Genomic DNA, 70776 nt, shown 5'->3' on the forward strand with positions numbered 1-70776 from the left:
TAATACAAACGGCAAAACTAGTTTAAATTGCAATAAAAACGGCCTATTCTATGTTGAACTGATGGGAGGAGAAAAATAGACGGCATTAATTACAAGGGTTATTAACGGTTGTTTGCAGCTCTTAAATCGGTTGTTTAGTGACAACTGAGGGAGAACAAGAAGCACATTTGCTTGTTAAAAAATTAAAGGGTGGCCTACTATGGATTTTTGAGAATACATTGGGCTTGTGAATTTGATGCGGTACAAACTACTGAACCCCAGGTTTTGAGTATAACAACACTTGATATCACAGTAATGAAATCCACATGGACTCCTTCCTCAAGAACATATCCACATCTAGTTAAACATTTAAGATGTTATCTGCGTGCTTTTGCAATACCAACCCTTCGGAGATTTTCAGGCCTGTTAAGTTTGCGCCGAGCCCATTAAAAGATAATCAGTCGTGTAGTTTCTGCTGTGCATCTCATCCAGTATTGGCTAGAGGGCCTTCCTCATTCTCTATCCAGTACATGCCTGCCATCTAGTGGCCATGTCTTAAACTCACATTTCATGCCATGCTTTTTCACTGTTTCAATCAAAAACATAAACGTAAACCGCAAAAAAAAAACCATTTCTTTGGATTTGAAACGTAGGTTTATTACTACATACATGTGATATTTAAAGTGACACTCCACTCTTAGACACTGTTTGGATGATGCGTTCCTGGTCTACTCCATGTCGATTTCGCTCATGTCCACTTCCTGTTCCTGCTTGACCCAGGGCAGGGGGAGTGGCACGTGGGGGTCATAGGTCCAGCGTGGGTACACTCGCTTGAAGAGGTTCATCATCACGGTATCCTGAGACTTCAGCTGGCTGTCAAACACACACTTCATGTGCCCGTGCGTACCTGGGACACACACACACACACACACACACACACACACACACACAATGAGTTTATCTCGCAAGCACTCAAATGTTCCCATCCAGTCAGTTCTGAATCCAAAGTGCTCTCCCCCTAATCCCCTAGAAGCCTATGGCCCTGATAATCAGGTAATCTAGACATAAACCACTTTGCGCAGGCATATGCGAGCGAACCCTTGAGGTCTGGAGTACAGGTTGCTGTAATATACATTTCCAGAGGAGATTAGTGCGAGGATAAGAAGTGATCCTGCCGGTTCTGAGGTTCGGAGATTAGTGCTCACCTAAAGCCTCCTTGATGTGGCCTCTTCGGCCCCACTTCGTACGCAGCTCCACCGGCTTAAACCACAGGATGTCCTCTGCCAGAGAAAGGAGGCATGAACACACAACACCTACATGCATTCAATTGCTCCACGGTTCTGTGGGTTTTAGGATACACATTCTGTATGTCTGTGTGTGTGTGTGTGTGTGTTTGCAAGTGCTGTGGTGTGAGCGCTCACCCCTGTTGAAGAACATGTAGCGGACGACAGCGGAGCGGCGGTTGATCTTGAAGGGGTGACCGCTCAGCACGATCCTCTTCAGCACCACTCTCTGGGGGTCGCAGCTCAGCAGGCTGCCTGTGGCCACCAGGTCCTGCATACCTGCAGACCAAAACATCACCCATGGCGGACTGATCACTTCTTATTTTCCTTACACTCCGTACACACGCGTGCGCGCGCACGCTCACGTATCTACACTCACATTCCGATAGGGGAACAGTCAACACACATTTACAAAAGTGTACTGTAGGCACAGAATTAGCCCATCTATCTGTTTACTCAAGCAATCTCCTTCTACACCGAAACAAACATACAATGATCTAAGCTGTGCTTGTCCACACAGTGGACAGGAAGAGAACACAAGTGGGGACGGTGGGCACTGTGCTTGGCGGTGAGGAAACCGTCTGACCTTACCGTTGTCTCTCTGTTTGAAGAGCAGGACTCCCGCGGTGGGGAAGGAGATGGGGGCGTACACGGACACCACCGTGGGGGCGTCGGCTCGGAGGAAGCGCTCCATCTTGTGCTTGTCAGCTGGACACACACACACACACACACACACAGGTCAGTGTCACTCTCATCTGAGAACGACAGTAAGCCCCTCAGCAGTTTGACATCTAAATGGGCACAAAATTACACCTCACTTCAAAATCATCATCACCTCAATATGCTGTTTTGATCAATTTTACTTCAATGATGAACTAATTATCATCATCGTCATTATACTTATCTTTATTTTTTATGTGTGTGTGTGTACATGCACAGGACGGTGCTGTTGTGACAGTCAGATTTTCTTTGGGATGAATTAAGTATTTCTTATCTAATCTGATGAAATGGCAACACCAACAAGTTCTCTCGAACGTGAGACCATGTGGCTGATGGTAGTACCAGAGGTGTGCTGGGAGAAGATGGGCGAGGCGCGGAACCGACGGAACCCACACTGGAACACCAGCTCCTCTTTGGACTTGATGGGCTCTGTGTTGCTGGGGTGCCGCCGCACCACCATGTGCATCACCGACATCTGTGGAGGGTGGAGTATTATCATGAGGCTGTTCCTACAGTCAATATTACTAGTCATACTATATTGGATTCTGTAGATTTTTGTCCATATTCATTTTCATTTTAAATTGTTTTCATTTTCATTTTAAATTGTTATATATTTTTTTTTGTATATTTTATATTGTTATATAAAATATGCTTTTATTAGCTATTACTGTTTGCTTTTGTTTATGTGAAGCACATTGACTGACCTGTGTATGAAATGCGCCATATAAATAACCTTCACTATATTCATAATATACTGTATTATATTATATCATAATATTATAACAGAGAGAGAGAGAGAGCAGTGCTGTACCTTCTGTTCATGTGGCAGCAGGGAGATGAGCACCAGCGGCCGGCCCTGCTGGACACTCTCCAGCACAGAGGGAGGCACGTCCAGCAGATGCAGGGTCACATACCAGCCCACCTACCAACAGACAGACAGACAGAGACAGAGAGAGAGAGAGAGAGAGAGAGAGAGAGAGAGAGAGAGAGAGAGAGAGAGAGAGAGAGAGAGAGAGAGAGAGAGTAAAGAAACATGGAATATCCAAATACACACGTTCAGGCCCATAGAGCGGTCTACCCCTGGCTGCCCAAATTAAGCTGAAGCCACTAAAACTTATCAGCACTTTGTCATTCTGAGCAGATTTAGTACTTTAGTGTATTCTCCAAGGCCACCTAGTGTACTGAAGCTTCAATGTTGTTCCACACTTGGTAAATATATATCGACAGAACACAGATATCAGCATACTGACACATACACACATTCCGCTACAGAATAACTGCTCACACACACACTGCATTACACTCCTAAGACACATACCATAGCACCCTCTTCTTCCTCCTTGCTCTCTGCCAGCACACGGCGACGCGTACGTTCAAAGCTCTGGAACTGGAAGATGCGCGAGTAGTTCAACGGCAGATTCTCCAAAGGGTCCCAGGGGGACGTACGAAAACTCTTCAATCCTCTGTAACGCTGAAACCTGTCACACACACACACAGAGAGAGAGAGAGGATCAGACAGAGATGAAGCATAATTCAGGCCTGCTCTCTGTATGACACAAACACATGGACCCAGATGGCTCCCGGGGCCTGGCCTGTGGAGTGCTCCGACAGGCGGCTTGTGCTCCTCGGCCTTCCTCCCCTGGTGAGGCCAGGCGGTTAGCAGACCTCCCCTGGGCCACATGAGGAAATGTCCAATTCATAAACGCTCTGGCCTGTGAAGGGCCTCCAGCACTGTGAGCCAGGTTATAGGTCTGTCAGCTGGGGACTGTGTGTGTGTGTGTGTGTGTGTGTGTGTGTGTGTGTGTGAGTGGAGGGGGGACTCTGCTTTGAACTCTCCTGGATCCACCGAGGTTCTGTAGCCCTTACCTGGTCTTGGCAGAGACATCCAAAGGTGTGTCGATCTCGTCGGGGAACATCTGGTGGGCCCGAGCCTCGCGGTACCGCTTCAACCCATCTTGCTCCTCCGCCGGATCTATGGCCTCGTCGTAGCGCTGGTCGACCCCACCGTTATCCGAGGACTTCAGCTCTTCTTCCTCCTCCTCCTCCTCATCATCTCCGGAGCCACAGCCTGAGCCAGCATCCTGAGAGACACAAGGTTGAAAGCAACAAGCCTTAGACAAACACACACACACACACACACACACACACACACTCTCTCTCTAAAAATACAACATTGTGGGGAATTACCGGATATAACAAGTCCAATAAACGGCAAGTGCCTCAAAGTCAAAATACCCTTTTGAAGTGCACCACTAAGGGTGATGGTGCCTTCTCTGACCCAAACGCGATTGGTGTGGTCGGACATGGAAGGCAAGCAGTGGGGGGGCTCCCCCCCCCCCCCTCCCTACCTTCACACCGGACTCATAACCAAGCCGAACAATCGCAGGTGCAATAATAATAATAATCACCAACCACCACCATCATCCCCTCTACCACTTCCCCCATTGTTCCCATCTCCCACTGAACAGAAAGAAAAAGCCCTCTCTTTTGTGCTCCTTTAGTCACATACACACAGACATCAAACACTATGCTAATTGCAAGCCCAATGAAAATAAATTGAGTGGGGCCCTGCTACTACAACATAAAGAGCTTCCCCCATTCTGGCGTTCAAAGTGCGAGCCCCGATATAAATAAATGGCCATCCGACCGCCGACCCCCCCCCCCCCCCCCCCCCCCCCCCCTTCTCCAGGCCTGGACGGGAAGCCGTGTCTAAAGAGCAGGAAGCCGGCGAGGCTTCTCCCGGGACCCCGGCTCCAAACACTATTGTTGCGTCGGGGAGTAGCCTGGCACAGGGGCTCGGGAGGCAGACGCTGGGAAAACAAACAGGGGCCCGCGGGCTGCGTGGCGCACTGACGCACCGGCACGTATGCACTCGGTTCCGTCCAGTCGAGGGTGGGGGCGTGCGACTGAAATCGCCCCCGCACTGATGTCACCAGAGTAGGACGCTCGCTCGCTCTCTCTCTCTCTCTCTACCCATCAGGGGCTCCACCCTGAGAGATCTTCTATCTGTCCGTGGGCCACGACGTCGCTAGGGGGTCCACAGCGGCTTGACCTCAGGGCCAGCACATCCTGTCTGGCTCTCCCCCCCCGCCCCCCGCTCTCCCCTCTTGATACCGCTGCCGCCATAGAAACGGACACACAAACAAACCACGCTGGGTCAATGTGCGGCACCGACTGTTCTTCCAAAGGCGTGGGGACCAAGTTGTTCTCACAGCTTGAGCACTTGAGACATTAGACTTCTCGTAGCCTGCATACCAGTGACTTCCTGCGCCATGATTCAGACAGTGTGGATAAATTCCATACTACACCCTGTCAGGTCACAAATACTTCACTGACAATTTAGCATCTACAATCTGTTGCAGTTCTATAAAAAGGATAGTGGGCTTGGCTACTGTGTGGTATACAACCACTGTAATACTGTCAACATGACTAAGTGGAACAAGGTCATCAAAACTAAGAAAAATGTATCACACCACAGACATATTAATTAAGTACTCCACATGTTGCACTCATGTTGTTAACTGGTCTGTGCCGCCCTCTTGCATAGCCCTGTAAACTCCCATTCTAGACTCATTCAAATGTTGCTCGTCTTTCTGTTCTGACCTGAGAATCAATCTCCTCTCCATCCTCCATCATGTCTTCTGCGTCATCTTCATCATCATCATCATCATCATCAACGCTGTCATCGTCATCGTCCTCATAGTCGTCTCCGTTCTCTTGTTCGTCATTGAGGATCCATGCAGCCTGGTACTCCGAGGTCCCTTTGGGCACCTTCATCACCCGTCTCTTCTTCTGCTCATCTGGAGGAGGATTGGAGGACACAAAGTGAGCGACCTCATTTTACGTCGAGTTTATTTGTGATGTAACCCAACGGGGAAGCACTTCTTAAAGAGAACAAAACTAATGTTGTTTGTAGTAACATTCTGGGTACAAATGCAACAAGACACATGGTAAAACCACAAACATAACATTTTCTCCTTTCAACTGACAATTGTTGTCTGAATGACAACAGCACCTGTATGGCCATGTCCATGAAGAGAGGTCATTGATTTAACACCTTATTCTCGCCATGTACCATGTCCGCGCTGTCTATGGGACTGTAAGAATGGGCTAGAGAAGATCCTGTGTATTTCTTAATGGCTCAGCACTAGAATAAATCTTAAATTGGCTGGAATCCCAGCATATTCTCCAAGGTCCTTCATAACCCCTTTCACATTGATTCATGTTATGGTTATATTTAGCATTTCATGTCAACATGGTCAAATTCAGTATGACTACTTTGACTATTCAACTATTCTGTGCTAACAATATCAGTAACCCTGAAAATAACACGATTATTTCACACATATAAAATCACTGCGCCGCACTCACACATTATTTCCCCAAAAGAATGCCTGCTCCCTATATGACCATGACCGTCCATGTATCACGAGTGCACTAACTTTCCACTCACGCATAGTCCTCATCCGTACATAATCCACTTTCCATGCAAGCACACACACACACACACACACACACACACACACACAGACACACACACTTACCATCGGCCTCCTGCAGCTCCTCCTCAGTGGGCCATGTCTGTTCTCCATCCATGGGGTCCACCTCCGCTTCCGCCTGCAGACTCTGCCTCTTGGCCGGGTCAGCCTTCATCAGCACCCGCACCACACCCCCATCTCCACCATCCTGAAAACAAACAAAGCCCACAGCTTCTTACAGCATCTCCCACAGCCCACCAACTGCAACTAGGAGTCCACGACCAGCACTTACAAAGAACTACGACTCCTGAAGCACTTTGGAAAAACTTCTTCTAGGCGTTTGAACAACAAAAAAAAATCTTCTAGGCGTTTGAACAACAATTTCACTTACATACCTAACAAGCACTATTCTATTGATCTTCTCCCAGACTACAAATCCCAACAGAATAAATACTCAGAAGTTGAACCCTCAAACTGTCCACTAAAGTATGCTTGTTTGCATGAATGGGAGTTTTTCCTTCCCTCACTCACCATCATCTCCACGTCTCCTCCTTTCTTAGCGGGGCGTGGAGCTGTAGCCTGGATGGGCAGCGGGTCTTCGGGCGCGTCGATCTGGCTCAGCTGGAAATCCCCGTGGCCCACGATGTGCACCAACCTGTTGACCTGCATGGGCCGCCCGCGTATGTAGCCCGACACCTGCAGCGTGCCCAGGCCTGTTGTGGGGCTGGGCGCGAAGGCCACGCGCTGCGCTAGCAGGTGCGCCCGGCGGGAGCGGAAGCCCAGCCGCCTCTGCCGCTGGGAGCTCAGGTGCCGCAGCAGCAGCGTGGCGTCCTGGTCGGAGTCCAGCGGGAAGAGGCGCGCCTCGGGGAAGCGGGACTCCACCAGCTTGGACAGCGTCCGCCGACAGTCGGCGCGCTTCTTCACAGCCACTCCCTGACACACCAGAGCTGAGGTACAACAAAAAGGTCACTGCAGGACAGCCATCACCACTCACCATGCTCCATTTGAATGCCATGACATATGGAAGTTACTGAAATGTAAGGATGTGAATGCAGTGCTCTTATGGTGACAGACAACTGTGTATAAAATTCAGCCTGACAAAGGGATTTTGCTTGTGATATTGCCGGTTTTTAACATTTGCCTTAAGAAGATCCAGACAGGTTTAAAACATTGCTGTTTTTAATGAAAAAACTGGGGAGCTAAACTTCAGTGTGTGGACATTCCCTCTTTTTTGTTTTAGATTTTTAACATTAACATTGCTATTGCCACTGAGCAATAGTTGATTCACTAAGGTGAAGATGGATCTACCAAAAGCTTACCATGGCTTGGCAATCCCTGTGCAAATAGACATGACAGACAGTAATCTCCATAACTGTCCCAACCAGCTGAAGGCTCACATACAAAGATGAGACTGTCTGCAACTTTTGCCACATCAAGGAGGGAGTGAAGGTCAGCTGTAAAGTGAGAGCAGGACAATTATAGAGATCTTAAACAACATACAAATAGCAGAAATCTAATCACACCTAAACATTAATTTGCTACTCACATGGGTCTGGTCGGTGAAAGATGAACCTCTGTTTAAATCGGGGGAGGATCATTCCAAAACTGTCCTTTGCCCCACTCACTCCCTGATCGTCCCTTACCAATCCACCGGCCCCCTCTGCTCTGAGCAACCGTGTCACAGCTGCAGCATCCACATCAGCATGGAGTGCTACGACTGCCACTAAATGTGGGGGTCCATCTTTGCTGCCCAAACGCCGTTTCTCTGTCAGGACCTAATCAAAACACCGGAATATCTCACCCATCAATGATGCTGGCGCGTATGACGGATAACCTATTGTTAGAACAATTCACGCGTATGCATTTTCCTTACCATATCCTTCTTATTCCGACGTATCTGGTTCGCTTTGTGTCTTCGGTCCATTTTTCTCGATTCTCTCCGCTGTTTCTTAGTAAGTGCCATGACTGCAACACGGCCTGTCAATAACCACAACTTATTGTTACATTTCGTTAAGTCGACCACTCTCTTTTCGCACGAACAACAAACTCAGGAATGATCATTATTATCACATTATTATTATTATCTCACATGTCACGTCGGTTTAGAGCATATGGAGTTATTACACACGTGGTGGTTCCAAGTGTGAATATGGCAATGTCAGCTAGTAGCCTACCGCTAACGATGTCGTTAATCATCAACAATAGCCTTAAAAGCCAATTAATAATCTCACCTTTGTTCTCCCGCCCAATTTCGCCTTTCGTCCGATGCTTGCCATGCTTGTGTGTTTTATTTTTCTGTTTAAAAACTCCAGGCCGGTGTGCCTGTTGTTGATCTTCACTCGGAGCCATCTTCTTCCCACGTGTACTCCAAACTTTAGATGACGTAATTTTCATGCGCGGCCTTTTTTCTTCGCGTGCTGTTGATTTCGTTTTACATAATTATGTGAGTGCCACCTGCTGTCTAGGAACAGGCCTTGCAGCTAACACGGATCATCCTGTCTTTGCCCAAAACAAACTAAACTCGCTCAATTAAAATTTCATTTAAAAATAGAATATACATGTACATACATGTATACTGACTCCTAAGGTCCTGACTTACTGTGGTCATTGAAGATCCCATGGCATTTATACTGGTTCTCTGGTGTTCTGGCTGAATTTTCAACCTAGCTCATTAATCTGACCCCCTAATCATCCCCCAGTGTCATTGGTTCATTAATGTATTCCCTCACTCTCCACCTCAAGGTGGTGTGTGTGTGTGTGTGTGTGTGTGTGTGGTGAGCATTCTGGCACATAATGGCTGCCATGCATCACTCAAGTTTTGCACTGAGCTGTTGTACTATTTAGGCCTTGTTGGACACTGACTATAGGACTACTGTTTGATAAATCATTGCTATTAATCATTGTCTTTCATGGAATTGTGTTGGGAATGGGATGCTGCCAACTTAATCTTGTTGTGCCTGTGTACTGACAATAAAGATATTCTATTCTATTCTATTCTATTCTATTCTATCCTATTTCTGGAAGCCTTTGTATTGGGAATAAAAAATCCATATTAGACCTATGTGGCTATATTATAGCCTGGTGTATAGGCTACATTACTAGGCTACATCTTTTAGTTTCATTGAATCCCTTTGCCACAGCTTTTTAACCCTTGTGTTATCCTCAAATCTTACCATCAAAAGCCCTACAAACCCCCCCACACACCCCTTTATGAACCTTGGAACCCTGGCTGGCAATATTGCCCATCCAGTGTCAGCAGCCCAAAGGCTTGCTGTTGCTTCCCCTTTTGACTTATACAGTGCCAAAATGACTTATATGTAATATGTACTTGTGTATGTAATAATGATAATAACAATATGTTCTCATACTATTCAAATAATAATATCCATAATGTGTCAAATATTCATGTATCCTATGTTTCATACAGCTGGGGTCAAACTGACCCCAAGGAACATCAATGTACAAAATATTTGTACAGGACATTGAAAACAAATTGTTGTACAAATGTCATGCTAACTCTGTTGTACCCTTCAATTGAGGAAAAGTCATGAAACATGAAGCAAAAAAAAAAAGTGAACCATATAATTTATGATGTTAAACGTTGCTTGGGGGTCAAATTGACCCCAAGGATAACATGAGGGTTAAATGTAATATACATGTCTGTATAGTCTCAGGTCGGAGATTTTAACAAACACACAGACCTTTAGGACAAAATTGTTATTTCTTAAGGAAACACTGGAGGACACTCATGTGGCAAAAAAGGGGAAATAAATATCTGCAAGTAACCAGTGTGTCCTCTAGGTGGTAGCATTGAGTTAATTGTCCAGAATGCCCATTTCTAGCACCGATGGTGCATTTAATCCTATTGCATTTCACATTTTTAATAACTCATTCATTTAAGTCCATTAACTCTGCTCTTTCCAAACATCATATTTCCTATTAGGATGCAGAGGACAGTCACATAGACATGGTATGCTTCATTCTGTAGGCTAAGTCCAGTGGGGTCTATCTCAGGAAATGCCATGAGGGAGAGATATGGTTTGGAGGAAGTTCTCAGACAGGATCTGCAGTTCTGCATTCATTGTTCTTATGTTGTGATCCATTCTTAAATCATTCCTACAGAACTGGAAAGCATTTATAATGGACAAATGAAATGAATTTGAGATATGTGAGATTTGATAAGATAAGCTATTTGAGATGAAACATATCTACCATTGTCTTTTAACGTTGTGTTAATCAACAACAACATAACAAACAAATAACACAAATAGTCTATTTCCACATTCATTTCTTAATGACATTGACTTATGTTACATAGGTTATATATACTATTATATAGATATTTACCTACTATTGATACACAATGTTATAATTTAAGCTTCAGTGGGTTGTCTTCTTTACCTTTGAAAATAGTCTTTAATTTAACAATGCTGTATAAAAGTAATGGCAGAAATAGTGTCAAATCTACTCTATGCAAACCCTTTCACTCAGCCATGCAGTATTATCTGTTTTTCCTAGGCTCTGCTTCTCAAGGGATTACATAACACTTTACAGGGTCTGTTAGCATAATAAAAAATGCAGCATAACCCCACTGTACTCTCTGAGCTGAATTTCCCATTCATGTTACATCCTCAGTAAGCTTCAAAGCTCCATGTTCGCCTGGATACAGAAGCAAAGAACCAGGGTCTCTTGCAATCAGAGCGGATTGGCCAGCCTAGAGCCAATCCAGAGTCTTGATTTCTGTTCTGCACACCAATTGGTGGCTTGTAGTTTAGGCAAAAAGATGTATACCCTGTGCAGTGTTTTAACCTTTCACTGACTCATCACAACTGATTTAGCCTACTGAGAAAAATGTCTGAATTCCTCATGCTTAATATTAAATACTGACTAGTTTGTGTATATGCATGTAGTTTAAACAAAACATGACATGTCCTTTCTGTTAACAGAAAAATATATATAATTCGATTCTAATATGTTCAGCAGTGTTCATGTTTCTTATTAGGCCTAGGCCTGAATCATCAGAATCAAAGGGGACCATGCCTAATAACCATTAATGCAGCCTATTAAAAATGTATTGTATAGTTAAGTGTTATTAGTAGTATGCATCCTTATTTGCTGCCAACGGTCAACTTGCATTTTCATGTATTTAAAAATTGTCAAGATTCACCACATATCATTGGGTTTTGACTTAAAAAAAATGCATACAGTTGATGTCCCTCACAGGCTGTAGAATGCATCCAAGGAAAAAGAGGGCGGAACTGGCGTTCCAGGAACAGACGGGAAGAGGAGGGGAGAGAAAATCACAGTCCCAACACAAACAGTGAAATATAACTGCAAACTCCATCTAATACTGCGAGGCCTGTAAGCCATCGGACTTCTCACAGGGCGTGGTTGCAGCTAGTTTTTAGATTGTTTTTAGGAGTGTTCCCTCATATTTTCCTCGTCGGATTTGACACGGAGGGAGTGAGTTGCCTGGCCGCCATCTTTAGGACTTGTCTGTGAGGGGGAAATCAAGCTTCTGGGCCACCGTTAGCCCTGGGGTGGAGTTTTAACATTGTCAACTAGCAAAATCAGGAACGTTAAGTTATAATCAAACCCTGTCGATTAAATACGCGTCAAAACTCGATCGAAGGCCAGTTTGGACCTTCAACAGACTTATCCTAACTCTGATCTGGATGGACAGCACTTCTTGATTCCAGGCAATATTCAGTCCTCTTAAAACTGGCCTGTCGGACGGGTGAGTTACCGCCTTACATTCTTCAGCAGCTGCACTAACGTTAGTATGAGCAGATTTAGCTGGCTCGCTAACTAGCTATGGTATCCAGCCCGCTTGTCTATGAACGGCCAAGTAACTTTTGCCTTGGGAGAGCCAGCGAGAAGAACCACCTACAATTAGCTAACATAGTAGATATTCAGTTAATTGTTGTCAGACTTACTGTATTTTAAGTTATAAGTTGATAAATGATGTAACTTCATGACATAAGTAGCCAAATACACTGCCACGTTAAAGCTATTTGTTAGCTAGCAAATAGCAAGCTAGTTCTGGAAGTTCTGAAGTTGTCTGTCTTTGAGTAACATTATAAGTCAATGTTACCCAATAATGACTGATCGCTAACTCGTGACATTTTGATTATATTTGATTCATAAACTGCATGAGTCATTATGTAGACAGCTAATCTCTCACTCATCAACGTTTGCCAACATTTTAATGTGTATCTGTTTAGGTAGCTCCGCTGGTTTATAATGTTAGCTAACGTTAGCTAACTTACTAGCTGACGTTTGCTAACTGTAACGTTAGTGGATGTCTAACATTAGCCAGAGTACAGGCCTTAGTCAAGTTTAGTGGTTGTAAGCTCGCACTATAGGTATCTAACCACGATCAAGATGCATTAGTGATGTTGTATCTATACCTGGCTATGCAAATTATTTGAAGATTGAAAATGACATGGTATTATAGTGCCATGCCCAATTAATGTTAAGCTGGGACCCAGGTGGTCCAGTGTAACCCTGCCAATTTGGCATAGGGTAGCTAACTATACTAGCTAGAATGGCTGGCTAGCTTGGTCGTTTTAAGCAGTTACGAGTTGCCAAATTGGCTGTGACATATTGCAACAAGTATTATTTATTTTGTCAGCCTCCGTGAGCAAGCATCTCATCCTGTTTCTGAACAACGCCTAATTGTGTGGAGACCACCGTTTCCCCTATGCTGTGTGACAAATGTCTTGTATTGTCAATAACGTTACTTTTTTTTAACCGATAGATGTTAAATATGCTATGCTTCTTATTACGATGTTAACCAAAATCAACTATGTACAATTGCTATGATTACAAAGCACTATTGCGTCGGATTTGGTCTTCATTTCCTCATGTCAAACGTTGACTCATCTCCCCTGAAACTACTATGCTGACAGATCAGCAAGTCATGAAAGACAGGCCCTATGCAGTAGTTCAGGTATAGAGCGACGACAAAAACAACTCAATTCTAAATCTTTTGTGTAATTAAGTCGATAAAAGTATGTAGGCTTTTGCAATACTCTATTATTCATGACGTGACATTGTGGCATGTGGATGTAATTTCTACCCTATTATTACTAAGAAGTTGCCTTCATGTCCACATGTTACTGGTTCATTAAGTCTCTAACCTTTTTGCCTTTGATGGTGTAAGCACATGCTTACTCACTGGTGCCAGATTCATTTGCCTCCCTCCCACTGAAATAGGAACCTTTCATCAGGCACACACTTCCATATGGAGGCCATGCATTATGCCTTGACTTTCCTGGGTGTGTTCCCTTTGGTCATGTTTTATGGAGCAACAAGCTCTCCCCCCCACAAGAGGCATACTGTCACACAGTGTGCGCTATAAGACACATTTGGGTGGTGTTGATATACTTGTTCATCCACTGGAAGAAATCGTTTTAAAGGGGGTACTTGTGGATGCCAGAACCCTTGTGGTGAAAAGCTCTTGTTGGGCATTGTTGCCATGGCCTATTTGTCTTTGGGTGTATATCACACAGAAACATGCAAACTGAAATGTGTGTGAACGCTCGACTGAATGATGTCTCTGTGCAGAGGAGACACGGTCCCTTGTCTCCCCGCAATTGTCTGTCTCTGACCTCATTGCTGTCGCTTAAAGCATCCCTCTCTCTCTGTCTCCTCCTCCTCCTGGACACTTCAGTTCAGTTCAGCTCAGCCCCTGCTGTTTGACCATGCATACCATCATCTGCCAGCTATGCCATGAAAGGACATGCTAGAAAATGCAGGCCTGACTGACATACATGGTTTCATACCATATCATGTACAATGAATTGTGTTCAGTCACCGGGTGGATAATCTTCATTAAATTTGATTTTGTTAATCTGAAAACCTCTGCAGAGTGTTGTTTTGTCTCGAGTTGGCATGGGAGTTAGTTTAAAGCTACTTTTAGTTACATCTGATAAAGCGCTTATACCACCAGTCCACACTGTTAGATCCGCCAATATCAGGCACTTAAGTTTGCACCTGAAATAGTCTTAATTTTGGGCAGCACTAGCCTAAATATTAATAATAAGATGGCTAAGTTTTAAGAATCTACAACGAAAGTTTGTAAGCAAACTTAATAGCAACAATGTCTATTCCTACATACGTTTTTTCCTGTTACTGACTATTTGTACAGCTAATGCCAGTGGTACCAGAACAGCCTGATCATTGAATGCACAGCACAAACTTAATGTTAGGCTGTATCAAATAACATTTAATGGATTGTACAACAAGTTTTATCTTCTGTTTGTTCATTGCTAGTTTGTAGTGTGAGTGTGGTGTTAAACTCTCCCCAGAGTGGACGTTTATGGCGTGTTAGCCACTCGGCTGAAACCCTCTTGGGAACTACCAGACAATAGTGTCATAAAAATGAAAAGCGAAGTTTGCTGGATCCCAGTCATCAAATGATAAGAGCTCTTTAATAATGAATGGGATGTCCCATGATCCATGGATAGTTCTCCAAGAGCTTTTATTTGAAGATGGAATGTGTCACGCAAAGCAAACATCTCTTGTTGTCGGAATGAAAGGTTTTCTACAGCTAATCTTAGTTTAAGCAAATGTTTCAACAGTTTTTAGGGTATTGGGCAATTTGAATATCAGGTTGTTTGCGTAGAAAGTTGTCTTGCTGTGGGATATTAACTATTGACCTGACATTAGGTCTGTTGTAGGAGGCTGGCCTTTGAAGGCCATTAAGCAGTTAAGGTTTGCAAATAAACAGATCAAAAATGTTTTTAGCTTGGGCATCACATGACCTGAGTGTGTCTGAGAGTCTTTGAAGAAAGAGGGAACATGTTTCTCATGATATTCATGGAATGTTTGCTGCTTTCCATTAGTGATGAACCCACCAGAAATATTTCAATTGGTTAACATTCATCATCTCCTCGTCTAACAGTTATGTTTTCAGTAGGCCACATCTTGAAATCTTTTCTTTAGATTTTGACTTAACATGATGGGCCAATGTATAGTTAACCTAATTTTTATAGTCAATCTTCCTTCCATATACAGCTAGGCCTATTAGTTACCAACCTTAATGACAAAATCTGACTGTACTTCACCTAAGGAGAATAAAATATGTTCTTTAAACCAGATTTGCGAACTCTAGTAAACATCACGTTCCTACTGATCCTTCGAAATCATGACCTCAGCAGCGTGCATGCAGCACATTATATCTGCGGGCCATCATGAAAGTTAAGCATCTTATGTCGAAGCTCAGTCTTCATCCCGGCCCGCTCATTAATTGACACATTGTGCACATGTAAATGTGGTGGCCCGTGTGCAGAATATCCAATGACACTGTCGTCATCCCCGAGCCAGGCCTTGCATGATTACGAATGTACGTCGGAGAATGGGGCCCACAAAGCGGCTTTTCAGGCCTCTCCAGCGAGCTGGTGGCCAGAGGGAGGAAGGGGAGGGGGCGAGGCAGGGAGGGAGGGATCAGGGCTGGGCCATGGGTGGACATGCAGGCGGGCGTGTGGGTAGCAACAGCAGTCGTGGCTCCAGCACATACGTAATCCAGAGCAGGCCTGTGACACCGCCGTAATGACCTTAGCCAGCCAGCGCAGTGTGTGGACATGATGCAGATGGGAACACCGTCTCACCCTCAGTGGAATAAACATTGTTTACTGTGTGTGTGTGTGTGTGTGTGAGCCTAGAAATGAAAATGTTGTTGAATGGATGGTGTGATACCTCCCCCACCCCACACACCCCCCTTATAATTTTGTGTCTGGGATGACCATTATAATTTGCAGTATTCATTCATGTGGAGCATCGTACATGATTCTGTTTTGTACAGAGTGAAGCAGTAAGATAACATGCACATGTTGAGAGTACTAGCCTGACGGGGCATGAGGATGTACCTTAAAGTGGGTTCTGTATGAAATAAGACCTCTAATTATTACATTACACTGGGGAGCAATGATCTGTTGAGTGATTAATCAGCATGTAGGCCAATTATCAATTAAGCTCTTGCAGCTTCTCTTTATCAGCAAATGGTTGTATGTATGTAGTAGGCTATGACGTATCAGAGTGTTTTACAGTATAAGAAGATTAATCTTAGTACTCTATCTGCTGGGTGTCAGAAATGGTTTGGTGTGATCTGACGGTGTCCGTGTGGGACAGGGATTTGTCAGTTGTATGGAGATGCAGTATTGTGTTTCAACAGTAAGGCTCATTAAATATTTGCAGGGGTCGGGGGTTACTGAGCTCTAATTGTAAATTGTAAGTATTCAATAGTGTGCTGTTGTTGTTGTTGTTGTTGTTGTTGTTATTGTTCTGTGTGCGGTATGGCAGTGCTGAAGAGGTTGAAATGACCCCCCACCCCACCCCACCTCCCCATTGGCATTAGCTGAGAGCAGCCAGACCAGGAAGTGGAGTGCAGACTGTATGCACAGGGAGAACGTGCGGAGGGAATTCCTGCCCTTTGTTGTCCTGCCCTGTCGCATTCTTGCCATCTGTGTGTGCTCAGTGGCACGCAATGGTGTCAGTCAGCCTGTTACCAGCCCAGGGCCCCGGCTCTGTCTGCTCTCCCCCAGTCTGATTAGGGCCACAGCGCCGCCACCAGACTGGACGCTGGACTGGAGAGAGTTCCACAGAATACAGAATGGCGACGATGTCAGAAACTTGTTTTCTTATGGGCTTTGCGTTTCTGTACAGTTTGGGGTTGCTAATTACTCCTCACTTGCTGTCATGGTTATGAGTGTAGTGTAGTTGATGTGTTGATGAAGTCAGGAAAAGGTGTAATGACATTTATAGAATTTAAGTAATGGCCATATAGTCAAGATCTTTAACGCTCTGCCACCTTCTAATGTATTTAAGTTTTATGCGTCTCTTTTTCTTTTTTTGTGTGTGTAAATGTTAAATTTGTCTGTTCTTTTACACTGAGACATGTGGTTTTTGTTTTGCTTTTTGTTTTGTTTTTGTGCATGCCTGAGTTATATGTATGTGTGTGTGTGTGAGCTGAGAGCTGGTTTCTGTTCTAGCTGGGCGGCCTGGGGGAGCGAGGGCCAGTCTTGTGACTCAAACATCAGACCTCAGTCATCAGTATTGTGTCTGTGAAGCTGATCATCTGAGCTGTGCCGTGTGTGTGAAGACTGAAGAGATGGGAATGGGGGGGGGGGGGGAGGGGCATTGCCCAAGCAGCAGTAATAAACGAAATGCTATTTAAAAACGAGGACACAGTGTTGCATGCTGTAACTCCACTGTTGGGTGAACTGAAGGGGGTTTGGTCATGGAGCATTGCAACCCCACTGGGGAAGAAAGCAGAGAGAGCACTTGTTAAATGCAAGCATGAATGGCCATGGCATAATGACTAGCCTATATGGTGGTGGTGTATATGGCCTTTAAAAGTGGTTTGAAAGGAGGGGGGAAACTACTTGATTGGAATCAGGAAATTGCTGAGTTAGAAAAAAAGGCTTTTGCCCTCACACCCAAAAAGCCCAGAGCCACTGTGCAGTTGTTTACGTTGTGTAACGTTACGTTATGACTGTGTTGTGGCGATGAGAAAAGAGTGTGACTGACGCCTTCCTGCTGACAAATGTCCATTTGTGCCTCTAGTCAGGGCACCAAAATAGCAGAACTGTTTTGCAATTATGAATTTCAACACCAGAAATGCTTTGAACGTGTCTGTGGGATCGGAGAGAACTCTGCCCATGGCATTATTAAGATGGGTGAGAATTGCACAAATCGGACGATTCTGGCATTTCCATTGCAATTCAGTGACAGACAGTGATGGTTTTCTCTTAAAGATCTCCCAAGAATTTCAGTTAATTTTTTTAAGGAATTCCTGTTATTTGTTTGAAGAAGCAAACTGGTAATGAATCTATTGGGCGATGTCATGTGCCACAGTGAGATTTATTGGTCAGCGCGGCGATGAAAGGATGCTTCTCTTTGTCGTTGGCAGTGTGACTGATGACTTGTGCGAGCGGTATGCTTTGTTCCTGCGCTGCCGTGTCCCTATCATGCCCCTTGTGCTTCTCACCTGTGCTTATGCAAGCCTCTTTTGCCAGGCCTGCGTTGGCGGATCGCACATTCAAGGTAGCAAACCAGCGCAAAGACTGAAGAGGCAGGATACCAGGGAGTTTGGTGTTATTTATTTATGTATTTAGGGAGGGAGTTTGCGGGGGTAGTGTTGGGCTATTGGTTGATGCTGGGTTGGAGTCAGTCAGTCCACAATGTGCAGGAGGTACCATCGCCATGGCAACCAGAGGGCTGATTTTTTTTCTCTTTCTCTCCAGACGCCATTGCGTCTGTGCGGCCACCTCAGTGGGAACCTGGAGCTATAAGTGGCCTTCTCTCCTGGGCTCGCTAGCCCTGACACAGCTACCCACCCTTATGCCTATAATTATCATGCACACACACGCACATGCACACACACACACACGGCTCGGACAAGCCCACTTCCGCTACCCCCGCATCACTCCCTGAAGTGGCCAGACACACACGCACCACACACATATACACACATCACTCATCCTGGCAGAGTGAAAATCAAGGCAGACTCCGACACCCATCTCTCACTAGAACTAGTGAGGTGACCGAACTGTTTGGATGGCATGAAGTGCTTTTGGCAGCGACGACAGTGCAGATAATCAGTGATGGCAATCACAGAGGGGTGTGTGTGTGTGTGGTTTTCCAGGCTTGTGTGTGTGGACACGGCAGAGACCTGCTGGGAGTGTGCTGAGGGTGTTGTGGCTGCCGCTCGAGGGTGTCTCCTCTTCACTTCCTGTCTCTGGCTCTCCTTCAGTGTTCCTCTGTGTGTGTGCTTCTGGGTCCCTCCCTCTCACCCTTTTCTAGTCGTCTTTTTCTTTCTCTCCTGCTCTCTTGCCATCCATTCAGCACTAGATACATCGGGTAGAGATGAGAAGGCAAAGGAGACAATATATTACATGATTGTCTGTCTGTCTGTCTCTGTCTGTCTGTCACTCATAGAGGCTGATTCAATCCCCATGTGGTATGTGATTCTCTGTCTGGGTCACTTGATTATTTTTCTCTTTATCAGAGTTTTCTCTCTTTCTCTATTTTCCTCTTCACCATTAAACAACTTGGGCACAGAGCTGAGATGCCAACATATTACATGATCCTCTATCTGTCTCTCTCTCTCTCTCTCTCTCTCTCTCTCCTCTCTCTCTCTCTCTCTCTCTCTCTCACACTCACTCACGCATTCATTCACTCAGTCACACACACACACACACACACACACACACACATATCGCGTCTGTGCGGCCACCTCAGTGGGAACCTGGAGCTATAAGTGGCCTTCTCTCCTGGGCTCGCTAGCCCTGACACAGCTACCCACCCTTATGCCTATAATTAACACACACACATATCTCACACATGGAATGTTTACATGTTTTCTCTCCATGCTGCGTCCCCTCTAACAGCTGGATCTCTGTTCTCTCTCTCTCTCTGTCTCAGGTGTGGATCTGCATGCAGCCGCTGTCCTGCAGATGAGCCGTCGGTGGGGGCTGTCGCGTCGCAGTCGCAGACCCAGATAGTTGCTGGTGGCTGTGCTGCGGCCCCTCGCCCGCCCCCCGCTCCCAGCATGCACAAGGGCGTCCGCGCCGGGAGCCTCAAGGACCCCGACATCGCCGAGCTCTTCTTCAAGGAGGACCCCGAGAAGCTCTTCTCCGACCTCCGTGAGATAGGCCATGGCAGCTTCGGCGCCGTCTACTTTGTGAGTAGCCAGTAGCCAAGCAGTAACCCTGAGCTTTGTGCTGAGGTTCAGTGGATTATGGGTATACAGATGAACTCAAAGCCGTTTATTTTATATCAGTGAGCTAAATAAATGGGATGCATATTCCGTGAAGACAGAAGCACAAACGTCATTCCCAACCAAGAAAAATCCTCACAACTTGAGCTGAATTGCTGCTGGTCCTTCCAGTGGTCAGATGTCACAACAGTGGTGTTTGCGTGTGATTAAGTGGTCATGTGACGTGTGTCCCCCTAGGCTCGGGATGTGCGGACCTCAGAAGTGGTGGCCATCAAGAAGATGTCCTACAGTGGGAAACAGTGCAATGAGGTGAGCCACCATTTTCAACAGTATGTTCAGAATGCGTTCTGTTCAAACATTGGTGTTTACAGGGTGAGGAGTGACTCTAATGGACTCGTGTGTTATGCTAGAACAAGGTGTAGTTACTTTCGGGCTACTTCGTGCTGGTTGTACAGTGTGGAGCTAATGGGCAAACTTCTACTAATCCAGGTCTTTCGTACACCTAAAGATACTCTGAATATGTTTACATGAAATTATACTAGTGTTGTTGCATAGGAAGAAGAATCCGGTTGGGGGGGAAACAAAGTTGTTTTTCTAAACAATGTAGGTCTAATGATTGCACTGACTGAACTGCAGTCTGGTTAAAACTGGTCTGGTCTTAGCATGCCCCTTCTGTGCCATTGCTATATATGGATTTTGCCTCGTATGCAGCCGAGATGCTGGAGTCAAGAATTCTGCCGCTTCTGTGTTACTCATTCGAGGTCAAGCTGCTTTAGTCACCCTCTGCGCAACAGAGAGAAAGAGAGAGAGAGTGTGAGGGGGCTCGCCCCTCCTCTACGCTAATGTAGACCGAGTTTTCTGGACCTAGAGCTGCCTGCCGCTGCTGCAGGGGGTTCAGAACTCGGAGCGATGAGCTCACAGAGTAAGCGAGGCTGGGGCGTCAAATGCGTCATGAAACTTTGTTCTTTAAAAAAAAAAAAAAAAGACAGAAAAAGCGTTTGGGATGACAGTGATGCAAACAGTAGTCCAGGGGTGGTGTGTTTTTTATTTTTAGTAACAGAGAACCTGTTTGACGATTACTGAAACCATGTGCATAGATTTAGCAAGCGTGATGCAGAATGTTGTTGTTGTTAACGTAGTTTCCTATTCTTTTGTGCGTCACGTTAGCAACTACGTGTTTTGTTGTTTGTGATTTTGTGCCTTTTTCTCTCCTGTGTTTTTCTTTTCCTCTGTGTAATGTGCAGAAATGGCAAGACATCATTAAGGAGGTGAAGTTTCTTCAGAAAATCCAGCACCCCAACAGTATTGAGTATAAAGGGTGCTACCTGCGTGAGCATACAGCATGGGTGAGAGTCCAGTCCGTCCTCTCCATTCTGGCAATAGCAAACCATTCTAGCAATAGCATTACCGCCTTTACTAGAATTGCTTAAACAGCTCTCAAGAATTTCAGCATATTTTTTATCAAAAAAAGTTTTCAATGTAATATGAAAAAATGTTTGATGGGCTGAAATGTGCTGATGAAATATGCTAATAAAGTAATTAAAGAAAAAAGAAATTTGGTACTTTGTTTTAAGAAGCAGTCTAGTAATGAATCTGTTGAGTCCATACACTTTTCCCACTACCAGTGTGGTTGGAGTACCCCACTGAGGTGGCAGTGGAGGAGCACTTTCATTTCACACTTGCAGAACAGAAACAATCTCCAGATCCCTCTGCTTGTCTGTATTATTAAAGGCAAAGCTGGCAGTCACCCCCGGCTTAATCTAATGCATTTCTGATAAAAGGCACATGGTCAGATTTTGTTTGCTGTTTGACAGTGGACTTAACATGCGTCTTTGTCTTTTTAGCTGGTAATGGAGTACTGCCTGGGATCCACCTCGGATGTTTTAGAGGGTAAGTGTATTCATCACACTCGACCAAAAACCACCCGCAGCCACACACAAATGACAACCATGATAAGCCTGTTGGGTTTGCCTTGAAGTCAGAGATAGAGCATTGATTTGCCTATTGATTTGTCTGTTCCAGTGCACAAGAAGCCATTACCAGAAATAGAAATAGCAGCAATTACTCATGGTGCACTGCAAGGGTTGGCCTACCTTCACTCCCATAATATGATTCACAGGTGCGTATGTGTGTGCATGCACTGTTGTAAAATAAGCGATGAACTGCAATGCAGTAAGTGTGCTTTCATGTGGTGATTATCATGTATAGTTTACCATATCATATATCATACCATAGTTTAGAATATGTTTTTCATATACCTTTGGATATCTAATTGTTCAGGTAGACATTAAGGACGAAGAAGGTGAGTTTTTTTTTTAATGTGAGCCCGCACCCTTTGGTTTTTGTCTCTTCTGCTCTCTGCCCCTCTCAGAGACATCAAGGCGGGGAACATCCTGCTGACCGAGCCGGGGCAGGTGAAGCTGGCGGACTTCGGCTCGGCCTCCCTGGTCTCCCCAGCCAACTCCTTTGTGGGGACTCCATATTGGTGAGCCTGCGGTCGGACCTCACACACACACACACACACACACACACACACACACACACACACACACACACACACACAAATGAATTACTTCAACAACTCAGTCCGTGTTGTGTTGTGATTTATGAGTTGGAGAAGCTTGGGTTGAAATGCAGTGAGCTGGTGATCATTCGGTAGAGTTTCATAGCATCAGCAATAACATGTTATTATTTAAAAATGTATTTAATTGAATTATTTAAAGACTTTTATGTCATAGCAAGGTATGCAAAGACATAAACAAAACCACAATCCTCTCTCTTTCCCTCTCAGGATGGCCCCTGAGGTGATCCTGGCCATGGACGAGGGGCAATATGAGGGCAAGGTGGACATCTGGTCTCTGGGGATCACCTGTATTGAATTAGGTCAGTCACAGGCCTCAGCACACCTCACGCCCTGCGGCTAGAAAATACCCACCATGTTGATCACATTCTCCTGTGTGCTTTGACTTCTTATCATGCCTGGACTAGTGCTTTCGCTCTCTCTCTCTGCCTCTCCTGATCTCTTGATCTGTTTGTCTATATTTGTGTCCCTCTCTCTGTCTGTCTATCCCTCTCTTACTCCCTGTATGGATGATGAATGCAGCTAGGTCCACTGTTTTTGCATGACGTGTATGGAACTGCTTATGCCAGTTGATTAACATGATTTCTGCCTTTTCTCTCTTCATCTCTCTCTTTCTCTCTTCATCTCTCTCTCTCTCTCTCTCTCTCTCTCTCTCTCTCTCTCTCTCTCTCTCTCTCTCTCTCTCTCTCTCTCTATGTGTACAGCTGAGAGGAAACCTCCCCTCTTCAACATGAATGCCATGAGTGCCTTATACCATATAGCCCAGAATGAGAGCCCCACGCTGCAGTCCAGCGAGTGGTGAGTGTCTCCAGTATTAATCTGCTCCTTAGTACTCAGGGTTTGTACGGGTGCTTGAAATCCTTGAAAATGCTTGAATTTTAATGTTGCGTTTTCAAGGTTTGAAAAGTGCTTGCATTTCGGATAAAGTGCTTGAAAATGCTTAAAATTGTAAGTGTATTTCTTTTGACACAAATAGCTTTCTGACGGAATAATAAGCTTATTAGATGCAGAAAGTCGGAGAGTTTAAAATTAAAACTTCTCCACCATGGTCCTTGCTTGCGCCTCTGCGTGTGTGACTGATCTGCCCAGTATATGGATCTGTTTTCATGCGTGACAACGCCCCCCCCTGCACACAGTCGGACATGACTGCACCACCGCAGATGACTGCACCACCAACATGAAGTGAGGTTGCCGTTTTAATAAGCGTTGGTTAGAAAACAGCTATTTCGGACTGCTGAAATTATGTAGGGTCATACAGATGCATTGCTAGCTAGGTCGCCATTAAAGCTAACATATTATTGAATAGGCTATTAGCTCCAATCATTGGAAGACAAGGAGAAAGTTAGGTTGAAGAGGGAAACGAAACTTTATGGTATGTGAATGCAAAACCGCACCAGTCATGTCTATGTCCGTATCTACCATAGAGGTCACCTTTCTTTCTTCAAATTTCAAGTTTCATTTATTAGTAAAAAATAGCCGACGAGACAATTATCCTTGCATCAACGCACCGTCACGCAACACATAGTTGTAGATAGCCTACCTCTGACATGACTCAACACAGTGTCTCACGCAGCTCAAATAAAGTTCAATACCCACAAATCCATTGTCCAAAATAAATAATCGTCAGACCTGAACAAAGACTGACTTCAAGGCCTACTCAAAATGTTATGCTGAAATTTAGTGGAGGCTAACCTGCACTGAGTATGGACCAATAGTAGGCCTAGGCCTAGCATATAGTAGCCTAGCCTAGATATAATGGTAGATATTTATATGGATATCTAAGCATGATATTGATTATTGGTCAGTTATTTACACAGGAGACAGGAGAAGGGAAATCAGGCAACATTCACTACTCTGATGAGGAGAAGTAGGGCATTCCTAATTAAAGATGGAGCAGAGATCAGTATAACTATCCTCAAAACCAATTGGAGAAATATACAGGTGCATCTAAAAAGGTAGGATATTGTGGGAAAAGTGTGTTGGTTATAAACATGTTATAAAAAAACTGAACAAATGTTTCTACGTCAGACGGCAAAATGATCATGATAGCCTTTACATTACAGCCCTCTATGGTTAAGTCTTTCATAAGCATATATAGGCTACTTTGCTCTTTTATAAATGTACCATATGCCTAATAGGCTGTATTTCTAAGTGTGATGTATACTATAATGTATACATTATATGTATGTCAATTTATCAATTAGCTTCCGCAATATTCACCATCATCATTTAAGGGGTTATTTTTCACATTTTACTTCCTTGGGGGCATGCCCCTGGACCCCCATAGTATTTCTATCAACACCCCTGACCTCGGTATTTGAATCCTGGCTACGGCCTTGGTCATGTCTCAAACTTCAGCTCAGTTTTGTGGTTTAATGCTTATAGGCCCTACAAGTGGAAAGGACATTAAAACACCATGCATATGTGCATATCGTGCCGTTTGGCAAGAAGTTAAATTCATCTAATTATATAACAAAGTCATCTTCACGTCACCCAACGTCACATCTCCGCATTTCTAGCCTACTGGTTGGTAGCTCATGATGACAGATGTAGGCCTGTCTGCATGCCGTTGTAGGCAAGAAAGAGACATAATCAGTCTTGACTGTCATGAGAGTGAGCCTTAACATTAGTTTGAGTTTACATATTCAGCAAAGAATAGTTATTTGTTGAGTGATTATTTTCTTATTTTATTTTAATTATTTATTTATGTAATGTTTTTTTTTTTTTTTTTTTTGGTATATTGACTCAGTCAGTTAGATAGCAAGCAAAGTCTACTTCCAGACAGGTGACACATTTTTAAGTTTCCCTTTAATTTCTTTTCCCGCTATTAAGAAACACAATTTTGTCTGTTAAACCATCTCTAAATGATAAAGTAAAAATCATTTTGAGTTAGTATAGTCATATAATACGTCATTTGCCACCGCTGTAAAGTGCTGGAAAAGCTTGAAAATTGACCTTGAAAGTGCTTGAATTTGATCTTGGAATAGGTGTACGAACCCTGAGTACTCCTCGGCTCCAATGCCACTATTTACTCCTCTCATGCATAATTTAGTTCACCTTCACTATATGAGCCGGGGGAAGAGGAGGGCAGCAGGAGCAAGCCTCTTGTCCGCTGCCTCTCCCCCCTCCTCTACGGTTCTCACATCTTTCACACTTTTTTTCTATCCATGTTGTGTCATTGTCACTGACTCTCTGCCACCCCCCCCCCCCCCCCTCATGCTCTTTTCTTTTCTCCATCTCTATCTTCTATCTCTTCTCTCCTCTTTCCCTTCCTCCCATCTTCTCCCTTTTTCATTTCTTATCTTTCTCTCTGTGTCTCTGTCTCTGTCTCCAGGACGGATTACTTTAGAAACTTTGTGGACTCCTGCTTGCAGAAGCTCCCTCAGGACAGGCCCACCTCTGAGGAGCTGCTCAAGGTGAGTGAGTGTCAATCACGTTACACGCATCACAGTCCTCACACGTCACAGTACGCCCATGTGACATGCTCACTCACTGTATGAATTTGGTGTCCACATATACAGGTACATATTAGAATATCTTTCCTTATACATCTTTCCTTGCCAATACACAGACCTAGTGTCAATGAGTGTCATTTCAACTATCAAGTCTGCAGTCTTTCCCATGATTGGTTGTGCTTACTGAACCTGTCTAAGAGATTAAAGGATCAGGAAACCAACATTTCTGTATTATAACTGATTTTTGATTTGTAAGCCATAATCATCGACACTAAAACAAAAAATGGCTTGAATTATTTCAATCTATATGTAATGGATCTAGAATATATGAAAGATTCACTTTTGGAAATAAATTGGGGGGAGACCCACCTCTACATTCCAAAACACATCAATAGTTAAGTGGTTAATATATTTGACTGTTACATGAGTATATCTGAGGGACATCCTTTCCCTTCATGTCTCGTGCGCATAATGAAAATAATGAATTCTCATGCAGACACTGACACATGAAGATGAAATGACTCCATAGAGTCCCACTGCTGGGGCTCCTTCCTTACTACTGCAGCTGGTGTTTAGATTGAACAGTCATGCGTTTATTTGCATTTATGAGCATTTAGTCTTTCAGAGCAAGCGTGAGCAGGCTCACATATTGAGAGTGTCGCTGCTCTGTTCCTGCCCTATGCTGTATGTTTCTCTCCCTAACCCCTCTGCGCACCTCCCGTTCTCCCCCATCAGCATGCGTTTGTCCAGCGTGAGCGGCCCGAGTCGGTGCTCATGGACCTGATCCAGCGCACCAAAGACGCCGTGCGCGAGCTGGACAACCTGCAGTACCGGAAGATGAAGAAAATCCTCTTCCAGGAGGCCCACAACGGCCCCACCACTGAGGTCGCAGATGAGGAGGAGGTCGGTGGAGCTGACCGCACGCGCGCACACACACACACGCTATTTGTGTCTCTCTCTGTCTCTAATGACACTTGCATCATGTTCATGAATGCTCCGTTTTTTGTAGAAATGTAGGGAGTCATGTGCATGTTGACAGTATAGTTGTGGCCAAAATTTTTGTCAGTGACGCAAATGTTATGTTTCACAAATATTGCTACAGCTTTTGCATAATACCAATAATTCGTTGCATAGCTTCATTGGCATAAAAAGTAAACTTCATCACACACAAACAAAAAAAAAAAATCACAGCATTTTGGCCCATGACTTAACATCATTTCAGTTATACCATATCGCAACAGCGGAGAGTGTGTTTCATATTTGATTCTTCAGTATACATATGAAAAAAATAATCTAAAAATAGTTTTTGAAACACAAAATGTGTGCCACTGCCAAAACATTTTTGCTGTGACTGTAGGTTGAGGTATGATTTGAAGCGCACTCGTAAAATTTGCATTGCATTTTGAGTTGTGTGCTGTTGTACTGTATGTGTGTCCGTGTGTGCCTATCTGTCTGACATGTACGACCGCCCGTCTGACTGCCCCTTCTCTTGGCAGGAGACGGACCACAGCGGCGTGGGCCGCACCGGCACGGTGAACAGCGTGGGCAGCAACCAGTCCATCCCCAGCATGTCCATCAGCGCCAGCTCCCAGAGCAGCTCCGTCAACAGCCTGCCCGACGCCGCCGACGCCGACAACAAGAGCGAGCTGGACCTGCTGGAGGGCGACCGCACAGTCATGTCCAACAACTCCGTCATCCACCTCAAACCCGTAGGCACCTCTCTCCTCTCCCATCTTGCCCTGCTGTCTCTGTTTGCTCCCAGTGGATGTTGTTTTTGCTTCTCTATGTCTCTTGTGATGTGTTTTCCCTCTTTATGTAAAGTTGATTCACCAGGCCAACTGTGTGTGTGTGTGTGTGTGTGTGTGTGTGTGTGTGTGCAGGCGGGGGAGAGCTACCAGGAGGAGGAGGAGGAGGAGACTGAGCCCCAGAGCAGGCCCTCTGAGCCGGGCCAGTCTCCGCCCAGTCAGACCCCCCGCAGACCTCTCCGCAACCGCGAGCACTTCGCTACCATCCGCACCGCCTCCCTGGTGAGCGCTCTCTCTCTCTCTCTCTCTCTCTCTCTCTCTCTCTCTCTCTCTCTCTCTCTCTCTCTCTCTCTCTCTCTCTCTAGGAAGTCTTAAAGGAAGTCTGTTTTTTTTTTTTTTTTATTAGATTTTTATTTTCTTATGCACGAAAGCCAGCTCTAAAGGTCACATAGCCCAGTGCTGACGGATAGACAGTTGACTGTATTCAGTAATCAGAGAGGGGCCACATTGCGTTGGGCAGGATGTTTTGTGTCCGCTTGCATAATCCAATCTTGTGGCTGCACATCTTGACGTACGAGTCGACAGCGCTGATTTGTGAAGACATCCTGTCAGATCAAACGTTGAAGTGAAACTTCAGTAGTGTTTTTTTGTTTTTTTTTTCCCAGTATAGTATAACTTTGACTACACTGCAAAAAATTATATCTTACCAAGTGTTATAATCTTGTATTAAGATAACAAATCTAGTTAGTATTGTTTTTAGTATTAAGATACTTACTTTGAGCTCTCTTGTAAGATTATTTGACTCAAAAAAAGTCAAAATCTTCTTAAATTAAGACATAAAAACAAGTAAATTTATCTGCTAGTGGAGTAAGTAATTTTATTTTAATTTAAGATAAGATTGAAGATTTAAGACAATTTAAGGTCAATTTACTTACTCCAATGGCAGATAAATGTACTTGTTTTATGTCTTAATTTAAGAAGATTTTGATTTATTTTAGTGTTGGGTCACTACAATGAAATGACAAATGGTCTCGTTTGATGCCCAGAATGTCCTCTACTTTACATTTGGGTACAGTAATGCACCTTATTTTGTCACGCCTGGCAGGGTTTTGTAATTCGTGTGTGTGTGTGTGTGTGTGTGTGTGTGTGTGTGTGCGCATCAGGTGACGCGTCAGATCCAGGAGCACGAGCAGGACTCTGAGCTGCGTGAGCAGATGTGGGGCTACAAGCGCATGCGGCGGCAGCACCAGAAGCAGCTGATGGCCCTGGAGAACAAGCTGAAGGCCGAGATGGACGAACACCGCCTGCGGCTGGACAAGGAGCTCGAGAGTCAGCGCAGCAGCTTCTCCTCCGAGATGGACAAGCTTATCAAGAAGCACCAGGTCGCCATGGAGAAAGATGTACGTGCCCAGCCAAGCAGTAGCCCCTAACACGTTTTTGGTTCATTCTGCTACATTAACGATTATTTATTTTTTTATTTTTTTATTTATTTTTTTATTTATTAACTTCTGCTGTTTTTACCTCTTAACTTGACTTGATGGTTTTAATATGTTTGATATAGTTAGTGTATTGTTAGTGTATTAACTTGATCTAGTTGTTATAGTGTATTTTTAAATTAGTTTGAAGTGCTATTCATGTGTTCTTGTCTGCAGGCCAAGACCTTTGCCAACGATGAGAAGAAATTCCAGCAGCATATTCAGAGTCAGCAGAAGAAGGAGCTCAACAGCTTCCTGGAGTCGCAAAAGAGGGAGTACAAACTCCGCAAGGAACAGCTGAAAGAGGTAAAGGCCATGATTACAACAACATTCGGATTCTTTTGATGTTAACAACAGACATTGATGAGACTTTGTGACACTGCTTCAAGTTTCTTTTTTGTTTTCTTTCTTTGTCTTTCTATCACTCACTCTTTCTTTTACTTGTCTTTTTTTTTACCTCTGTCATTTCGTGTTTTTATCGCTCCCATTTCATCTGTGTCTCTCCATCCGCAGGAACTGAATGAGAACCAGTCGACACCAAAGAAGGAGAAGCAGGAGTGGCTCTCCAAGCAGAAGGAGAACATCCAGCACTTCCAGGCGGAGGAGGAGGCCAACCTGCTGCGTCGCCAGAGGCAGTACCTGGAGCTGGAGTGTCGCCGCTTCAAGAGGCGGATCCTCATCGCCCGTCACAATGTGGAGCAGGACCTGGCCCGGGAGGTGAGGAGGACTACACTGGACATCTCTGGGCCTCTGTCCGCTGGCTCAGTCTTGTCTTTTTGTTGTTATCTTAATTTATTTATTTTCACCCCCCCCTCTTTTGATAGTCTAAAACATTTGGTTTTATATTGTCCTATGAAATGACTCAACTTGATTATCCCTTTATCTCTCACTATCTCTCCTGGTTTATGTGTGAAGTTGATCTGATCGGAATTGATTTCTGCAACATTTCTGAATCTGTGTGTGTGTGTGTGTGTGTGCGACACTGCAGGAGCTAAACAAGCGTCAGACGCAGAAGGACCTGGAGCACGCCATGCTGCTGCGCCACCACGAGTCCATGCAGGAGCTGGAGTTCCGTCAGCTGAACATCATCCAGCGGCAGCGTGCCGACCTGATCCGCACGCAGCACATGACCGAGCTCACCAACCAGCAGGAGTACAACAAGCGCCGCGAGCGCGAGCTGCGCCGCAAGCACGTCATGGAGGTCCGGCAGCAGCCCAAGAGCCTCAAGGTGAGCGCTCTGCTCCTCGCTCTCGTCTCGTCCCGCCTCTCCTCGGTCATTCCATTTCTCTACTCCTCTCTCTCTCCTCAGTCATTCCACTTCTCTACTCTCCTCTTTCTCCTTTTCATTCCTTCTCTCTACTCCTCTCCACCAGCAGGTGAGCACAGCAGCCTGCTCTTCAATTCCCTCTTTCCTTCTCTTCTCTCTCTCTCTCTCTCTCTCTCTCTCTCTCTCTCTCTCTCTTTCCCTCTCTCACTTCTCTCTCCCTCCTCTCTTCACCAGCAGCCCCGGTACCTCTAGTTCTGAGGACTCATCCGCCCCTCTGTCCTCTTCTCTCCTCCTTCCTTTCCTCTCATTCCTTTCCTCTTCTCTCTCTTTCTCTTTCTCCACTCCTCTGTTTTGCTGTCCTCTCCCTCCTGCTGTCTGTCTCCCTTCAGTCTGTGTGCTTCAGCTGAGAGCTGATTAAGCCAGACTGGTTCACTGTGTGACACTGGAGGCTATCTTCAAAACAAATCAATAGCTTTCCAAGAAGCTCTAATCTAGATTGATTGCATTACTACTTACTACATTACTATTGCACCACTTGCTTAGCATTAGTTAACTTATTAGCTATTGCTGTAGTCGATTAACAGTGTAACATTATGTTGGATACTTATAATAAAGGTTCAATATACAGGCAAGTCATGGATATTGAATCCTCCAACAGCCCAACATATCAGCTTGTCTGTTTAATTTCCAAAGAGCTGATGAAATAAACCTACATTGGGGACTATTAGTCTCATTGGATACTATTCAAAACACGACAGCTTGCTTCATCTCATCCGCATATCCTGTCTGTTGTGTCTGTGCTTCGTCTCCCAGTCCAAAGAGCTCCAGATCAAGAAGCAGTTCCAGGACACGTGTAAGATCCAGACGCGTCAGTACAAGGCGCTGCGCAACCACCTGCTGGAGAACACGCCCAAGAGCGAGCACAAGGCCGTGCTCAAGCGCATCAAGGAGGAGCAGACGCGTAAGCTGGCCATCCTGGCCGAGCAGTACGACCACTCCATCAACGACATGCTCTCCACGCAGGCCGTGAGTGTGCCATGGACACACACACACACACACACACACACACACACACACACACACACACACACACACACACACACACACACACTACTCAGCAAGTCCAGTAAATTAATCAACACATGTCAGAGCTGGTGCATCAAATCTCCTATCCTTTCACAAATAAAAGCTTCAGTGTATATCCATTCTTTTAATCCTTTTAATCCTAGTCGTAGTGCATAGGAATTTAGCCATTTCTGCATTCATGTTTTTGTATGTTATGTACTGTAATACATTTTATGAAGGGGTAAGATTGCTAGCTCCATTCTGTCATTTTAGCTCCTCTCCTGTTTTAAAACCCCCCTCTCTGTGTGTGTGTGTGTGTGTAGTTGCGTCTAGACGAGGCGCAGGAGGGTGAGTGTCAGACACTGCGCATGCAGCTGCAGCAGGAGCTGGAGCTGCTGAACGCCTACCAGAGCAAGATCAAGATGCAGACGGACGCGCAGCAGGAGCGCGAGAGGAAGGAGCTGGAGCAGAGGGTGTCTCTGCGCAGGGCACTGCTCGAACAGAAGGTCAGTCTTTCTCTCTCTCTCTCTCTCTCTCTCTCTCTCTCTCTCTCTCTCTCTCTCTCTCTCTCTCTCTCTTCTTTCTTTCTCGCTCTCCCCGTGTGTCACATACACACACATGCTTACACACACTTTAATCTTTCGCTCTCTTTCTTTCATGCTCGCTCGCTCGCTCACACACACACACACACACACACACACACACACACACACAGACACAATCAAGCTATTGTGCTCAGCCTCTGTTCACACCTTGCAGTCCTACTCAACACGCCTCACTCACTGGCTCTACCCAGGTCTGTTCTTGACACTCAGAGAACCAAGACTCAGAAATATATTTTTGAGTATTATTGATTTTGAAGTACCAAGGACAAATCAATTCACTACCTACAGAACTTGACACAGGACTTGCTTAACATTTTGACATTATGTTGTTACAATGCCAGAAATGAACAATATTGTGGTTATAATGCCAGAAATGAACCATGAAGATGAAATATGGTGCACTTCTGATTTTGTATGTGTCGTGGGTGTGTGTGTGTACCGTGTGTGTGTTCCAGATCGAGGAGGAGATGCTGGCCCTGCAGAACGACCGCCTGGAGCGCATCCGCTCGCTGCTAGAGCGGCAGGCGCGCGAGATCGAGGCCTTTGACTCGGAGAGCATGCGCCTGGGCTTCAGCAACATATTGCTGGCCAACATCTCCCCGGAGGCCCTCAGCCACAGCTTCCCCGGGGCCCCGGCCAGCTGGGCCCCCCAGCAGCAGGGCCCACACCACTCCAGCAGCTCCCAGGGGCCCCACTGGGGCAGCGGAGGGAGCGGGGGCAGCCATCATAGCGGCAGTGGCGGCAGCGGCCACCACTACTACCACTCCAGTCCGGGAGGGAGCCAGAGCAGCGGAGGCTCGCCGTGGGGCCACCCGTCGTCGGGGGCCATGCCAAAAAGCAGCGTGGGGGTGGCGCGCAACAGCCCCCAGGCCCTGAACAGGACCTCGTCGGGGGGCCACGGGGAGCAGCCCATGAGCAGGAGCACCAGCATCACCTCGCAGATATCCAACGGCTCCCACCTGTCCTTCATGTAATGCTCCCCAGCACAGCACAGCAGGGCCAGGTCAAAGGTCAGGGTCACGGTCAAGCTCTGCTACAGCCTACACTTCAGAGGGAGCGATAGGGACATGGCACCTCCTCTTCTCTTAGCGCCTCCTCTCTTCTCTTAGCGCCTCCTCTCTTCTCTCTTCATTTGGCTCTCTTCCTACTCTACTTCCATTGTCTGTGTGTGTGTGTAAATGAGTGAGTCTGTGTGTGTGCGTGTGTGAAAATGAGTGAGTGTGTGGGTGTGTGTGATTTTTTAAGTTGTGCAGTTTTGTGGGTGTTTACATTGCAGTGCACTTGCCCAGCACAGGTCAGCCCAGTGCACGTGTGTCTATAAATACATATAAACACTACTTCTGTTACAGTCTCACAGCATTGAATTTGAGTTTTTCTTTATTTTATTTGAACCCCCAAACTTTGTTTTTTTCCAGTTGTTTTCTTCCAAAAAAACAGCTTTTTGTTTTAAAAATTGCCCCTTAAAACCCAAACAATAAGGACTTGTGTGGCCTCTATCATCAGGATTAGTGTGTGTTGTGGGGCAGTGAGAGTCTCGGATGTGCTGTGGAGAAACACTGGCCCACCTCCACCCAGCCGCAGAAGTCCCCCTCCACCTGTCCTCGTACCAGAGCAGGGCTGGAGGTGTGGAGGGGTTGGAGCAGGGTGGTCCTTAAGTATGTCCCATTCACTCCACAGATCATGAAGTGGACTGCAGTGATGAAGCTACAGGATAATTTAATTGACATAGTTTTTTCTGAACAGGGTGTTGACATTGCTTTGCAGTGTAGAATTTGCCATACAATTTCCCTTTATTTAATCATAGACTTCTTTCTGTCCTTCATTCTTGAGAGTTTTTTTTTATATAAGGTGACTTGAAGATGAGTTAGCGTGTCCAGGTTTTTGCTAAGCTCCTTGAAATGAGATTCAGGTATGAAACTTGTTAACATGTTTTATTATTCTCCCCCTCTATAGCCTAGCTCTTGTATCAAAGCAGGGGGGTTGTAGGGGTTGCACTTTTGAACCCTCCCCCCTGTCTCTGAGCGTGCCGTCATGTGATCTGGGTCTTGCTCGGTGGTGGACTGTGTGGACGAACCCCAACAGACCCAGGTTGAGTAAATGTTCCCAGCGTTTGGCATGTGGGCCAATGGGAGGAGAGCTCCTCCAAGTCCTCTTCCAGTGAGCTCGGCACAGCCGTTATGGGGAATGTGCCTCCTCCCTCCCCTTTTAAGCGGGCTTGGATGTGCAAGGCGGGGCCAGCCGAACGCACCCCCCCAGTCAGTTCCCGTTAACATGCACATGGGGTCCTGGAAATGCCCATCTTGATTTAAGAGGCCAGAGTCTTCTCTAGGCCCAAGGAGAGGATGTTACATTGCATATGAGCGGTCCAGTGCTGCAGAAAGGCTGCCTGCCCTGCCACCTAGTGGCGTGTTTGTGATATACAGTTGCTCCCAGGTTTGTAAGGATTATTTGTGTCTTTGTTTGTTTGTTTATTGTTGTTGAACAACAATAGCCCCAGCTCCCGTGTCATACTAACATTCAGCCATTGGGTGTAACTTATTGTATACTTCCCAAGGATTATTAGGGATCCCAAAGCCAAAAGCATAGTGTTCAGTGCCTTGAAATGATTATTTAGTATTGAAGTATGTACAGTACTGAGCAGAATAATGAATGTTATATTGTTTCAGATATAGTCCCAAATGAAAATTATATTTTTCAAATGCATATGTTGAAATATGCTGTAATGTAAGAGATAAAGATTGATGAGGTATCTATCCCATGCCAGCAAACATGCATAGAGTTTACGCCAAACTAATCGCAGTGTTAGGACAGTGGTCATTTTCCATGGTGCCTTGTATGGCAGCTGCCAAGTAGAAGCACTTTATTACAGCTGTCATATGGGTTTCTAATCGTGTGTGTGTGTGTGTGTGTGTGTGTCTCTTGAAGTGATGCAAGCCTGAACGCCCAGGTGTACTTGCACATAATATGTTTAACTGGTTGATGATTCAGAATGTACTGTAAGAAGTTACTTGTTTTTCTTTGCCAAGCTTGGTCATGTGTTATTAGAAGGTTTAGGTAGTCAGGTGAGTTACTGATTTTTAAATGGAGCCTTGAGGCGATGGCACTCAAGTGGAAATATTGTGTCGGAGGTTTTTTGGGGTGGTGGTAAAAACTGAGTTTCAGATTCTGTTTCCCTACAGTTGAATCTTGTGTTTGTGGGTTAGACATCTCTTACTGGGTGGAGTTGAATGTGGATTGCTTTCACTACTGAAAGGTCTGATGAAGCTTGGTTGAAGGAGTAGAATTGGTGCCACAGTCAGGGCTTACTCACAAGGCTGAATTGAGCGGAGAACAGAGGGTGTTTGTGTGTCGTTGTTGTTGTTATTATTGTTGTTGTTGTTATTGTTATTATTATTATTATTATTATTATGAAAAATGCTTCTGTTATTGCTCCTTCTCCTTTGAAGAACCCTGATGGCTTGTTCGGAGTGGGCTGGTGTTTCTCAGATCTCACAGCGCCACACTGAGGCACACATCGTCCCTCAATACGTATTAAATACAAAACACTATGCACCCAATCAAAGCACATTAGTCAAGGCTAATGATTTCTGCATAATTATTGCAGTATTTCCAGAGAAAAAGGTTCTGATTCCATCACCAACTCAAACCCTCCGCAACGATACTTTCTATGCATCTTTAAAAGTGTTTGACTAAGCACTTAGGCAGAATGCACAGTGGCAGGGATGGTGTGTGTGTGTGTGTGTGTGTGTGTGTGTGTTTACACTTGCTCATTTTTTCACTCTGTCTCCCTCCTGTCCATCCAGCGTGTTTTTTCTCTCTCTCTCTCTCTCTCTCTCTCTCTCTCTCTCTCTCTCTCTCTCTCTCTCTCTCTCTCTCTCTCTCTCTCTCTCTCTCTCTCTCTCTCTCTCTCTCTCTCTCTCTCTCTGCCTCTCTCTCTGCCTTTGAGCTGGGCTGAGGGCACATGCTGCCGAGAGCCTCTGTGGTTTTCTGGGTAGACGAGTGCTGCTGCCCCTGCTGTTCGCCCCCTGCTGTTCACACTAAAGCAACACACCTGAAGGCTTCGGAGAGCGAACACACCTCTCCATGGGACATTTGAGGCCTGGGGACACTTTAATGCATTTACTAACTTTTAAGAGGTTTGAGAAAGCAGAACACTTTAAGAAATGTGTGTGTGTGTGTGTGTGTGCGAGAGAGAGAGAGAGAGAAGGAGGATGTGTTTGTGTAAAATTGTAAATTATGACCGAAAAGGTCAATGCAGAAAAAAAAAACAACCAATGAACCAACAGCTTTTCTTTTAGTTTCTTGCTGAAGACCAGAGCAGATTGAGAGAGGAGCCGTTTGTGCCGGGGTGAGGACTGTGCCGCGGTGTGTCCTGAGAGACCGTGGCAGGAGGTCCCTGCAAGTCTCAAAAGATCAGGGACTAGTGTTTACATGATGCCACCTATGTGCACACACACACACACACACACTTCAGGCTCCTGGCAAGCCACACCCACACCAGGCTCCTGGCAAGCCATTGCCCCATTAGAATGAGTTGGCACTTCTCAACTTCACCATGCCAGAAAGCATTTTTTTTTACGTTTTGTTTTTAGCATTGCAAAGAATGTAACGCTTCCACTGTGCACCAGAAAAGACAAGACTTAAGCTGTTTCTTGGCCACTGAAAAAAAAAAAATATGGCAGACCTCAGGTTGTCAGTCAAGGTTCAGGTTCAATCGTCTGATCCAGGAACAGTTTTTGTCAAACCTGACTTCCTGCCTCCACCACCTCAGCTGTGTGTCCATGTCCCTCCCCCTTCCCCTCTGCCTCAGACCAGCAGCATCCCTCAGGCGTTCATCACCTTCCACTGGTTTGAACTGTACCCCTATGGCTAAGTTGCCCTCATGTACATACTGAGGGCCTTTGTTGATATTCTTGTTTTTGATAAATGTCCGTGAGAGTGAGGCTGTAGAGGTGTTTTGTTTCCCCCTGGCCCTATTAATTTTATTTACCCGACATCTCCTCTCCACATCTGTGGACAATTATTTTAGTATTATAATGATACTCACCTTCTTTTATGTCCTACTGACTGAACGTATAGAAAGAGAGTTAAAGGAAGGGGGAAACCTTTTAATATTAAACCTTTTGTTTGTTTTTTGGAGATACAAAAAAAAGCGTATTAGAGGTTCAGCCTCTGGTCGAACACTGTGCCATCTACAGTATGAGCTGCCAAGCCCAAACACTACTGCATTGGCCCCACTCTGGAGTATCCTTCCGCCTCGGGACGGGAATGAGAACTAGTTCCGGCAGTAACCAAGAGGAGGAGCTCATAGCATCCCATGACTCAAGCAAAGCAGTGGAGATGGGGAATAATTTTAAAGAGGAAAAAAAAAATCCATTTTGTGTGTATAGAGTATGTCAGTATTCACCCCCTTCCACATCACCACTACAACCCATGAGTAACCTGTATTAAACTGTATAGATTGTGAAACATGTTATTGAATGTCTAAAAAAAGATTATACAGATTATACATAAAAAATTTAAAGCAAAACAGAAGCAAAAGCATTGAAATTGTATGAAAATATAAAACATGGATATGAAAAGAGTCTAGGGTCAAATGTACTATTTTGTTTGTACTGTAATTACTATTTGATGGAAGAATACTGGAGAGATCAGCTGTAATAAAGTAATTTTAGTACAGCCTTTAGTCCTGTGTTTCTGTCTAGTTTAAAGGTGTGTGTGTGTTCGTATTTAAACTGAACCTTGGCAGCAATATGAATGTGTGCACAACAATTAAGAGGTCATCTGTGCATTGAGCATAAAAAAAATCATTGTGAGCGGGCACTCTTCAAAACGGACGATACAAGGTAGCTGTACAAATACAAACACTGATGTTGCAATTAGTTGCTATCATCAATAACAGAATGGTTACAATGTGATTTCTCAAAAGTTTTAAATTAAAATAGATAGATCGTCATCGTGGTGCTGTACTGTATATTAGTTTGCTAAGATCGCTTTGCTCAGAACTCAGAAGCACAGTACTGGTATATGAGGAGGATGGTAAGGAGACTGCTGTTTTCAACAGTTGCTTTCACCATCAAAGAATTGTAACAAATGTGATTTCTCAAAAATGTTTTTATAATTAATTTAAATTACAGCATAGCCAAAATCTTTTTTACCTTCATTGATCTCAATGGGTATGAGGGGACAAATCCATCAGAGGACCATATCCTCCTGAGAACCAAGAAAAAAGATTGTCCAACAATTTCTTTTTTGTTGTGATTTACTTTCTATTTAGGATTAAAAAAACATCTTACTTTTTATTTTAAATTTTATAGCATGTCCCCTGTGGGTGACAAAAGAACCGTTTTAGTATGAAAATGTAGCCATGAAAATAGACAAAAATGGACTATGCTTTTAGTGGTATTAAATTAAGGTTATTTATCCTTCTAGACTACTTTATTTGCCTTTTTGGACAGTTGTATTTCTTTTTTCTGGATTGTTCATTTCATTTTCATGTTTTTATTTCATCTGTTTCACTCACTCATCACCTGAGAGCTTCAAATCTGCCCCCCCCCCCCATTCATCCTATACAAATGATCTCCTAAATTTCCCCAAAAAATCAAAATATTTTGGTCCTGGTGTCCATTATAATGGACATTCATAAAGTCACTATTATTTCAAAATGTAAATAACTTAACTTCTTTCAAAATTAATCATATGATTCCTGACATTTTCATTAACAAGACCATATATTGCCATCATAATGAATGCTTAATAAGAAGACACTATTTGACTTGTCTCTCCTTCAATAAAATGTGCTTGTTTTGATGTCAACCATTTTTGAGAACAAGAAAGAGGAGGTTCCCAGCAACCCAGGCAATGATATATCCTTAGAAAGCCCGGGATGTCCTCTTTAAAAGACCACAGGAATTGATAGAATAGCTCAAAGAGGTAAAGGGGTATGCATCTAGAACTTATGTCCACTACAGAGGACATAGGTCCATGGATTGGGTCTCAGGAGGATATATCAAAATTTTGGCTAAGTCCCCTCAATCTGTCAGTCAACTGCAGCTTTAAATTGTTGTTGAGGTTACAACACCCCAGGAAGAGAATAGCATTGGCCAAGGAAAAGACTTAACGCGTCTCAAACATTAGGACATAATGGTGATGCAGTGGTAATATTGCGATAAACTATGATTAATCTGACTGTATAAAATTAAGAAATTGGCCTTGAATAATTACTTCTTCCTTAAATTAAGAAAAAAAATATTGAATCCATTTTAAGATGAGTCTGAAACATAACAAACTGTGGAAAAGGTGAAGCGCTGTGAATTCTTTCCGTATGGACTGTATACAGGGGCGGACTGGGACCAAAAATCGACCCTGGCATATTTGGCCCAAGCGGCCCTCAAATCGGTTGGGCACACCTAATTAAATACAAAATCTTTGCATTACCCTTAAATATGCATATATTGTCAACTGTCATGGAGCACTGAAAGTGATGTAGGCCTCATTGGTTATCTCTTTGACTGATCAGACGTAGGCATGGAACATATGATCTCCACATTCAAGTAGGCTAACGAGCAATTATTAAAGAGTTTCTGCTTGACTTCAAAGTATCATTTCAAATTATTCAATGGGCTACAATTGACAGCAGCACCAAAAATTACTGAAGCCTATGTGTAAAGAGTTAAATTACCCAGATTGTCTTATATGACATTAATGTAATTTATACCAGTTATCACTGTAGGACAACTGAAACAACACAAAATAAACAGGGCTGTTGGAAATATTTTATTCCTGTAGGCTATACTACCTACCTACATTGCTGGTACATTTTGGAAAAGTACCGCTACATGAACTAATTATCTTTAGTGTCTTCCAGTAGCCTATCGTATAGGCTACTGTAGCTTAGTTGGCTTGTTCATGACGTGACGTTTTGTAACCTACATTTCCGTCAGTCTAGTCTTTTAGCCCTTCTTTACCATGATAACCCTTCCCAGATAGAACCCTTCTCTACTTTGAGAGAACCACCACTCATGCCATCGATGTTGAATTTGGGGCGTCTGACGGAAACTGATCAATCTGACCAACAATTAACGTCGATTTGACACTATATTTTGCTGTCCGGGTTCGCAAATCATTCATTTAGAAAATTTAAGTTGTGCTTTTTGTTAGTTTTATTCACAGCACGGCCTTACTATGTTATCATTAGGCTACAATATCATTAGCCTACATTATCGCAATTAATAAGCCATCAGCATGGCATCCTCCGTATGGCCCACTGTCCCTGACCCGTCCGCTGCAACTAGTGCTGATGTATGGGAGAGGCCAAATAATTAAAGGTTTAAGCAAAAAAGGACACCACCCATACAGCTGGACTGAGCGAGCGACCCAACTGGGCAGCAAAGATTCTAGAGTGCTCCGCTCTAGAATCTTTGCTGGGCAGCGCGTCACTATCCGTCACCATCCAGCTGAACATGTCGGTAACCCATCACGGTGCTATCCTTTCAAACATTTGAATAATAATAATAATAATAAACTTTTCTAAAACGGTTACTACATATACCATATAACTTTATTTTTATGATATGCAAAATATCATAAAAATAAAGTTACAACAACGACAAATTTAACGATTTATTCATAGATAATCATTCATTGTTTCACCAAGAAATAGCATGAAACCTAGATAATGCATTTGACCTGTAACGTCATGAAGTCTAGAATTTTGCAGAAATTCCATTCTAGAACGCGTGCAAAGTATAAATTTAAGAAAAATGCACTTTTCCGATCAGTTGCTCTTGGACAACACATTGACCAGACGCATTTTGACTGCTCTCCAACGACTTTGAGATCTTGATCTTCTGCTAATTACATTTTGCTATTTCTGTCTCCAGCAAGCTTTACAACCTACTGCTAATTTATATTTTGTTCATTTAAAGTTTGATAACTGTCAATTAGGCTACTTGGTCCATCAGGTTAAACCTATCGGCTAGTCTAGGCTAAGAAACTTAGCAAAGTTAGCTATAATCAAATTCAATAGGCACAAGATTGTTGGGTTTGTTTGTTTTTAAATTGTTGCAGTTTATTTTTATATTTTTAATGGCGTCACGTGATAACCTCTTCGCTAGATTAGGATTTCGCCCAGTGGTCTGCACAGCAGGCCTGACTGCGACAGCAGTGGGCGCTGTTTTTCTGTTTTCCAGGTGGCGGAAGGAGACTGCCGAGATCGGCACCCAGACGGACTGGGAAACAGCTGAGGCTTCGACCCAAGCCGGCTGGGAAACGGCTGACGCTGGGACCCAAGTACTGTGGGAAACAGCAGAGGCTTCGACCCAAGCCGGCTGGGAAACGGCTGATGCTGGGACCCAGGCCAAATGGGAAACGGTGGAGGCTGGCATTCAGGCAGAATGTCAGAGGGCTGAGGCAGGTGTCCAGGCGGTACAGGAGACGGCTGTCTCTGCAACCCAGGCTGTGTGGGAGACCGCGGAGGTCGGAACTCAGCCGGACTGGACAGACGGTAACTATTGAATGTGTTAGGTATATTGTAAATCAAACATCAGGTTAACTACCCTGTAATCTAGTCGGATAAGATAAACAGTTGTGCGCTTTGTTAACTTATAGAGATCACTCTTTTAAGGTTGTTTTATGAAAAAATAATTGGAATTCTTTAAACATTTGATTCATATCACAGGGTTCATCCTTGTGGACACTGTCGCACCCCAGGTGGTAAGCAGGCATTTGTTTGTCTTTGTCTTTTGGTTTAGCACTCTACTGATTACTTTGAGCAATAAAACCCAAATGTAGGCTACAACAGCAAGTTTTAACCAGTTTTCTGTTTTATAGGTCACTCTGGATGGCGTGGATGGACAGCTGCAGCCGTCTGGGGTATTTAATCAATTTGATTTTGACAAGGGTGCTGATATTTGTAATTCTTCATCAACCACCTAACAAAGAACAGAAATATCCAAATGTATCCAAATGACCAAGTGAAGCCAGTTCAAAGTGTGTCTGCCTTACTGAAAATGTATAATGTTTTGTGAAATTGCAGTGGGATGTCCAGACCCTGCTTCGTTACACCATGGTGTACAGATCGTCCACCCTGTTCTTCTGCGGTCCTGTGGTATGCACATACACCATTTTGAAAATGTTTAGATATCATTGTGGATATGAATCCATCTAGAATGTTCTTGTCTCCTTCCCACATGTTGTCTTGTATCCAGATGGTCGGAGAGAGGCGGTGCTCAGGGGAGACAGTGGAGGGATCTCTGAGGACGCAGTTCTGGTTCACCGCTGATGAGAACTGTGTGCTTGATGCAGAGGTAACTAAAAAAAGATAATATTGTATTACTTATTATTGCATTGTATTACTTATGTATTACAATTGGCTTTAGTTGATCAAGACATAAAGCGGTCTTTTACTGTTTACTCAGGGCAACCGTGACACCTACACCACCACTGATGCTGCAACCATCATCGAGGTAGAGATGGTGTTGATTTGGCTGAAGAGGAATTACTGAGCTACCAGTCCTCTTGCCTTTACATACCAGTAGCTGTGTGGAGATCATTCATTCATTTAAAATTTATCCTTATTTTCTTTTTCTAGTGGCGCTGTAGTGAGGTCGTCCGTGCAGTGTCTTACCATGAGCAAGAGTCCAAGTTGTTGGTTCTCATGGATGGAGTTCCGGTACAAACTAGTTTTAATTATGATCAAATTATCTTTTTACATTTTGTGCTAACAGATGGAGCAGGTTTTAATTTTTCACATACAATGATATGGTCTCCAATCAGGTCATCCAAACATCCAAGACCTACAAGCGGGTGACCTTGTCTGCCAACGGATCACTGGTGAGCTCAGAGAGGTCCGAAACCACCTCCGTCCCGGCCCCTGTGGTCCCTGACCCGTCTGCTGATGGTGCTGCTGGTGCTGCTGACGCCTCTGGTCCCACTGACCCACCTGGTGCTGACGCCTCAGCTGCTGCTGACGACACCCAGAGCTCTGCCCAGGTAATTTTGAGCACTCGTGTTTAACTCAACCAACCACCGACAGAAAGGTATCTTCTATGTTGTTTAGTTGCTGTTTAGACCAGCTGAATTTGCCTCACCATGCTGACGATTTGTAAATGAATATCTGTAATGGTAGGGATCAGAGGACAGCTGCCTCCTGCCTGAGGCTCGGGAGGTGCCCTTCATCTTGTAAGTACGGTTCAGCCCTTCTCACATGCAGTATACACTTCTCCCTTGGGTTTGGGTATATGAGCTTTAGCTTGAACGGGTCACCTGAGCAGAGTTTACCTCATATGGTTACTGACAGCCCAGATAGTCCATTCAAACTGTCTGGAAATGCACTAACTACATTTTTTACAAAAAAACAGCAACTTCTTCCAGTCCAAGAACCTGGAGGACTTCTCGACCAGACTGACAGCCCTCAGGCAGGCCTTCACCGTGAGTAGTTCATCTCTTCTGTGCAGGAAAGATGTGCGTGTGGATAGTGACAGCGATTCCTTAACAAAACCCTGTCCTGTCTCCATCAGATCCTACTCAGCGACGCCCAGCAGTGCAACTACGCCAGCGTTGCTGTGAGGATGATCCTGCGGAACCTGGCCACACTGAATGGGAGGGTATGCGCTATATCTGACATCTGTGTTATACATGTAGATAATGTGCCCATCCTGATGGTTGATACATACTGTAAGCATTTACAACCTATCTCATTCTCACCTTTATCTTTCCTGTAGGATGCGGATCTCTTTCAGCGGGCCTTTGATGACCTGGTGGCCTACGTCCAGAACCCGGAGAATGCCCTGAGCATTCAGGTGGAGCTTCTAGAGGCGAGGGTATGTTAGCATTATAAACTCATAGCACAGACACATCTCTTGTATAGATGTATAATTCATGTCGTGTTTCTGTTTCAGATCCACTACATCAATGTGCTGGACATCGTGTTCGAGTTGGTGCTGTTTGGCATGTTTGATGTGGCTCAACGCCAGCTGGTCCCTGTAAGCAACGCTACACTTTCCGTGCCTGTTGTGACGCATTTCATTGTGTTGTGATGCCTAACTGACCCTGTTTCTCTCTATTCTCTCCCCCATAGCGGGTGCAGGGTGGGTTCATGGACCGACTGCTTGCAGTGGTTCATGCCTTCCTGCCCTTTGAGGCCTGTTCACCAGCTGCACATCAATATTGGCAGATGCTGCAGGTAAGTACTGACCGCACCCTGAGAACATTTTCCTGTGATCTACTCCAAAAGTGTAATACTAACCGGTATATTGGTTTGTAGGCGGACGTCCGGGCGTTCCTGGAGGAGGTGTTCTCTCTGGACCTCAGTGTCTACAGCCGTCTCCAGGCCCTCGCCGACGGGCTTTTCAGCTGTCTGGAGCGCCGGGTGGACCAGCTGCTGAGCACGCTCCCATCGCCCTAATATCCTTTTTAATACTCTCGATAAAATCAATATAAAAAAAATGATATAATACAGTAATATATTACAAAGTCAATGTCTTAACACCTACCCTCTATGCCCCCCCCCCCCCCCCCCCCCCTCTTTACAGATGCTACCTGTTGCAGTTTAGTTGGGGCCTACCAGTACCTTCCTGAGGACTAAGTACATCCAAGGACACCTGGAGGATCTGAAGACTCCTGGAGACATCTGAGGACACGACACCTGGACATCTGAGGACACGACATCTGAGGATGTTGCCACACCATGCCGTGGACCTGGACACACCATGCAGAGCGCACGCACACGCACGCACACACACACACACACACAGAGACTGCACACACTTTAATAACTGCATACCTTTTTTTCCCCCAATAAATCAGTCATATTGAACTTCTGCTTGTCCTGGGTTAATATATTACCATTACCATTGATATAAACAGCAAAACAATACATTTTTCTCATGCTGCCATTTACTTTAACCATGTTGCCAGGCCACATTGCCTGAAAAACACCCCAAACTAATACTATAGCGATTCTTCACTGTGGGTAATGGGTATGGTGTTTTGGTGGTTGAAATTTTCCTCCCATCCCAAAATGGACCACTTGGCAATCATGCTGATCATGGATCACTCTTCTCCAAATATGCAAAGCTCAGCTTAACCTTTACAAGAGTATACCAAGGGCCTCATTTATAAAACGCTCTTACACACAGATTTGATCTTAGACCGTGCATATGCTCAAATCCATGCCAACGCTTAGATTTATAATAAACAGTCTCTGACGTGGAGACCTGCCCCAATAGGCAACATTCAATTTCAATTAAATTTCAATTTAGTGTGCTTATAGAGCGCCAAAACATTACACATGTATCATGGCGCTTTACAGAATGTAGGCAATCAGAGAAAAAGAAAAGAGGGAAAAAAGAAAAGAAAGAAAGAAGGTCCATGGGTAACAGGGGCGAGGAAAAACTCCCTAGAATTGGAGATACATATAGGAAGAAACCTCGAACAAATCCACGACTCAAGGGCCTGACCCATCTGCCTAGGATCAATACAGACAGTAAGGTCCAGGCCCGGAGTGGGTAATCGGGAGAATTCCTGGTGGGCCGCTTCACTTTTGGGCCGGTCGAGGGAAAAATATTGACATTTGTCACGTTAATCTATCTTCTCTTAAAGTTGGCTACACACGTTCGCATTCTATGCCTAACACCGCAGCCTCTGCATGAGTTCTTCCCTCCCAAGAAAGGTTAACTGGTTGGGTCCATATAGCCCGTCTTTCCTAAAAAGTTTTCTCAGATAGCCTACCAGCCGGGCCGGCCCTACCGTAGTGATAAGCGTCAAGGAGGATGGATGGTAGAAAGACGCCAAGAGGGACTGAAAAGGCCAGGAAAAAAAGACGAAAAGTATTGGAAGATAATGCTGCCAAATGTGCCAAACTTCCAATACATGAGGCTACATGATCAACGTATATGCCTTGTTTGCTCAGAAGTGGGTGTAGTAAAGGAGCAAATCACCAAACAACAACATGATAGCTGACCCATGCAGAAAAAAAAAACATGTAAACAATACAGTAGTTCAATATGCCTCTTAGTGGAATTGTGGGATACATTTCAAATGCTTTATTTCTTCCTTCCTGTTTTTGTTAACTTATCAACCTATCCTTGTGGAATATTGGTAGCCTATAATAAAAACTACAGGATAAGAGCTGAAATGTTGCCTTATTTATCCAATTTTCTACCACCACTAAAAAAGTGGGCCGGTCTGTGAAAGTTAGGTGAAAGTTACAAGAGGTGGGATGATTACGTATCCGGTATGATAATGCATTAATCATGATTTAGTGAGAGAAAATGCAAATAAATAGTCCGGCGTTGGAATTGTTCATGGAACATTGGACCGTTAAACCACACAATGATCTCAGAGCCAAACAAGGCAAGAAGTGGTTAACAGAGAACAATGTCAGGCCCAGCCAGAGTCCAGACATGAATCCCATCAAAATTATATGGAGGGAGCACAAGGCCTGAGTGATGGCAAAGAACCATTCTATACTCAAAGACCTGGTAACTGTTGCAAGAACATTGGCGTCCAAAATTACTTTGGAGACATGTACAAATATTTGTGATAACAAATAAAGGCTTAAATAAAGGCCATGTTTCTACCACATTGTCTTACAACCTTTTGCGTGTGGCAGTGTTATTAACAGTCAGTACAAACATATTGGTCAAGAGAAAATCAATATTAAATCAATATTTTCCAAGAGAAGGTTGTATCATGCTAAATTGCCATCCTCGTGGGTTAAAAAGAGTAGCCTATGACACTTTTGTTATGGGTGTAACATAAATCGACAATTATCCTAGTAGTGATTCTTGTCAACTTGTCACACACTAAGTAACATAGACATTGGTGTTTCACTCTTATACCTGTGCAATCAGCATCTCTTTATAGCTCTTTTTTGTCATTAGTTCAATAAAGCATCTGATCATTCTGTCAGAGCAGCATATCAACAGTGTTGTTTTGAAACTACGCAACAACATGCAGATGGGGACCTTATAGGGACCGTCTTAGTGTGATCACTACACTAAAACACAGATTACATTTTAAGTACTTTAACAGTAGAAGATTGCGATTTGGAACTCATAATAGAATTTGAAATTCAGTGTAAATGTAACGGAGGTAGTCTCTGCCAGAGCCATATAAAGGTGGTCTCTCCCCTCCGTCGATCACTCTGCGTTGTGTTTTAGAAAAGGATGGACGCCACAACCGACCTTGATTTTACTGTTTATTGCTGAGATGACAGAAAAGAAAGAAACTAATCAGGCATGGAGCGAGCCAGGCGCAGCACAACTCCTCTGCCGTGGGACAGTTGCAAAAGTCGACAATAGTCGCACAAGTTTACATAAGACAATATTCAAACAATTATAAAATATGTGGCGTACCTGAGATGACAGAAAAGAAAGAAACTAATCAGGCATGGAGCGAGCCAGGCGCGTCACAACTCCTGCAAAACAGACCAGGTAAACCACTTATTAAAACACGACATCAGTCAATCTATCGAAGCCACGTACCTGTCATAACTCAGCTAGCAGCACATTAACTAGCCTAATACACATGCAGCACTCTAACTGGCTGCAGAATGAGAAAACATATTTAAGTGTGCACGATCGAAATACATTAAAACACATCTCATGTATAACGTGCACAACACAGTATGACAGAGTTCTCACCCTACAGATGCATGACAGAAAATAGGCAAACACCAAAATCATAAAACAAAGAAATAGCACATTTTAATACACCACCTACCTCAGCTAGCACATTTTAATACACCACCTATCTCTGCCGTGGGACAGATATGTATATATCAGTGACCATATGAGGTAAACTCTGCTCAGGTGACCTATTCAAGCTAATGCTCATATACCCAGACCCAAGGGAGAAGTGTACTGCATGTGAGAAGAGCTGAACTGTACTTGAGGGCACCTCCCGTGCCTCAGGAGCTGTCCCCTGATCCCTACCATTGCAGATAGTACAGCTGCTAAGGCCAGATTTTTACCTGAATCGTTTAGTTTTTGCAGAAAGCACGGAACTTGGTACAGTTATAGTACTACCCCTAGTGATCAAAAATTGAGATGGACCCCAACACATAGCGCCCCCTAGTGGCCCCTATCTTGACTTCAAATATGGCCACCAAAATATGCCCTTTTTTTCTACATTTATAATGCTATGCAGCTTTTAACACATAATACGACGTGTCTATAGCCATCTTTCAGCATTATGAAATACATGTGACAGTCATGCATAATTCAAATGGCAAACATGTTGGATTTTAATAAAGTATCCATAAATTCTGACAGAGTCAAAAACGGTTGTGCATTTAGGCTATGTGTGAAGTTTTAACTGTGTGACTAACCCTGTACTTGCCAGGGCTCAATCCTTCTAATTTGGAGGCTGGCATGCTAGCAAGGAGGCTAAAACCCATGGATGCTAGCGTCTGTCAAGTTTCTTAAAGAAACATATGCTGCCTTTTGGGAAATTAGCTATTTGGCTTCTACCCTAGAGTTAGATCAATTGGATCAGTTAGATCAAACACCCAGTCAGAGTTAATTAGTACATAACCCAGTCCAACACATCCCACTGTTAGCCTAATTCAATTGAGATGGGTGGGGCCAATTAGCATATGCTAAAGTTTCTTTTAAGGCATACAGTGATCGTGTTTTATTGTAGTTTAACATTTTGCATCCCATAAAATGGTTATACCTGTCCTTTCATCTACAATTTAATGTCTTAAAGGTGCCCTGCCACACAAAACCGTTTTTTACTTGCATTTTTTTTTTACATAATAGGTCCATATGTGTTTGTGCTATGTCGTGAATGTGAAAATAAACAGCTACCTCCTCCATCAGCTCTAGCCACTGAAAAGAAATAAGCAGAGAAATTAGGCCAATTGCAAAAGCTCTTCAGATTGACGTGGAATTGATGAGCTCATTACTATTCATGAGATCGCCCAGTTGAGACTTTGCCCACAAAATTCGCTTAGCTCTGTGACAGTTTTAGTAGGCCTATGCAAGGATGGCTGAATGTCAACTGACTTGTGCGCTATGCACGAATAGAACTTCAACAATGCATTTTGCCCAAGAACCCAGACTTGAGGATCAAATGGCTTCAGTTTATTTTTTGGAACGATGCTACAGGCTTTGCAAAAAGGTTGCTGTTGAAGCCTGCAGTAGACTACCATCGCAGCAGTCTACGACCAGTGCCCATAAGTAAAACGTTATTGTCAACTCAAGGAAGTGCTATGTTTTACAGGTTTAATGCACTCGCTACCCTAGCAGGTTTTACTTATGCACATTTGGACAATGCTAGCACTCGCTAGCCAAACTAAGTTCATGCCAAGAAGCTACAATTTGTTGATAACGGCTGTCATGTTATGGACAAAACCTACTAGCTGTTAGCCAATCAGAGTCAAGCAGCTTAGCTCGTTCGAGCTGAGTCTTCATGCAGGCTTTCAATACCACGCTAGAATGGCTTGAAACAAGGTAACCAAGGCATGTTTTCCACAAAAAAATGTTACAGACTCCATGGTAGAACTTCAGACATTACCACAAAGTAATGAAATACGTGTGGCAGGGCATCTTTAAGACAATGAAGCTAATTTAAATACGTAATACCTTGAGTTTAGTTCCCTCCTGACACATTAAGACTCATGCTAGTCAGTGAACCAGCACTCTGGGGTTTTAGGACACTGGCTTCGTGGTAGAAACACCAAAAGCTCAAGATAGGTTGAGTATCGTCCGCGTAGCAGTGATAATCAAATTCATGGGAGCAAATGGTCTCACCCAAGGAAGTGGTGTAAATAGAGAAAAGTAGGGGCCCTAATACTGATCCCTGAGGCACACCAGTTGTGAGGTCATGTGACTGTGATACCTGTACCTGCCAAGACATGCTGAAAGAATGCCCTTTAAGGTAGGATTTAAACCAGTCAAGGGCTTTCCTAGAACTCCAAGTTCAGATAGTGTAGAAAGGAGAATGTCATGGTTAATAGCATCAAATGCTGCAGATAAGTCTAGTAGAATGAATACTAATGACTTAGATGAGGACTTAGATGCAACTTAGATGAGGACTTAGCTACTCTCAATGCTTCAGTCACAGACAGAAAAGCAGTTTCAGTAGAATGACTCTTGAAAACAGAGTCCAAGTCCAAGACTTGCTTGAAGACCACTTTCTCCAAAAACTTTGACCCCTTGCATGTGACGTCACGTTTTGTTCGCGCCACAGCAAAATAGCCTAGTGGACGGCAAGAACACGAATCAAATTAATGGGTTGTAATGGGACATATCGCACAGCTAGGAGATTATAGTGAGATTTAACCGTAGTAATGCCCTTCCACGACTGTTGGCTTATTGTTTGGAATACAACAACATCCCATGTTCTTGCATAGATATATTTTGGTTTGTTTTCTTTGTGTTTCGGGAGTATTTCAACCACAATTGACCTGTCGCTAAGCTCCGCCCCCCATTGTTACCGTGCGAAAACTCGGGACAAACAAACCAGACTTGATTAGAAATACATTGTGGACAATGGCAGCTGACAGTATATGAAAGCAGGCTTTGAGGGCGTTTTGGTCGATATTTGGTTATCAACTAATTTTAGCTTCATGGCATGAACTTTGCTTGGCTAGCGAGTGCTAGCATTGTCCAAATGTGCATAAATAAAACCTGCTAGGCTTATTATTATTCCAAAAATAATTCAGTGGAAATGCATGGATTCAGTTGCTTCCAGTAGCAGCAACTGGAATCTGATCCCTTATCATACTTGTTGGTTCGTACTCGTCGCTCGACTTATCGTGACTAAATTCAAGATGGCGTCGAACGGTAAAATTCTTTAAGGTACTGTCTGTATAAATCGTCTTGTAAATAAACTACCAGTGCTTTTTCAAAGTTCTATGTCTCGTTTTAAATGTCAAGGCCCTCGGAAGTCTACCAATGAAGTATGGAGCTACTTTGAGCCTCGTAAATGGTGTAAAACAGTGATTTATTTGCATGGCTAGGCCGATGCTCGAGGCACCACAATGAAACACTGTGTTGGTAGCATTGGCTAACTAGCGCCAGCTTTCTGAGTGCAGGGGACAAGCCAAAGTGAGCTATGAGACATACATTCACACTCGGTATCATGTTTCAACACACTTTAGGTCAAAATCACACCGGAATTATCCTATTGTCCGCTTGATACTGTAAGCCATTGGTTCCCAAAGGAGCCAGCATAGCCTAGTGACAATGTATGTTGTGTAATAGGCCTAGCATAGGGCCTACATTATATAGCCTATAGTTTGTTAACACTCACGGTTTTGTCATAACTCCCTCTATGCATTTTTGCATTTAGAATAGCTCTGAAACCGGGGATGAACACGTCGCGGGGGGGGCGACAGTGCGTGGATATCTCAATCGCAAAATTAAACAATATTTCTATCGGGCGCCTATGGACTAGGCTGGGTGAACTCAGCCTGATCTGCCGGCGATTCCTTTTCGATTTCTTAAAAGATTGAGCTTGGTCTGGCGAAAGTGTGGTGGATTTCTATGACTTAACGGATGCATGTATGGTTTTTATAAACTTTGATATTACTGCAATTATTATGAGACTTCAAGGCCTGTACACATCTTAAACAGACCAGACCAGCAGTCAAGGAGTGGGGTGAGGGAGTTCACAGTGACACCTGGCTGGATGGTCGAGGGGGTGAAGGAGTTCACAGTGAACTAGATGGTCGAGAGCGAGAGGATGATGTAATTGGATGATGTAATGGTGGTAACAGCAAGGCCAAGTAACAGGTGGCAAGATAAGAAGCCCTGTTACAACTGTTAAAACCGAATCTGGGAAAAAACCCAGAAGGAGACAGTTTTGCATATAATTTATGCATGATGAGACAATGGGTTCCACCAATAGTTGTAACCTTGGTGGATGCTGATAGGCCAACAGGTGTCTTTCGAGGGTGGCGAGAGGGCCCAACCCCAAGGTTAAGGAGTATAAAAGATAGGTCGCAGCCACCTGTTAGTCAGATCTCATCGGGGGCGCCAGCTGATGACATCTCACATCACCCTATTGCTTGACACCTGGTCTGGACATCGTTTAGGCTGGACTATCACTGCAATACGGTAAATAAAGATCAACAGTCTTCAGAGATCTCCTGTCTGCATTGTCTCCTTCGGACGCTTTGTCCCAGAGTGCTAATTAGTAAGTAGTTAAGTGATAAATTGTTCAGTGGATTCGGAAGTGGACCGGTTTTTCCACGACAAAAGCCAGACTAACCATGGACCTCATAGTTGCAAAATGCAAGTGAACATGAATCAGCATATTGTTTGCACAAACAATAACGGACAGTAGCTCTTCAACTTGGCCCGTTAAAATGTGTATGAACAGTCTAGCAACGCATTTCATGAAGGCCCTTTTGGACATGTCAGTTATTTGCACCACTGGGTAAAACGGCATTTTGTTTTAGATTACTGGTATTTCATTTTTCCATTGACAATAAAGCTGAATATCATATGAACTAGATGACTAAACTTATGCATATGTAGAAGAAGAAACATTCACAAAAATCCATGACATGACCTCTCTTCTTGATCGCTGTTAAAAAACTGCATGGAACTGACAGGGATTGTTTTGTTTAATAATAAATAAATAAATACATTATGCTGCTACCTTCTGCTTTTCCCAAATACAATGTAGCCTACAGGTGTACCTTCCATCAGTCCAGTTGCAATGGATGGACTGTGATGAACTGCCCTACTTGTGATTGTTTAGATATTTTAAAGGTTTTATAACAATGCTACACATTTTTTGGCAAGTGCTACAAATCTATTCACCTTTGCAGCGCCAGTAGGCTACTTTGTGTGCGGCCCGGCCACATTCCAAACAAGCAAACACAACATTTTCAAGAGTGGGGATGGAGTAGAAGATGGAGACAAATTCATTAATATGATTTATTTTCGCTATGCGGTATATCTAGTTAAGTCCCTTTTGATAGCTTCTGGAGGAAAGTAAATCCTTTATCGACCAAAACGTCCTCAAAGCCTGCTTTCATATACTGTCAGCTGCCATTGTCCACAATGTATTTCTAATCAAGTCTGGTTTGTTTGTCCGAGTTTTCACACGGTAACAATGGGGGGCGGAGCTTAGCGACAGGTCAGTTGTGGTTGAAATACTCCCGAAACACAAAGAAAACAAACCTATAACATAAGACTTTCTTGAGTTGACAGTTTTAGTTACGGACTGCACTGGTTGTAGACTACCGGGATGGTAGCTGTTATCAACTAATTTTAGCTTCATGGCATGAACTTTGCTTGGCTAGCGAGTGCTAGCGTTGTCCAAATGTGCATAAATAAAACCTGCTAGGCTAGCGGGTTCATTAAACCTGTAAAACATAGCACTTCCTTGAGTTGACAATAACGTTTTACTTATGGGCACTGGTCGTAGACTGCTGCGATGGTAGTCTACTGCAGGCTTCAACAGCAACCTTTTTGCAAAGCCTGTAGCATCGTTCCAAAAAATAAACTGAAGCCATTTGATCCTCAAGTCTGGGTTCTTGGGCAAAATGCATTGTTGAAGTTCTATTTGTGCATATCGCACAAGTCAGTTGACATTCAGCCATCCTTGCATAGGCCTACTAAAACTGTCACAGAGCTAAGCGAATTTTGTGGGCACAGTCTCAACTGGGCGATCTCATGAATAGTAATGAGCTCATCAATTCCACGTCAATCTGAAGAGCTTTTGCAATTGGCCTAATTTCTCTGCTTATTTCTTTTCAGTGGCTAGAGCTGACGGAGGAGGTAGCTGTTTATTTTCACATTCACGACATAGCACAAACACATATGGACCTATTATGTAAAAAAAAAATGCAAGTAAAAACGGTTTTGTGTGGCAGGGCACCTTTAAGACATTAAATTGTAGATGCAAGGACAGGTATAACCATTTTATGGGATGCAAAATGTTAAACTACAATAAAACACGATCACTGTATGCCTTAAAAGAAACTTTAGCATATGCTAATTGGCCCCACCCATCTCAATTGAATTAGGCTAACAGTGGGATGTGTTGGACTGGGTTATGTACTAATTAACTCTGACTGGGTGTATGATCTAACTGATCCAATTGATCTAACTCTAGGGTAGAAGCCAAATAGCTAATTTCCCAAAAGGCAGCATATGTTTCTTTAAGAGACTTGACAGACGCTAGAATCCATGGGTTTTAGCCTCCTTGCTAGCATGCCAGCCTCCAAATTAGAAGGATTGAGCCCTGGCAAGTTCAGGGTTAGTCACACAGTTAAAACTTCACACATAGCCTAAATGCACAACCGTTTTTGACTCTGTCAGAATTTATGGATACTTTATTAAAATCCAACATGTTTGCCATTTGAATTATGCATGACTGTCACATGTATTTCATAATGCTGAAAGATGGCTATAGACACGTCGTATTATGTGTTAAAAGCTGCATAGCATTATAAATGTAGAAAAAAGGGCATATTTTGGTGGCCATATTTGAAGTCAAGATAGGGGCCACTAGGGGGCGCTATGTGTTGGGGTCCATCTCAATTTTTGATCACTAGGGGTAGTACTATAACTGTACCAAGTTCCGTGCTTTCTGCAAAAACTAAACGATTCAGGTAAAAATCTGGCCTTAGCCGCTGTACTATCTGCAATGGTAGGGATCAGGGGACAGCTCCTGAGGCTCGGGAGGTGCCCTCAAGTACAGTTCAGCTCTTCTCACATGCAGTACACTTCTCCCTTGATATATACATATCTGTCCCACGGCAGAGATAGGTGGTGTATTAAAATGTGCTAGCTGAGGTAGGTGGTGTATTAAAATGTGCTATTTCTTTTGTTTTATGATTTGGTGTTTGCCTATTTTCTGTCATGCATCTGTAGGGTGAGAACTCTGTCATACTGTGTTGTGCACGTTATACATGAGATGTGTTTTAATGTATTTCGATCGTGCACACTTAAATATGTTTAAATGTTTTCTCATACTGCAGCCAGTTGGAGTGCTGCATGTGTATTAGGCTAGTTAGTGTGCTGCTAGCTGAGTTATGACAGGTACGTGGCTTCGATAGATTGACTGATGTCGTGTTTTAATAAGTGGTTTACCTGGTCTGTTTTGCAGGAGTTGTGACGCGCCTAGCTCGCTCCATGCCTGATTAGTTTCTTTCTTTTCTGTCATCTCAGGTACGCCACATATTTTATAATTGTTTGAATATTGTCTTATGTAAACTTGTGCGACTATTGTCGACTTTTGCAACTGTCCCACGGCAGAGGAGTTGTGCTGCGCCTGGCTCGCTCCATGCCTGATTAGTTTCTTTCTTTTCTGTCATCTCAGCAATAAACAGTAAAATCAAGGTCGGTTGTGGCGTCCATCCTTTTCTAAAACACAACGCAGAGTGATCGACGGAGGGGAGAGACCACCTTTATATGGCTCTGGCAGAGACTACCTCCGTTACATTTACACTGAATTTCAAATTCTATTATGAGTTCCAAATCGCAATCTTCTACTGTTAAAGTACTTAAAATGTAATCTGTGTTTTAGTGTAGTGATCACACTAAGACGGTCCCTATAAGGTCCCCATCTGCATGTTGTTGCATAGTTTCAAAACAACACTGTTGATATGCTGCTCTGACAGAATGATCAGATGCTTTATTGAACTAATGACAAAAAAGAGCTATAAAGAGATGCTGATTGCACAGGTATAAGAGTGAAACACCAATGTCTATGTTACTTAGTGTGTGACAAGTTGACAAGAATCACTACTAGGATAATTGTCGATTTATGTTACACCCATAACAAAAGTGTCATAGGCTACTCTTTTTAACCCACGAGGATGGCAATTTAGCATGATACAACCTTCTCTTGGAAAATATTGATTTAATATTGATTTTCTCTTGACCAATATGTTTGTACTGACTGTTAATAACACTGCCACACGCAAAAGGTTGTAAGACAATGTGGTAGAAACATGGCCTTTATTTAAGCCTTTATTTGCTATAACAAATATTTGTACATGTCTCCAAAGTAATTTTGGACGGCAATGTTCTTGCAACAGTTACCAGGTCTTTGAGTATAGAATGGTTCTTTGCCATCACTCAGGCCTTGTGCTCCCTCCATATAATTTTGATGGGATTCATGTCTGGACTCTGGCTGGGCCTGACATTGTTCTCTGTTAACCACTTCTTGCCTTGTTTGGTTCTGAGATCATTGTGTGGTTTAACGGTCCAATGTTCCATGAACAATTCCAACGCCGGACTATTTATTTGCACTTTCTCTCACTAAATCATGATTAATGCATTATCATACCGGATACGTAATCATCCCACCTCTTGTAACTTTCACAGACCGGCCCACTTTTTTAGTGGTGGTAGAAAATTGGATAAATAAGGCAACATTTCAGCTCTTATCCTGTAGTTTTTATTATAGGCTACCAATATTCCACAATGATAGGTTGATAAGTTAACAAAAACAGGAAGGAAGAAATAAAGCATTTGAAATGTATCCCACAATTCCACTAAGAGGCATATTGAACTACTGTATTGTTTACATGTTTTTTTTTTTCTGCATGGGTCAGCTATCATGTTGTTGTTTGGTGATTTGCTCCTTTACTACACCCACTTCTGAGCAAACAAGGCATATACGTTGATCATGTAGCCTCATGTATTGGAAGTTTGGCACATTTGGCAGCATTATCTTCCAATACTTTTCGTCTTTTTTTCCTGGCCTTTTCAGTCCCTCTTGGCGTCTTTCTACCATCCATCCTCCTTGACGCTTATCACTACGGTAGGGCCGGCTCGGCTGGTAGGCTATCTGAGAAAACTTTTTAGGAAAGACGGGCTATATGGACCCAACCAGTTAACTTTTCTTGGGAGGGGAGAACTCATGCAGAGGCTGCGGTGTTAGGCATAGAATGCGAACGTGTGTAGCCAACTTTAAGAGAAGATAGATTAACGTGACAAATGTCAATATTTTTCCCTCGAGCGGCCCAAAAGTGAAGCGGCCCACCAGGAATTCTCCCGATTACCCACTCCAGGCCTGGACCTTACTGTCTGTATTGATCCTAGGCAGATGGGTCAGGCCCTTGAGTCGTGGATTTGTTCGAGGTTTCTTCCTATATGTATCTCCAATTCTAGGGAGTTTTTCCTCGCCCCTGTTACCCATGGACCATCTTTCTTTCTTTTCTTTTTTCCCTCTTTTCTTTTTCTCTGATTGCCTACATTCTGTAAAGCGCCATAATACATGTGTTATGTTTTGGCGCTGTATAAGCACAATAAATTTAAATTTAATTGAAATTGAATGTTGCCTATTGGGGCAGGTCTCCACGTCAGAGACTGTTTATTATAAATCTAAGCGTTGGCATGGATTTGAGCATATGCACGGTCTAAGATCAAATCTGTGTGTAAGAGCGTTTTATAAATGAGGCCCTTGGTATACTCTTGTAAAGGTTAAGCTGAGCTGTGCATATTTGGAGAAGAGTGATCCATGATCAGCATGATTGCCAAGTGGTCCATTTTGGGATGGGAGGAACATTTTAACCACCAAAACACCATACCCATTACCCACAGTGAAGAATTGCTATAGTATTAGTTTGGGGTGTTTTTCAGGCAATGTGGCCTGGCAACATGGTTAAAGTAAATGGCAGCATGAGAAAAATTTATTGTTTTGCTGTTTATATCTGTTATGATAAGATGACAATTATATAATGGTAATATATTAACCCAGGACAAGCAGAAGTTCAATATGACTGATTTATTGGGGGAAAAAAAGGTATGCAGTTATTGCGTGCGCTCTGCATGGTGTGGCAACATCCTCAGATGTCCAGGTGTCGTGTCCTCAGATGTCATAGAGGGTAGGTGTTAAGACATTGACTTTGTAATATATTACTGTATTATATCATTATATCATTTTTTTTATATTGATTTTATCGAGAGTATTAAAAAGGATATTAGGGCGATGGGAGCGTGCTCAGCAGCTGGTCCACCCGGCGCTCCAGACAGCTGAAAAGCCCGTCGGCGAGGGCCTGGAGACGGCTGTAGACACTGAGGTCCAGAGAGAACACCTCCTCCAGGAACGCCCGGACGTCCGCCTATAAACCAGTATACCGGTTAGTATTACACTTTTGGAGTAGATCACAGGAAAATGTTCTCAGGGTGCGGTCAGTACTTACCTGCAGCATCTGCCAATATTGATGTGCAGCTGGTGAACAGGCCTCAAAGGGCAGGAAGGCATGAACCACTGCAAGCAGTCGGTCCAGGAACCCACCCTGCACCCGCTATGGGCGAGAGAATAGAGAGAAACAGGGTCAGTTAGGCATCACAACACAATGACATGCGTCACAACAGGCACGGAAAGTGTAGCGTTGCTTACAGGGACCAGCTGGCGTTGAGCCACATCAAACATGCCAAACAGCACCAACTTGAACACGATGTCAAGCACATTGATGTGGTGGATCTGAAACAGAAACACGACATGAATTATACATCGATACAAGAGATGTGTCTGTGCTATGAGTTTATAATGCTAACATACCCTCGCCTCCAGAAGCTCCACCTGAATGCTCAGGGCATTCTCCGGGTTCTGGACGTAGGCCACCAGGTCATCAAAGGCCCGCTGAAAGAGATCCGCATCCTACAGGAAAGATAAAGGTGAGAATGAGAGGTTGTAAATGCTTACAGTATGTATCAACCATCAGGATGGGCACATTATCTATAACACAGATGTCAGATAAAGCGCATACCCTCCCATTCAGCGTGGCCAGGTTGCGCAGGATCATCCTCACAGCAACGCTGGCGTAGTTGCACTGCTGGGCGTCGCTGAGTAGGATCTGATGGAGACAGGACAGGGTTTTGTTAAGGAATTGCTGTCACTATCCACACGCACATCTTTCCTGCACAGAAGAGATGAACTACTCACGGTGAAGGCCTGCCTGAGGGCTGTCAGTCTGGTCGAGAAGTCCTCCAGGTTCTTGGACTGGAAGAAGTTGCTGTTTTTTTGTAAAAAATGTAGTTTGAATGGACTACCTGGGCTGTCAGTAACCATATGAGGTAAACTCTGCTCAGGTGACAAGCTAAAGCTCATATACCCAAACCCAAGGGAGAAGTGTATACTGCATGTACGAAGGGCTGAACCGTACTTACAAGATGAAGGGCACCTCCCGAGCCTCAGGCAGGAGGCAGCTGTCCTCTGATCCCTACCATTGCAGATATTCATTTACAAATCGTCAGCATGGTGAGGCAAATTCAGCTGGTCTAAACATCAACTAAACAACTTAGAAGATACATTTCTGTCAGTGGTTGGTTGAGTTAAACACGAGTGCTCAAAATTACCTGGGCAGAGCTCTGGGTGTCGTCAGCAGCAGCTGAGGCGTCAGCACCAGGTGGGTCAGTGGGACCAGAGGCGTCAGCAGCACCAGCAGCACCATTAGCAGACGGGTCAGGGACCACAGGGGCCGGGACGGAGGTGGTTTCGGACCTCTCTGAGCTCACCAGTGATCCGTTGGCAGACAAGGTCACCCGCTTGTAGGTCTTGGATGTCTGGATGACCTGATTGGAGACCATATCATTGTATGTGAAAAATGAAAACCTGCTCCATCTGTTAGCACAAAATGTAAAAAGATAATTTGATCATAATTAAAACTAGTTTGTACCGGAACTCCATCCATGAGAACCAACAACTTGGACTCTTGCTCATGGTAAGACACTGCACGGACGACCTCACTACAGCGCCACTAGAAAAAGAAAATAAGGATACATTTTAAATGAATGAATGATCTCCACACAGCTACTGGTATGTAAAGGGAAGAGGACTGGTAGCTCAGTAATTCCTCTTCAGCCAAATCAACACCATCTCTACCTTGATGATGGTTGCAGCATCAGTGGTGGTGTAGGTGTCACGGTTGCCCTGAGTAAAAGACCGCTTTATGTCTTGATCAACTAAAGCCAATTGCAATACATAAGTAATACAATGCAATAATAATATTATCTTATCAGATAATAATTATCTTATCTTATCATATTAATAATACTATATTATCAATATTATCTTTTTTTAGTTACCTCTGCATCAAGCACACAGTTCTCATCAGCAGGGACCGCAGAAGAACAGGGTGGACGATCTGTACACCATGGTGTAACGAAGCAGGGTCTGGACATCCCACTGCAATTTCACAAAACATTATACATTTTCAGTATGGCAGACACACTTTGAACTGGCTTCACTTGGTCATTTGGATACATTTGGATATTTCTGTTCTTTGTTAGGTGGTTGATGAAGAATTACAAATATCAGCACCCTTGTCAAAATCAAATTGATTAAATACCCCAGACGGCTGCAGCTGTCCATCCACGCCATCCAGAGTGACCTATAAAACAGAAAACTGGTTAAAACTTGCTGTTGTAGCCTACATTTGGGTTTTATTGCTCAAAGTAATGAGTAGAGTGCTAAACCAAAAGACAAAGACAAACAAATGCCTGCTTACCACCTGGGGTGCGACAGTGTCCACAAGAATGAACCCTGTGATATGAATCAAATGTTTAAAGAATGCCAATTATTTTTTCATAAAACAACCTAAAAAGAGTAATCACTATAAGTTAACCAAGCGCACAACTGTTTATCTTATCCGACTAGATTACAAGGTAGTTAACCTGAAGTTTGATTCACTAATAGTTATTAGTTAGTCATTAATAGTTACCGTCTGTCCAGTCTGGCTGAGTTCCGACCTCCGCGGTCTCCCACACAGCCTGTGTTGCAGAGACAGCCGTCTCCTGTACCGCCTGGACACCTGCCTCAGCCCTCTGACTCTCTGCCAGCCTCCACCGTTTCCCATTTGGCCTGGGTCCCAGCATCAGCCGTTTCCCAGCCGGCTTGGGTCGAAGCCTCTGCTGTTTCCCACAGTAGGCTACTTGGTAGTGATGGGGACGAGACCGCCTATGCCGAGTCCGAGACAAGACCGAGTCTTTGAAGGGTCGAGACCGAGTCTGTTGGTTTTCAAATACAGTCGAGTCCGAGTCAAGACCGAGTCTTTGAGGAAGCAAGTCCGAGTCGAGACCAAGACCATAAAAACATGCCAGTTTTCATATTCATGATTTAATATCACCCCAATTAATAATCAAAAGTTAGGCCCAGGCTTGGAATTTCACCATTTTAGGGGCAAGGCCACTTGGCTTTCAGTTGGGCATATTTGGTGGGGGGCACAAAGGCCACATGTCAGGGCACCAAGGCCAAAGTTAACTATACAGTAGTAGGCTATAAAAATAATCAAAGTTCTATTTAGCCTATTCACAGCAGTAGACCTGAATCACTGTATGAAACATTACAAAAACATGAAACATGACATATTACAGTACATAGAACTGTAAATCATCTGATCATCTAATATTTAGATGTCTAGGCTATATTTAATATTTATATTTATTTTATATTTGGCCTGTTATGGAATGATGTATTGAACAATTTAAGCACAGCTCAGCTTTAAGAAACTGATGCAACCTAGATGCATGCTTAGCATTTTTTGATCATTAAGACTCCTTTCACAAACTCTTACTCAGCTGTATATCCTCTGATTTTAATATTTACCTATATCTAGGCAATATTTGTAACATTTATTTTGTATTTGGCCTGTTATGAAATCATGAAGAACGATTTAAACACATTTTGAAACCTAAAGACCAAAGTTGGAGACATGAATGTAGACCTTGCTGCAGATTACATTTTTAATTTAACCGGAATACTCTGGAACGGCTCACTGTACAGGGGACTGCTTTACACCTCTGTGTTCGGTAAGGTCTGCTGTTTATTCAGATATATGGTTTGTCATGTGTTGAACGAAGGGTTCGTGAAGTATTCCACCAAGATGAATGGGTAGGGAGATGGGTGTAGCACCTTATGTAGACGTTATGATTAAATTTAATTATATTATTTACTTTTCTCGCGAACCGTTCACCACAGCAATTAGCGGCTAACATTGTTTAAAAGCTGAGAAAAAGCTCTTTCATGTGATGTGATACATGTGCCTGTGTGATGAGTAGGCTTAGCGATTGCGAGTATATCAACTGAGAAGAATGGGTGAATTTGGACGCACTTTCTGTCTTGCCATATGCTGTCATTTTCTCCACTGTGTAAGACTGAATTAGTTTGCACTGTGATGCTAAGATTATTTTGACAGGCTATAGGCTAAATAAAAATCGCTATTAAACGGACGCAAAGCAGAATATTGAAAGAAGGGGGCACCAAGGGGCAAAGACGTGGCCGCCGTGAAATTTCATTTTGATTTTTTTTTTATATGAACATAAAAAAATGCGTTGGTCTCGAGTACTCGGTTTCCTTCTCCTCCCACTGTGGTCCGAGACCGAGTCAAGACCGAGTCTTTGAAGGAACAAGTCCGAGTCGAGTCCGAGAAAGCAGAAATCGGTCTCGAGACCGGACTCGAGTACTACATCACTGCTACTTGGGTCCCAGCTTCAGCCGTTTCCCAGCCGGCTTGGGTCGAAGCCTCAGCTGTTTCCCAGTCCGACTTCCAAAAGTTATTAAAAAAACAGGGAGAAGGGACAATAATGCCAGAAGTTATCAGAGGAAGGGGGGCGCTTGTGGTTGAACTTGGTACTTCCCCTCCCGTCTCCCTCACCCAACTCATATGGATCTGCGCTGCCAATAATCCGTAATTTCTCGAAAATATTGCGCCTTTTTTTGTGGTCCAAGTCCTGCCCTATATGCCTTTGCATCTTAGACGCATTTTGATGAGCTTTTCTGTTGTTTAGACACGGCCACAATCACGTAAGATATCCAAAGTGAAGTCTATCGAACAACAGTACTTTCTTGACGTGAAAAATTATCTTTTAAATTCACACACATGATATTTGTGGCACAATTCAAACTGGACCAAAAAATAATTGTTATCTCTTCATTAACTCCCGTTCATATTTTTTTGAAAGACAGGTCCCTTGTAGCAGAAGTAAAACGGAAGTCACTGGGACACTCTATACTCCATTGTACCAGAGAATAGGCTTGTTCGACTTGGACTATGGGTGCATTCAGAGCACCTCGGAATGACAAGGACCGCCCCCATGGCTACTTTGTTTTTCCGACAGCAAGTGTTCATGTGCTTTGCCGTCGGAATGTGTGACAAACACGGATGCCACAACAAAGGTTAAAACATACACTCACTAATCCTAAACAAACAACTGTATTTGCTTAAAATATAGTGTAAGATGCTCGTGAAAGAAAGATATGCAGCTTTTCAAGTGATAAAAAGGGCAAATTCCCAAGTTCACATTAAAACTGTTGGACATGAAAGGCCACATGGACTACAAGCGAACTACAACGTGACGACAAAAGTGATGACGAGCCCCTAACTGGGCAACTCTGTTCTAGCCCCAGTTTTCGACCTCTGACTCACACATTACGTGACGTGAATGACGCGGAATGATGATGTTTTCACTCGGAGAAAGGTTTTTCCGAAGCCCATGAACGCTAGGTGAGTCTGATTTGGTCTGGCTTTCTACGTAAACGTGATCTTCAGAGGCTAGACGGGAGGAGCTACAACAGAGGGCAGCTCATCCCGGACAGACAGGCTACAGTCTGCCTGACGTGACTCGCGGGAAATATTGCGGAATTTTGTTTGCAATAAACACAGCAGAACTTTCATTCTTACTCATTAAAATGAGCATGATGACTGACTAAATAAATTCTTATGATGTAGTTTAAATAAGCCACTGTTGTCATACAGTTAACAGGCCTGCATTGTAGCACATAAATTCAATATCAAGTGTTTCCCCTATATGTGTGTCTATCTATTTAGCCAACAACAGAAAATAACAGAATATCCAAACGTTTTCAGTAGGCTAGCCTACCATTGTTGCAGAAATCATGTATAAGAAGGTATCCCTTTGATTTCTGTTTATTTTCGCATATTCCAACATAAGGAAGCAGCATGAGACTCCCGTCATAATCGTCATTAGGACATTCCTCCCAAATGGCCCTATCACGTCTTTGAACTGACGTCATGAGGGCGTGTTTTAGCTCGTGGAAGGCAACTGCAAGATCTGTCTGCAGGCTAAGACTCCCGCGATATTTTAAGGTCATGTGACATGGTGTCACGGTGGTAAGTCCCTCCCCGGCTGACAGAAGTCGGACAGAATTTCTAACCAGCAAGCATTGCGTCCATCCCAGTATGCATTGTGTTCAACCCAGCATGCATCACATCAAGTCAGATCTGCCTCAAGTCGAACACGCCTAATGTTTAATAAGGGGAGAACTACCACTCTCGGAAAACTTCCGGTTTCTGAACTGGTTGCAGTTCCTTCTGTGGTTCCACATGAGGGCGCTCGTCCACGAGTGCAGAATGCATGGAGGTCTATGGAGCTGTACCCCTCAAAATCCACTTTTCTTGGGATATAATTTTTTTTCAAGTAATTTGAGTATTGCATTCGAAAGGGGAGGCAAAGAAAATACACTTGGTTGAATATTATATTTTTTAAAGTCACTTAATTGTTCTAAAAAGCCTTTCAAATGTGTCAATGATGTCATTCATTAGCACAATGCTAGCGTGTTATGTGCAACAACGACCCAACCTGTAACAAATCAAAAGGACATAAGTACTCGTTCATTCAACTTTTGACCTATAACCCATGTTGAAGTTATACAAACTACAATCAAATCTGAGATTTGTCAACGACAATCAGGTGAAAGAGACCAATTTAGCTGTCTAGCTCCATTGACTCCCATTCATTCTGCACTCAAGGCGATCGCCCCCAGTGGAACTCTGGTGGAACTGCATCCAAAATTCGGTACAATGGGACTTAATAGAGCTGCACAGTCCCGCCCACAGCCAAAATGCGGTTAGGTGCCGGATGTAAGATTCCCATTAATTTGTCCCATTGACGTTTGGAAAAATCCGTATCTAAAGAGTTTTACAGCATGTCTTAGGCTAACCAGCTACGGCATAACTCATAAGCATACAACATATCATTTCGAGTGAAAAAACGAAGAGAAAATCCAAAAAAAGTCAAAGGTACAAGACTGTGTACATATTTTCATTTCCGAGCGAAGGAACTACTCATCCCATAAACCACCGCGCCTCACTGAATAATATAGGCAAAATCGGCACGATTTATTTTGCCATTTCCAACCGTCGACAGCACGCGAACCCTTTCCTCCAAGCAGTGATTTTTATATAGTGAATGTGCAGTTAATAGCAGTTATTTCAGGAGTAATCGTGTAAATAATAGTGTTTTGATATTGAATTATATTTATCATTGTGTATTTTATATCGTGTGTGTGTGAAAGCGGTTAACGTGGCAGTGCTTCGTAACGTTACCTGACTCATCCTATGCTGTCATCACTGCTCAGTCGGGCTAATGCATGGACTGGTGCATGGTCTGCTCTTGGACCACCATATTCAGTTTATTAATTTGCAGTGAATTATTACACAAAATGCTCATTAAATGCACGAAGTATTCCTAGGTTAATGATTGATATGAATCATACAGTATGAAGGCTACAGAAGCCTAGCTAATGTTAACTAGCACTGCTAGCAGCATTAACGTTACCAGAGAATGTCTAATAAGGGTACCAACCTCCCTGCTTAACTCACCACAACTTTGTAGGTCTTGTCCCTCATGCTGGCCCTTACAAAACCCACAAACTGACTCTCGGACACACAACAGTCAATAATGTGAGCCGATTAAAAGTGGCTTTCACCCCTTTGGACACTCACTAAAACATAATATATTTCATACCTGTGTTGCAGCATGTAGGCTAATGTTAGCTGCATTATGTAATGACCCTATGGTAATGACATACCATATGATTAGCCTGGCTAGCGCCACCACTTCTCAATGAGACGTGGTCTGGGAACCAAACGTTAATTTTCTCATATTTGAAAAAAATGCCCAGATCCGTTTATTGGGTGCCACGGATGTCTATCAAATGCGTCTGTGCATAGGTCATCATTGTCTTGCTTTCCCCCTTGTTCTGTGATTGGTCCCCTATCTCAGGCGAAAATTTGCTCCATGGTCTCCAGGCTGCCTTAGCAGCGTGAATCAAATCGCGCGCAAGGCAGCATGGGAACACCCAGGCTACCATATGATGACATACAATGTCGGAAATGCTAAAGGTTAGCCTGTCGGCTACCTGAAAAGTTTGAGTGTTTAAACTAACATTTACAGTGGTCTATTTGATAGTGTATTGGCCCTGACTAAGTTTGTGTGATGTATAAACCCCAATCCTTGTTGATACAAGTACCAATATTCGTCAAGAAAGTTTTTAATCACATTAAAATTTTCGCCGTAGGCAGTATGGCAGTAACAGACTCCGCCATCTTTGTCATTATTTTTCGCTGAGAAAGTTTTAAACTATGACCATAATGGCCTTTCCACCAATCAGAGGCATCACTGTGGGATTGTGGGTTTGTTCAGGATTGTGGGTAATGAAGTACTTATCCAAGAGATCGCGAATAAAAGGCATTTATCTCAAAACATGGTTAGTGCCCCATGAACTCTTGGTGTCTATAGGAGCGTATACAATCGCTTAGTACAGCCGTAGCTGGTTTTAAGTCTACCATGTGCAGTTAAGTTTTTATGGCTTATACCGCAATTGTCAATGGAGAAATTGCATTGAATTTTTACATCCGGCATCGGCTCTGGGCGGGACTGTGCAGCTCTATACGGAGTGGCAAGGCTCTCCGTAGACGGGCTCTGATTGTACTGTCACTTCCCGATGTGAGTCGCTACCCGATGTGAGTCACGCATGCTCAGATTGATAGGTTTTACGGCATAACGCCAAGGGATCCGACTGAAATCCATAAAATAATTCACTTTTCTGTTTCAAAAACGTTTTAGCTATCTAAGATTGCTAACGTTAGCAAACGCCATTCAAGTGACAGCCTTTGTTGTGCTTGATTGCTTACTTGGTTACTTGCCAGCAGTGAACAAACTTCGTTATGTAGGTCAATTTTTATTGATATTACAGAAGTCTCTCGCTAGCAGGCTACTTCAGCCTCTAATCTAGAACTGACATTGACATCATGCCGTGAAAATGTGATGCCTTACGCTAAATAATACATTACTGCTGTGTAGGCTAATGTCATTATTCTGTGGCTAACAGCACTGGTAGTCGCAAAGTGACGCATGCGCGACTCACATCGGGGAGTGACAGCAAAGATTGTTAAGGCGGATCTTTGGTGTGACGTACTTCATTCACTGAGTATCGCCAATATGGCCGCACATGCTGGGTTACCATAGTTACCGGCCAGAACGTGACGTCGATGCAAACCCCTAATTGAATTTGATTATAGCTTACTTTGCTAAGTGTCTTAGCCTAGACTAGCCGATAGGTTAGTCTTTAGCCTGATGGACCAAGTAGCCTAATTGACAGTTATCAAACTTTAAATGAACAAAATATAAATTATCAGTAGCCTAGGTTGTAAAGCTTGCTGGAGACAGAAATAGCTAAATGTAATTAGCAGAAGATCAAGATCTCAAAGTCGTCGGAGAGCAGTCAAAATGCGTCTGGTCAATGTGTTGTCCAAGAGCAACTGATCAGAAAAGTGCATTTTTCTTAAATTTATACTTTGCACACGTTCTAGAATGGAATTTCTGCAAAATTCTATGTAGACTTCATGACGTTACAGCATCATCAGAGAATGTCTAATAAGGGGAGAACCTTCACTCTCGGAACGCTTCCGGTGAGGTACTGCATCTAGGGGCGCTCGCGGGCGAGTCCAGAATGAATGGAGGTCTATGGAGCTGTACCCCTCAAAAAACTTTTCTCGAGATATCATTTTTTTTTTCAAGTAATTTGAATATTGTATTCGAAAGGGGAGGCAAAGACAATACACTTGGTTGAGTATTATATTTTTTAAAGTCACTTAATTGTTCTAAAAAGACTTTCAAACGTGTCAATGACGTCATTCATTAGCATGACCATAGCATAGCAAAGCATCAATGCTAGCGTGTTATGAGCAACAACGACCCAACCTGTAAGAAATCGAAAGGACATGACTCCCGGATTATTTCACTTTTGATTGATAATCCATATCCATTTTGCAAAAAATAAAATAAAATCTGAGGGTTTCAGTTGTTAAATAGGTGAAAACAATAAATGTAGCCATGTAGCTCCATAGGACCCCATGTATTTTGGACTCGCCCGCGATCGCCATTTAGGTGAACTCTGGTGAACTGCAGCCAAGTTCGGTTTGTATGGGATTAATAGAGAGTGGGGAGGCTCTCCGAAGACGGGCTCTGGCATCATCTAGGTTTCATCATATTTCTTGGTGAAACAACGAATGATTATCTATGAATAAATCATTAAATTGGTCGTTGTTGTATGTTGAATGTATGTTGAATATAAAGTTCTAAACGTATATTGGGGGCTGTCTGTTCCCCAAACAAAAAACAAACACTGTGTGGAGTTTCTCTGGTGATACTGAAGGGAGGGGTGAGCTACCTCTCTGGTGTGTTTTGTTTGGTCTTTGGTTAAAATATATATATATTATATGTATATTATTTTGTAGAAAATCATCGGCTACATAAACAAATTCAACATAATGCTCATATGCTGACTGTACCTTTAAAGGAGCATTTCACCGTTGGGAAGGTGAATGTGTATTTAAATTAAGTCAGTGCCTTCTTGACCGAGAAAAAGCCAAAAATGTAATTTTGGTTCATGCGGATTAAAGCCAACAACTCCCAGAATTCCCTGCCTTTCACTGCTCTTCGCTGCCCTACCAAGCAACTCCCCCAGGAAGTAGCCAATGTAGTCTCCAGCCTCTGGCCAAAAAAAACCCCGATGATGCAAAATGATGATTTCTGCATTATCAGAGTTTGTTTTTTTCCCAGACAATACAGATATCTCTCGTCTCAGGGGGACATGAGGGAGGGAAGAACAGTCATTTGAAAATACTACCAGATTTTCAGTAGGCTACCATCCACCAGATAACATGGTGCAAGTACTACAGCTGTGGTTAAACTCCAACATATTGATGAGAGGAAATTCCATTTTTTTTGAGCGGATCATATATACAGGTAAGACAGAAGTTTGGTGACATAGGTACATTGCAACGATATAATCAACTAATTGGATCAATACCTCAATTTAGTCCAGTGGACAGAAAGGTGAACCCGGAAATGTTGAGTACACCAAAGTTTTATGATGGAAATATATAGTATGGGTTCCCAGCATGCAGAAACTGCCGGATGCTAATTTGCATATGTTGGGCAATTTGTGTAATTGAGCTAATTAGCATAAATTAGCATAATCACCTATATTGATCATATTATAAGAGCTGCTTGGCCAAAATGGACCATGTTAGTATGTTTTTAGGGGTTACTGGAGATGCTGAGTCCATATCTGACATTTTCAAGATTCAAAATCACTATTTAAACTTGGTTTGTTCACGTTTTCACTCTCATTAAGCTGATTTTGCTGAGTTTTTGGGGGCGATTTAGACGGATTTTTGGAGGATAAAAATGTTCAGTGTTTAGGAATAATTTGGATCCTCAAGTTATTTCTGAATTCCACAATCATTTTGGAAATAGCTATTCACTGGCCCTCTGCTGTGACTCACAATTGAGTAGCCTAACGAAGGGAAGAACTAGCCTCTACTACTCCTCACTGTCCTCTGTTGTCCTGTCGCCATCTTCTCCAGACTCTTCATCCCTGTCCTTCTGCTGTTTTTGCTGTGTAAATATATTGCCACATGTAACATCACTGCAGAAACAATAATTAGTACAGGCCAGGCCTGCAGCTGCACAGCTGCACTTTCCAGATACATGTATACACAGTTTTAACCCAGCTTTGCAGTTACAGCTGATAACATCTAACAAATCAGGAGGAGCAACAGGACTTGAATCGAGGGTGGGCAAGTTCCTCTCCTTTCTTCATACCTGTCTTCTAACTCCCTCCAAACGCGGTTATATCCACAGCCGGTGGATCAGGACGGTTGCTGCTTTCCAAAGAGCTGTAGCTGTGTGCAGTGTGGTCCGGCTGCGATGGAACTGGAATCTGCTGCCCCGACTGGCGAGACCACGGAGTGGAGCATCGGAGGTGCGGTGCCAGTTACGGTGCTCAGCGCCGGGGAGTCTGTGGCAGTGGAGGCTAGGCCCCGCCAGGTGTTGGAGGAATGTTGCAGTGGTGCACACTGCGAAAGTGCGACCTGAGGGCGTTCTCTAAAGGGAGCGACAGACCAGGTGACTGCTAGCACGCCCCGCATTGGGCCGCTGGTGGTTGTGGTTCCCCAGGGTGAGTAGGGCTCCTGCGGTGTGTGCACCCCACCTGCTGTGTGGCAGTGCCAGAGACTTTGCTGGACTGAATGTGGGAACGCCCGCGCCGAGGATGGCAATGGCTTGTTGGGGGAGCTGTGCAACGCCAACGTGCTGGACTGTGCTTGAGATTCCCACGATGTTTCGCGCTGGGGATTCTGGGAGAACTGAATGATCATCTCAATACCAA

The 70776-nt window shown here is 43.7% G+C and overlaps 4 protein-coding genes across 5 annotated transcripts; 2 read left to right on the top strand and 2 right to left on the bottom strand.

Moving 5' to 3' along the window:
• Nucleotides 1-614: 614 nt before the first annotated feature.
• Nucleotides 615-8846, bottom strand: tsr1 (TSR1 ribosome maturation factor). Its single transcript, XM_042063038.1, has 15 exons — nt 8692-8846; nt 8334-8437; nt 8007-8235; nt 7780-7914; nt 6992-7407; nt 6527-6668; nt 5586-5782; nt 3849-4063; nt 3301-3460; nt 2794-2904; nt 2325-2457; nt 1854-1970; nt 1401-1541; nt 1185-1259; nt 615-886 (listed from the first exon to the last, which is right to left on the bottom strand). Exons 1-15 carry the CDS (start codon nt 8807-8809, stop codon nt 708-710), a joined length of 2472 nt encoding a protein of 823 aa, XP_041918972.1. The 5' UTR covers nt 8810-8846; the 3' UTR covers nt 615-707.
• Nucleotides 8847-11721: 2875 nt separating this feature from the next.
• taok1a (TAO kinase 1a) lies at nt 11722-38100 on the top strand. Of its 2 annotated transcripts, XR_006022780.1 has the most exons (21): nt 11722-12197; nt 19889-20147; nt 20421-20492; nt 21428-21529; nt 22028-22073; nt 22206-22302; nt 22555-22668; nt 22975-23066; nt 23469-23562; nt 26099-26180; nt 26955-27122; nt 27716-27928; nt 28100-28246; nt 29128-29364; nt 29617-29745; nt 29953-30156; nt 30428-30667; nt 31520-31732; nt 32095-32277; nt 32832-36131; nt 38089-38100. XR_006022780.1 is itself a non-coding variant. In XM_042063037.1 (20 exons), exons 2-20 carry the CDS (start codon nt 20016-20018, stop codon nt 33348-33350), a joined length of 3084 nt encoding a protein of 1027 aa, XP_041918971.1. In that variant the 5' UTR covers nt 11722-12197; nt 19889-20015; the 3' UTR covers nt 33351-38055. The 2 variants fall into 2 exon arrangements, 1 of the variants encoding a protein (XP_041918971.1); XM_042063037.1 differs by lacking the exon at nt 38089-38100 and having other exon boundaries at nt 32832-38055.
• Nucleotides 38101-41173: 3073 nt separating this feature from the next.
• Nucleotides 41174-45193, top strand: LOC121684595. The gene is made up of 15 exons (XM_042064655.1): nt 41174-41881; nt 42056-42090; nt 42208-42249; nt 42413-42484; nt 42585-42683; nt 42795-42842; nt 42968-43048; nt 43153-43368; nt 43505-43557; nt 43737-43806; nt 43896-43982; nt 44100-44198; nt 44277-44360; nt 44456-44560; nt 44642-45193. The coding sequence occupies exons 1-15, from the start codon at nt 41464-41466 to the stop codon at nt 44780-44782; spliced, it is 1650 nt and encodes a 549-aa protein (XP_041920589.1). The 5' UTR covers nt 41174-41463; the 3' UTR covers nt 44783-45193.
• Nucleotides 45194-58176: 12983 nt separating this feature from the next.
• Nucleotides 58177-61220, bottom strand: LOC121684596. The gene is made up of 12 exons (XM_042064656.1): nt 61022-61220; nt 60809-60843; nt 60650-60691; nt 60387-60486; nt 60184-60231; nt 59978-60058; nt 59817-59873; nt 59069-59155; nt 58861-58959; nt 58699-58782; nt 58499-58603; nt 58177-58417 (listed from the first exon to the last, which is right to left on the bottom strand). The coding sequence occupies exons 1-12, from the start codon at nt 61154-61156 to the stop codon at nt 58277-58279; spliced, it is 1014 nt and encodes a 337-aa protein (XP_041920590.1). The 5' UTR covers nt 61157-61220; the 3' UTR covers nt 58177-58276.
• Nucleotides 61221-70776: the final 9556 nt, after the last annotated feature.

This window comes from Alosa sapidissima, chromosome 15 (genome assembly GCF_018492685.1).
Source record: "Alosa sapidissima isolate fAloSap1 chromosome 15, fAloSap1.pri, whole genome shotgun sequence".
Lineage (NCBI taxonomy): Eukaryota > Metazoa > Chordata > Actinopteri > Clupeiformes > Clupeidae > Alosa > Alosa sapidissima.

What these genes read in the sequence shown, in the direction of transcription:
- LOC121684595 (XM_042064655.1), top strand. Translation starts at nt 41,464, where the DNA reads ATGGCGTCACGTGATAACCTCTTCGCTAGATTAGGATTTCGCCCAGTG. An exon ending in CGGGAGGTGCCCTTCATCTT is followed by an intron (nt 43,558 to 43,736) that starts GTAAGTACGGTT and finishes ACAAAAAAACAG; the next exon opens with CAACTTCTTCCAGTCCAAGA. An exon ending in CTCAACGCCAGCTGGTCCCT is followed by an intron (nt 44,361 to 44,455) that starts GTAAGCAACGCT and finishes TCTCCCCCATAG; the next exon opens with CGGGTGCAGGGTGGGTTCAT.
- taok1a (XM_042063037.1), top strand. Translation starts at nt 20,016, where the DNA reads ATGCACAAGGGCGTCCGCGCCGGGAGCCTCAAGGACCCCGACATCGCC. An exon ending in TTTGTGGGGACTCCATATTG is followed by an intron (nt 22,669 to 22,974) that starts GTGAGCCTGCGG and finishes TTTCCCTCTCAG; the next exon opens with GATGGCCCCTGAGGTGATCC. An exon ending in AGCAGGACCTGGCCCGGGAG is followed by an intron (nt 30,157 to 30,427) that starts GTGAGGAGGACT and finishes GCGACACTGCAG; the next exon opens with GAGCTAAACAAGCGTCAGAC.
- tsr1 (XM_042063038.1), bottom strand. Translation starts at nt 8,809, where the DNA reads ATGGCTCCGAGTGAAGATCAACAACAGGCACACCGGCCTGGAGTTTTT. An exon ending in CTTCAAACAGAGAGACAACG is followed by an intron (nt 1,542 to 1,853) that starts GTAAGGTCAGAC and finishes TTTGGTCTGCAG; the next exon opens with GTATGCAGGACCTGGTGGCC. An exon ending in CCACATCAAGGAGGCTTTAG is followed by an intron (nt 887 to 1,184) that starts GTGAGCACTAAT and finishes TGTGTGTCCCAG; the next exon opens with GTACGCACGGGCACATGAAG.
- LOC121684596 (XM_042064656.1), bottom strand. Translation starts at nt 61,156, where the DNA reads ATGGGAAACGGTGGAGGCTGGCAGAGAGTCAGAGGGCTGAGGCAGGTG. An exon ending in ATGCTGCAACCATCATCAAG is followed by an intron (nt 60,059 to 60,183) that starts GTAGAGATGGTG and finishes TTCTTTTTCTAG; the next exon opens with TGGCGCTGTAGTGAGGTCGT. An exon ending in TGGCCACGCTGAATGGGAGG is followed by an intron (nt 58,960 to 59,068) that starts GTATGCGCTTTA and finishes TCTTTCCTGTAG; the next exon opens with GATGCGGATCTCTTTCAGCG.